Source organism: Prionailurus bengalensis, chromosome A3 (assembly GCF_016509475.1).
Source record: "Prionailurus bengalensis isolate Pbe53 chromosome A3, Fcat_Pben_1.1_paternal_pri, whole genome shotgun sequence".
Lineage (NCBI taxonomy): Eukaryota > Metazoa > Chordata > Mammalia > Carnivora > Felidae > Prionailurus > Prionailurus bengalensis.
The window spans coordinates 48,793,038-48,865,126 of NC_057354.1; the positions used below are offsets into that span (position 1 = coordinate 48,793,038).

General features: G+C 39.9%; 1 protein-coding gene across 1 annotated transcript; it reads left to right on the forward strand.

The window, feature by feature from the left end:
• Positions 1-41,132: 41,132 nt before the first annotated feature.
• On the forward strand, positions 41,133-42,896 carry LOC122496645 (elongation factor 1-alpha 1-like). Its single transcript, XM_043603014.1, has one exon. The coding sequence runs from the start codon at positions 41,209-41,211 to the stop codon at positions 42,592-42,594; it is 1,386 nt and encodes a 461-aa protein (XP_043458949.1). The 5' UTR covers positions 41,133-41,208; the 3' UTR covers positions 42,595-42,896.
• The last annotated feature ends 29,193 nt before the right edge of the window (positions 42,897-72,089 follow it).

The following is a 72,089-nucleotide window of genomic DNA, read 5'->3' on the forward strand; positions in this document are numbered from 1 at the left end:
GGACTAAGGAACATCACGAGGAGCTGGAAAATGCTTTAAACGAAATGCAAAACAAAATGGAAACCACCACAGCTCGGCTTGAAGAGGCAGAGGAGAGAATAGGTGAACTAGAAGATAAAGTTATGGAAAAAGAGGAAGCTGAGAAAAAGAGAGATAAAAAAATCCAGGAGTATGAGGGGAAAATTAGAGAACTAAGTGATACACTAAAAAGAAATAATATACTCATAATCGGTATCCCAGAGGAGGAAGAGAGAGGGAAAGGTGCTGAAGGGGTACTTAAAGAAATAATAGCTGAGAACTTCCCTGAACTGGGGAAGGAAAAAGGCATTGAAATCCAAGAGGCACAGAGAACTCCCTTCAGACATAACTTGAATCGATCTTCTGCATGACATATCATAGTGAAACTGGCAAAATACAAGGATAAAGAGAAAATTCTGAAAGCAGCTAGGGATAAACATGCCCTAACTTACAAAGGGAGACCTATAAGACTCGTGACTGATCTCTCTTTTGAAACTTGGCAGGCCAGAAAGGATTGGCACGCGATCTTCAGTGTGCTAAACAGAAAACATATGCAGCCGAGAATCCTTTATCCAGCAAGTCTGTCATTTAGAATAGAAGGAGAGATAAAGGTCTTCCCAAACAAACAAAAACTGAAAGAATTTGTCACCACTGAACCAGCCCTACAAGAGATCCTAAGGGGGATCCTGTGAGACAAAGTACCAGAGACACCACTACAAGCATAAATCATACAGACATCACAATGACTCTAAACCCGTATCTTACTATAATAACACTGAATGTAAATGGATTAATTGCACCAACCAAAAGACATAGGGTATCAGAATGGATAAAAAACAAAACCCATCTATTTGCTGTCTACAAGAGACTCATTTTAGACCTGAGGACACCTTTAGATTGAGAGTGAGGGGATGGAGAACTATTTATCATGCTACTGGAAGCCAAAAGAAAGCTGGAGTAGCCATACTGATATCAGACAAACTAGACTTTAAATTAAAGGGTGTAACAAGAGATGAAGAAGGGCATTATATAATAATTACAGGGTCTATCCACCAGGAAGAGCTAACAATTATAAATGTCTATGTGCTGAATACAGGAGCCCCCAAATATATAAAACAATTACTCACAAACATAAGCAACCTTATTGATAAGAATGTGGTAATTGCAGGGGACTTTAACACTCCACTTACAGAAATGGATAGATCATTTAGACACATGGTCAATAAAGAAACAAGGGCCCTGAATGATACATTGGATCAGATGGACTTGACAGATATATGTAGAACTCTGCATCCCAAAGCAACAGAATATACTTTCTTCTCGAGCGCACATGGAACGTTCTCCAAGATAGATCATATACTGGGTCACAAAACAGCCCTTCATAAGTATAAAAGAATTGAAATTACACCATGCATACTTTCAGACCACAATGCTATGAAGCTTGAAATCAACCACAGGAAAAAGTCTGGAAAACCTCCAAAAGCATGGAGGTTAAAGAACACCCTAATAAAGAATGAATGGGTCAACCAGGCAATTAGAGAAGAAATTAAAAAAATATATGGAAACAAACGGAAATGAAAATACAACAATCCAAACACTTTGGGATGCAGCAAAGGCAGTCCTGAGAGGAAAATACATTGCCATCCAGGCTTATCTCAAGAAACAAGAAAAATCCCAAATACAAAATCTAACAGCACACCTAAAGGAAATAGAAGCAGAACAGCAAAGGCAGCCTAAACCCAGCAGAAGAAGAGAAATAATAAGGATCAGAGCAGAAATAAACAATATAGAATCTAAAAAAACTGTAGAGCGATCAATGAAACCAAGAGTTGGTTTTTTGAAAAAATAAACAAAATTGACAAACCTGTAGCCAGGCTTCTCAAAAAGAAAAGGGAGATGACCAAAATAGATAAGATCATGAATGAAAATGGAATTATTACAAACAATCCCTTAGAGATACAAACAATTATCAGGGAATACTATGAAAAATTATATGCCAACAAATTGGACAACCTGGAAGAAATTGACAAATTCCTAAACACCTACACGCTTCCAAAATTCAATCAGGAGGAAATAGAAATCTTGAACAGACCCATAAGCAGCGAAGAAATTGAATTGGTTATCAAAAAATCTCCCAACAAATAAGAGTCCAGGACCAGATGGCTTCCCAGGGGAGTCCTACCAGATGTTTAAAGCAGAGATAATACCTATTCTTCTCAAGCTATTCCAAGAAATAGAAAGGGAAGGAAAACTTCCAGACTCATTTTATGAAGCCAGTATTAGTTTGATTCCTAAACCAGACAGAGAGACCCAGTAAAAAAAGAGAACTACAGGCCAATATCCCTGATGAATATGGATACAAAAATTCTCAATAAGATACTAGCAAATCGAATTCAACAGCATATAAAGAGAATTATTCACCATGATCAAGTGGATTCATTCCTGGAATGCAGGGCTGGTTCAACATTTGCAAATCAAACAATGTGAAACATCACATTAATAAAAAAAAAAGAGAAGAACCATATGATCCTGTCAATCGATGCAGAAAAGGCCTTTGACAAAATCCAGCTTGCTTTCTTAATAAAAACCCTTGAGAAAGTCGGGATAGAAGGAACAAACTTACACATCATAAAAGCCATTTATGAAAAGCCCACAGCTAACATCATCCTCAGTGGGGAAAAACAAAGAGCTTTTTCCCTGAGATCAGGAACACGACAGGGATGCCCACTCACACCACTGTTGTTTAACATAGTGTTGGAAGTTCTAGCATCAGCAATCAGACAACAAAAGGAAATCAAAGGCATCAAAATTGGCAAAGATGAAGTCAAGCTTTCGCTATTTGCAGATGACATGATATTATACATGGAAAACCCGATAGACTCCACCAAATGTCTGCTAGAACTGATACATGAATTCAGCAAAGTTGCAGGATACAAAATCAATGTAGAGAAATCGGTTGGATTCTTATACACTAACAATGAAGCAACAGAAAGACAAATAAAGAATCTGATCCTATTCACAATTGCACCAAGAAGCATAAAATACATAGGAATAAATGTAACCAAAGATGTAAAAGATATGTATGCTGAAAAATATAGAAAGTTTATGAAAGAAATTGAAGAAGATATAAAGAAATGGAAAGACATTCCCTTCTCGTGGATTGGAAGAATAAATATTGTCAAAATGTCAATACTACCCACAGCTATCTACACATTCAATGCAATCCCAATCAAAATTGCACCAGCATTCTTCTCAAAACTAGAACAAGCAATTCTAAAATTCATATGGAACCACAAAAGGCCCCGAATAGCCAAAGTAATTTTGAAGAAGAAGACCAAAGCAGGAGGCATCACAATCCCAGACTTTAGCCTCTACTACAAAGCTGTCATCATCAAGACAGCATGGTATTTGCACAAAAACAGACACACAGACCAATGGAATAGAATAGAAACCCCAGAACTAGACCCACAAACGTATGGCCAACTCATCTTTGACAAAGCAGGAAAGAACATCCAATGGAAAAAAGACAGCCTCTTTAACAAATGGTGCTGGGAGAACTGAACAGCAACATGCAGAAGGTTGAAACTAGACCGCTTTCGCACACCATTCACAAAATAAACTCAAAATGGATAAAGGACCTGAATGTGAGACTGGAAACCATCAAAACCCTAGAGGAGAAAGCAGGAAAAGACCTCTATGACCTCAGCCGTAGCAATCTCTTACTCGACACATCCCCAAAGGCAAGGGAATTAAAAGCAAAAATGAACTACATGGACCTTATGAAGATAAAAAGCTTCTGCACAGCAAAGGAAACAACCAACAAAACTAAAAGGCAACCAACGGAATGGGAAAAGATATTTGTAAATGACATATCGGACAAAGGGCTAGTATCCAAAATCTATAAAGAGCTCACCAAACTCCACACCTGAAAAACAAATAATCCAGTGAAGAAATGGGCAGAAGACATGAATAGACACTTCTCTAAAGAAGACATCCAGATGGCCAACAGACACATGAAAAGATGTTCAATGTCGCTCCTCATCAGGGAAATACAAATCAAAACCACACTCAGATACGACCTCACGCCAGTCAGAGTGGCCAAAATGAACAAATCAGGAGACTATACATGCTGGAGAGGCTGTGGAGAAACGGGAACCCTCTTGCACTGTTGGTGGGAATGCAAAGTGGTGAAGCCGCTCTGGAAAGCAGTGTGGAGGTTCCTCAGAAAATTAAAAATAGACCTACCCTATGACCCAGCAATAGCACTGCTAGGAATTTACCCAAGGGATACAGGAGTACTGATGCATAGGGGCACTTGTACACCAATGTTTATAGAAGCACTCTCAACAATAGCCAAAATATGGAAAGAGCCTAAATGTCCATCAACTGATGAATGGATAAAGAAATTGTGGTTTATATACACAATGGAGTACTACATGGCAATGAGAAAGAATGAAATATGGCCCTTTGTAGCTATGTGGATGGAACTGAAGAGTGTGATGCTAAGTGAAATAAGCCATACAGAGAAAGACAGATACCATATCTTTTCACTCTTATGTGGATCCTGAGAAACATAACAGAAACCCATAGAGGAGGGAAAGGAAAAAAAAAAAAGAGGTTAGAGTGGGAGAGAGCCAAAGCATAAGAGACTCTTAAAAACTGAGAAGAAACTGAGGGTTGATGGTGGGTGGGAGGGAGGGGAGGGTGGGTGATGGGTATTGAGGAGGGAAGCTTTTGGGATGCCACTGGGTGTTGTATGGAAACCAATTTGAGAATAAATTTCATATATTGAAAAAAAATAAAAAATATATACCTTTTAATATAAGTTTATCTTTCTAAATTTATCTTTTAAAATGAGGAAGTTGTTTTTTTAATCACTAATTTTATTCTTTGTCTGGTGATGTCACTGTTATTCATGTTTCTCTCTCCCCACCCCCTTGGGTTTTCTCTTTTTCTGTTGATGTGTGTAAAGATCTATTCTTTGCTGAGTAATAGTACATGACATGTGATGATTAAACATTCCACAATGTCACCTGATGAGGCAAGTGAGGATGGTTATAGCATTGTATTGATTAACACCGAACTCGCTTCCATAGGTGAGCTATGGCAAGAGCAGACACTGTTTTCCAAAATGAGGGAGAAGAAGATGAGAACAGAAAGTTATGGATAGAAATGAGCTATCCATGAAGGGATTATTTGGTGGTGAGCTCCTTATATGACACAACATTGTTGACTCCTGCCTTGCAAGGGAATAGTTGACTGTGTAACTCTGGTCCACAGAGCTAGACCACAAGGTCATGGAGTTGAAGTCCTGCCATCTCCTGAATTCTTGTAACTTTCTAGAACCCATGTGCCAGGTGGTTAATCGGCCAATATTTGAACTCTTCCCGGCAGCCTTTGACTTTTGATATATCAGAGCAAGGTCACGGTGAGCCAGTGACACTAAGCAGTGTTGGGGGTATTGGCCAATAATCAGAGTAGAAGGGAATCTCTTACCCTCCAAGACAAGAAGAAAAGAGGGCAGGATGTTTGGGTTATGGGTAAGATTTTAAGTATATTTTAAATAGGTTTCTAGGTTTAAGAAAATTAAAGTCTTTTTATTTAAATAGGTTTTAAGTAAGATTTTAAGTATGTTTGGAACTTGTCAGAGTTAATACCTGGCTGCTACAAATCCTGAAAGAATTTAGAGTCAGGGTTGAATATTAGGAATGGATTGAGACTGGTTGAGTAGGGACCTAGAGGAAAAACATGACTATTTAGAAATAAAATATGTATCTAATAAGAAAAGGCAAAGGAATGGGTATATAGTTTTAGGGGTCCCACTAAATTTGGGAGTAATTTCATGGCTCTAATCTACACAGTTATAGGGTTTTCTCCAAAATTAGTGGTCCTGAGTCAAGATAGGGACATTCTTGGGGCAAAAAGAAAATGGTGACATAAAACTGAATGTTCTGAGTTATCCATTTAAATGATCAGCCATGGGGTACAGTCTAGATAAGAGGGAGAAAGACCAAGGGCATTTGCAGGAGGAAAAACCCAAGACATTAGGTGACAAGAGACTTCAATGAAATCACAGAACATTGCACAAGAACTTGGGGATAACAAGCCAGAAAGAGAGATGATTATTCAAAGACTGGTACATTTGGTTTATTATTTCTGAGTTAGATCCAGGCTGAGTAAGAAAACTTTGTATTTCTGTTTATGTTTGTCAGAATATACATTTGGCCTCTTTTCTTCAAAGAATGGCATTCCTATTTGATTTAGGGTTTTTTTTTTTCTGTGTTTTCTTCTGAATGTTGTCTTCAAAAGCTGTCTGATATCTTTTTGGAAAAGTACTACTCATCCAAGTGTTAAAAATCAAATGTGTAGAAACTAACAACAATGATGATGGTAATGATGATGAGTCTGGGTAAAATTACTCCTCTCCCAGAATGGAATTTGATGTGGTTACTTCCTGTTGAACAAAGGGAAAATAGCTCATGTATAATGTAGCTCATGTTGCCTCAGACCTGGTACAGTAGAAACACCTCAACAGCAATGAAGTACAAACAAGCAATCTGGATTCTCTGGCTCATATCCACCAGAAAACAAAAAGCCTACCCCAGTGCCCACCTTCCCATATGCCCAAGGGAACTAGTTATGTGCCAACAAGTGGCCAGGACTGGCTGTCTCCTAGCCCCTCCCTTGGGTTGACCTGAAGCCTGACGGTGACTCCCAGATTGTGTGGAGGGTTGTCCTGATCTGACCCATAGTCTCCATGGGAGTATAGCTTCTATAGGCCTTATTGTTTCTCAGCAACAATATGCCAACGAACTGTATGGTGTAAAACTTTCCTGTATCTTGCTTGACTTGACTTTCTTTTTCTCCATTGTCTCATATTTCTGGAGAACTTGGTCAGGTTTTCTAGAACCTATTATTGGATAATATAAATTAACCTGCACCAGCCACTTGAAAACTCCACCTCTTGAAAACTCCACCCAGCTTCCCAAAACCAAGCCTAGACTCCTGGGTGTGATGTTTCTCCCCAGAGTAAAATCATTCCACACACAGACAGGATTCCTGGCTTGCCAGAGTCATTTTCCTGGAAACCTGAATCTGAATAGGACTTAGTTCTTGCACTTAGCCATCAGCCCCAAAGTTTCCCATCATCCTGATAGAAAGTTTAATTTCAGATAAAAAAAAAGATAATTATATAAATATTGTAGCTTACTGAAAATTAAAGCTTACCCCCTTTTTATTTGTCAGTTATGACCTGAAGAAAGGCTAGGAGAGAACCATATTCACAAAGTTGTAACTGATCTAGGATTAATATCAACAAAGACTATCTATCCTAGCCCTAAAACCACACTCAGTTCTGTGCAGAGGGAACAATACCACTGCTCAAAGACAGGCTTTCTTCTCCTGGTTTGCGATTGTGTTCCCTTGGATATTCTTCTTTAAGTCTCTTCAGCTTTACTTTTTACTCCACCCACAGCCTGGTTACCAGTTCCACAAAGCCTCCAACTGACTTGGGGAAAATGCAGCCTCAGGTTGGGCAGCACACCTGGCTTCCTGGCCTGGGGCCCTCTAACGCTGCTGTGGAGGATGCCCAGTTGGCTCTCAGCACAAAAGTGCTGAGGACTGTTCCAGTTAGGATGACTGCATAGCAATTACCCTAAAATGCAATGGATTAATATAACCACATTTCTTCTGCTCAAGAACCTTCCATTTGGCAGGGCTCAGTGGAGACATTTCTGCTCCTCTTGCCTTAGCTGGAATTTCTGAATGACAGAGAGCCTCATTTGTATGTCTGGCAGTTGATGTTGGATATTGGCTAGGACCTCAGCTGTGGTTGTCTTCCATAACACCTGCATATGGTCTCTTCATGCTTGGGTTTCCACAAGCATGGTGGCTGGGTCCCAAGGGGTGCAGAGACAGAGAGAGAGAGAGAGAGAGAGAGAGAGAGAGAGAGAGAATGAACAAGTGAGCCAGGGAGAAGCCATATCACTTTTTATGAGCTAGACTCAGAAGTCACACAGCATCATTTCCACAACATCCTGGAGGGAAAGGACAAAGACTTCACCTCTTCATGGGGAATGAGAAAATTCTGGAAAAGCAAGTGGGCCAGATATTTTCTGTGGTCACTTTTGAAACCACAATCTGCCTCAAAGGAGTTAATGCACCATGAAGTAACCCTCAGTCAATTGGAGCAAAAGTGATAGGAAAGCATTTCTCCCTTCTCCTGGAGGAATAGTCCTTATGAAGAGACTAAAAAAGAATTCACCTGTAGTAACTGCCCACTGCCCACTGCCCACTGCCTCCTGGCGTGGTTGTTCTGGCTATTCCCACTTCTGCCCCACAATCCTGCATTCAAAGACCACCCCCTCCCTGCCATAACCTCTTCACATGTAAGCCTTTGTCTCAGACATTTCTTCCTGGGGAGCACAAGCTAAGGCAGATAGTACTAGGAGTGTACCTAGAAAATAGTATCAGGGTTAGTGTTTGAGACTAAGTTGACACACACATGTCAATAGCATATTTCATAGTTATGAGCTGTGATAACTTTGGCACAGATGACATCAGTCAGCAAGGCCATCACCTGTGGTGGTTGTTTGACCTGTAGTGCAGTTTGAATGTGAACAGCAGGTCTTTTTGTTGGGGAGGGTAAGCAGATTGGGGAAATGATAATGGTAATATTTGTGAAGTTGGCTTTTTGAAACTACATGCAAACTTTGGGAAAGAAGCTCAGATGTCCCAGCTGTCAACTCCAGGCATATTTGAGGGCCTGAGGCCTCATCTCCTGTAGTTGCAGGAGAGACACAAAAACATTTCTGCTGTGTTTAAAAGTCTGGGCCCTTGCAGGAAAGGATAGGAACCTGAATCATGTGATGAGAACATATGTGTAAATAAGCCTGAAAATCTTAACCTTAACTTCCCTGAATCCTAGCTGCTGTCAGAAGAGAACAGCCTCTCCTTGCTGTGTGCTGGGGAGGGAGGGGTGTGTGCACATGGGGTCCTTGCCTGTGAAGTCAGTGTTTAGCTTCCATTTGAGGGCCCCTCAATGTTCTCAAATCTGACCTCAGTATGTCTCCTTGAATCACATACTGGGATGCCCACAGACGTGAGGTGGAGAAGCTGGAACTTCCCTGGCACAAGAGCAAGAGAGGAATGGCAAAGCCACAAGACACCCAGAGACCACACCCTCTACCACAGAAGCAGGGGAGCCCAAAAAGCAGGCTCTGACACTGTTGGTGGTGGTGGCTATCCTCAGAGGCTGTGATAAACAGGGTGAGATGACATGGGACCAGCAGATGAGATTGTGGACAAGCTGAGGCCAGAGGCAAGGAGGAGACAATTTACCATAGTGGTCAAGCAGTGCCACACACTCAGGAGCTCTTGCCTATAAAGAACGGTGGTTATTTCTCACAGATGATGGCTGGAATGAGGTAATTAGGTAGCTAATTACTCCCTTGGTTGGATGTCATGGAGTTCAGATAATAAGTGAACACTGGGCTCCAGCTCATCTCACTTGGGTCCCTGGTCCCTAAATGAAGAATTGGGCTGACCACTGGCAGAAATTTGCATAAGTCCCCTGTATTGAGGAGCAAAAACCATGTTATGAGGAAGGTGAAGCTGAAATCCCTACAATTATTCCCAGGCCCTGAGCCTGGTCCAAAATGGTAAATCAGAGTAAAACCACACCATAGCAGGAATTACAAATTATTTTCCCCATCACGGAAAAAACTGTTCACAAGACAAAGATGCTAGCTAAAGTTAACTGGGTTTTGACATCTCAATTCATTTTGTCCTCATATATTTGAGCCCACATTTGACATCATGGTCACTAGCATTTTCCCAGTTTCACAGGTGGGATAACTGAGTGAGTGTAGGAGAGCCCAAGAACTTTGATTGAGCTCACACACCTGGAAAGTTGTAGTCTCGCTCTCATCCCAGAACTAGAGCTCTCAGCCCTGTTTAAATAGAGGAGGGCCCACCTTCTAGGTGCTGGAGTTTGGGCTGATCTGACTTGTGCATTTGGGGTCACCTGAGCCTGTCAGATTTTTGTTTTAGAGGAGGGACCACATTGACACCACCCATCCCCATCAACCCTGCTGTGTCCTGTTGAGCTGCCATGAGGGACAGCCCAGGTAGGGGCAGAGCATGCCCTAGGGTGGGCTCACTCTGCTCCAAGGAGCCTGAACTCTGCTTCCTGGGGTGTGGGGCCAGGCTTCCTGAGGAGAAGATGGAATGCAACAAATGCAAAGGGGCAGGCCCTCTGGGAGGTCCTAGGGAAGGTACAGTGAGGGAAGAGGCCCTAGGCAGAGGCAGATGCTGACCTGTGGCACTGAATCCCTAATGGGAAGCAGGGAGCTGAGATAGATCTTCAGATATTCAGCCCATGGAGGTCATGCCTTCACTCAAGGAAGCCCTGGATGTAGAATGCCCTCAGAGTGGGCCTTCCCACTGGGAGCAGCTCCAGGAAGATTATGGCTGTGATACATCAGCAGTCAATGCCTACTTTCTGTCCTGAAAGGGGTGTGAGCGACATCTAGTACCCAGCACTTCTGCCAGTCTCGGGGAGTCCTCTGGGCTCAGACAGGCTTTGGTTGCAACCCTTATGTAATTTATAGCAATTTGATCCCTTTGATATCCTTGAACTCAACTTTGGGCTTCTTGAATGCACTAGAAGCACAGTGCATAATTGAGACTGTGTTCCATATCAATGCTTCATAAATATCAACTATGTATTATTAATTGTTTCATTATTATAGGTCATATAGAAAAGCATTAGGGGTAGGAGGAGGATCCTGGGGAAGCTTCCCCAAATTCCACAGTGAACAAGGGCAGGTGTACCTCAGAACCAACCTGTGCCCTGTGCTGAAATGTGTATGAGAGGAGAGACGTCCCAGTTCCCCCTTGCCTGATTTTTCTGGGGACAAGGAAGACACACAAGCACTCTCTCACATACATTCTTTTTTTTTCTCAATATATGAAATTTATTATCAAACTGGTTTCCATACAACACCCAGTCCTCATCCCAACAGGTGCCTCCTCAATACCCATCACCCACCCTCCCCTCCCTCCCACTCCCCATCAACCCTCAGTTTCTTCTCAGTTTTTAAGAGTCTCTTATGCTTTGGCTCTCTCCCACTCTAACCTCCTTTTTTTAATCCTTCTGCTCCCCCATGGGTTTCTGTTATGTTTCTCAGGATCCACATAAGAGTGAAAAGATATGGTATCTGTCTTTCTCTGTATGGCTTATTTCACTTAGCATCACACTTTCCAGTTCCATCCATGTTGCTACAAAGGGCCATATTTCATTCTTTCTCATTGCCATGTAGTACTCCATTGTGTATATAAACCACAATTTCTTTATCCATTCATCAGTTGATGGATATTTAGGCTCTTTCCATAATTTAGCTATTGTTGAGAGTGCTGCTATAAACATTGGGGTACAAGTGCCCCTATGCATCAGAACTCCTGTATCCCTTGGGTAAATTCCTAGCAGTGCTATTGCTGGGTCATAGGGTAGGTCTATTTTTAATTTTCTGAGGAACCTCCAAACCGTTTTCCAGAGTGGCTGCACCTATTTGCATTCCCACCAACAGTGCAAGAGGGTTCCCGTTTCTCCACATCCTCTCCAGCATCTATAGTCTCCTGATTTGTTCATTTTGGCCACTCTGACTGGCGTGAGGTGATATCTGAGTGTGGTTTTGATTTGTATTTCCCTGATGAGGAGCGACGTTGAGCGTCTTTTCATGTGTCTGTTGGCCATCTGGATGTCTTCTTTAGAGAAGTGTATATTCATGTTTTCTTCCCATTTCTTCACTGGATTATTTGTTTTTCGGGTGTGGAGTTTGGTGAGCTCTTTATAGATTTTGGATACTAGCCCTTTGTCCGATATGTCATTTGCATATCTTTTCCCATTCCATTGGCTGCCTTTTAGTTTTGTTGGTTGTTTCCTTTGCTGTGCAGGAGCTTTTTATCTTCATAAGGCCCCAGTAGTTCATTTTTGCTTTTAATTCCCATGCCTTTGGGGACGTGTCAAGTAAGAGATTGCTACGGCTGAGGTCAGAGAGGTCTTTTCCTGCTTTCTCCTCTAGGGTTTTGATGGTTTCCAGTCTCACATTCAGGTCCTTTATCCATTTTGAGTTTATTTTGTGAATGGTGTGCGAAAGCGGTCTAGTTTCAACCTTCTGCATGTTGCTGTTCAGTTCTCCCAGCACCATTTGTTAAAGAGACTGTCTTTTTTCCATTGGATGTTCTTTCCTGCTTTGTCAAAGATGAGTTGGCCATATGTTTGTGGGTCTAGTTCTGGGGTTTCTATTCTATTCCATTGGTCTATGTGTCTGTTTTTGTGCCAATACCACGCTGTCTTGATGATTACAGCTTTGTAGTAGAGGCTAAAGTCTGGGATTGTGATGCCTACTGCTTTGGTCTTCTTCTTCAAAATTACTTTGGCTATTTGGGACCTTTTGTAAGTTCCATATGAGTTTTAGGATTGCTTGTTCTAGTTTCGAGAAGAATACCAGAGCAATTTTTATTGGGATTGCATTGAACGTGTAGATAGCTGTGGGTAGTATTGATATTTTGACAATATTTATTCTTCCAATCCATGAGCACGGAATGTTTTTCCATTTCTTTATATCTTCTTCAATTTCTTTCATAAACTTTCTATATTTTTCAGCATACATATCTTTTACATCTTTGGTTAGATTTATTCCTAGGTATTTTATGCTTCTTGGTGCAATTGTGAATAGGATCAGATTCTTTATTTGTCTTTCTGTTGCTTCATTGTTAGTGTATAAGAATGCAACTGATTTCTGTACATTGATTTTGTATCGTGACACTCTGCTGAATTCATGTATCAGTTCTGGCAGACTTTTGCTGGAGTCTATCGGGTTTTCCATGTATAATATCATGTCATCTGCAAATAGCGAAAGCTTGACTTCATCTTTGCCAATTTTGATGCCTTTGATTTCCTTTTGTTGTCTGATTGCTGATGCTAGCACTTCCAACACTATGTGAAACAACAGCGGTGAGAGTGGACATCCCTGTCATGTTCCTGATCTCAGGGAAAAAGCTCTCAGTTTTTCCCCATTGAGGATGATATTAGCTGTGGGATTTTCATAAATGGCTTTTAAGATCTTTAAGTATGTTCCTTCAATCCCAACTTTCTCGAGGGTTTTTATTAAGAAAGGGTGCTGAATTTTGTCAAAGGCCTTTTCTGCATCGATTGACAGGATCATATGGTTCTTATTTTTTTCTTTCATTAATGTGATGTATCACGTTGATTGATTTGCGAATGTTGAACCAGCCCTGCATCCCAGGAATGAATCCCACTGGATCATGGTGAATAATTCTTTTTATATGCTGTTGACTTCTATTTGCTAGTATCTTATTGAGAATTTTTGTATCCATATTCATCAGGGATATTGGCCTGCAGTTCTCTTTTTTTACTGGGTCTCTCTGTCTGGTTTAGGAATCAAACTAATACTGGCTTCATAAAATGAGTCTGGAAGTTTTCCTTCCCTTTCTATTTCTTGGAATAGCTTGAGAAGGATAGGTATTATTTCTGCTTTAAACGTCTGGTAGAACTCCTCTGGAAAGCCATCTGGTCCTGGACTCTTATTTTTTGGGAGATTTTTGATAACTGGTTCAATTTATTCGCTGGTTATGCGTCTGATCAAGCTTTCTATTTCCTCCTGATTGAGTTTTGGAAGTGTGTGGGTGTTTAGGAATTTGTCCATTTCTTCCAGGTTGTCCAGTTTGTTGGCATGTAATTTTTCATAGTATTCCCTGATAATTGTTTGTATCTCTGAACGATTGTTTGTAATAATTCCATTTTCATTCATGATCTTATCTATTTTGGTCATCTCCCTTTTCTTTTTGAGAAGCCTGGCTAGAGGTTTATCAATTTTGTTTATTTTTTCAAAAAACCAACTCTTGGTTTCATTGATTGCTCTACAGTTTTTTTAGATTCTATATTGTTTATTTCTGCTCTGATCTTTATTATTTCTCTTCTTCTGCTGGGTTTAGGCTGTCTTTGCTGTTCTGCTTCTATTTCCTTTAGGTGTGCTGTTAGATTTTGTATTTGGGATTTTTCTTGTTTCTTGAGATATGCCTGGATTGCAATGTATTTTCCTCTCAGGACTGCCTTCGCTGCATCCCAAAGCATTTGGCTTGTTGTATTTTCATTTCCGTTTGTTTCCATATATTTTTTAAATTTCTTCTCTAATTGCCTGGTTGACTCATTCATTCTTTATTAGGGTGTTCTTTAACCTCCATGCTTTTGGAGGTTTTCCAGACTTTTTCCTGTGGCTGATTTCAAGCTTCATAGCATTGTGGTATGAAAGTATGCATGGTATGATTTCAATTCTTGTATGCTCATGAAAGGCTGTTTTGTGACCCAGTATGTGATCTATCTTGGAGAATGTTCCATGTGCACTTGAGAAGAAAGTATATTTTGTTGCTTTGGGATGCAGAGTTGAATCTGATCCAATGTATCATTCAGGGCCCTTGTTTCTTTATTGACCATGTGTCTAGATGATCTATCCATTTCTGTAAGTGGAGTGTTAAAGTCCCTGCAAGTACCACATTCTTATCAATAAGGTTGCTTATGTTTGTGAATAATTGTTTTATATATTTGGGGGCTCCCGTATTCGGCACATAAACATTTATAATTGTTAGCTCTTCCTGGTGGATAGACCCTGTGATGATTATATAATGCCCTTCTTCATTTCTTGTCACAGCCTTTAATTTAAAGTCTAATTTGTCTGATATAAGTATGTCTACTCCAGCTTTCTTTTGACTTCCAGTGGCATGGTAAATAGTTCTCCATCCACTCACTCTCAATGTGAGGGGATGTGTCCTCAGGTCTAAAATGAGTCTCTTGTAGACAACAAATAGATGGGTTTTGTTTTTTTATGCATTCTGATACCCTATGTCTTTTGGTTGGTGCATTTAGTCCATTTACATCCAGTGTTATTATAGTAAGGTATGGGTTTAGAGTCATTGTGATGTCTGTATGATTTATGCTTGTAGTGGTGTCTCTGGTACTTTGTTTCACAGGATACCCCTTAGTATCTCTTGTAGGGCTGGTTTAGTGGTGATGAATTCCTTCAGTTTTTGTTTGTTTGGGAAGACCTTTATCTCTCCTTCTTTCTAAGTGACAGACTTGCTGGATAAAGGATTCTCGGCTGCATATAATTTTGTTCATCACATTGGAGATCTCCCGCCATTCCTTTCTGGACTGCCAAGTTTCAGAAGAGAGATCAGTCACGAGTCTTATAGGTCCCCCTTTATATGTTAGAGCACATTTATCCCTCGCTGCTTTCAGAATTCTCTCTTTATCCTTGTATTTTGCCAGTTTCACTATGATATGTCATGCAGAAGATCGATTCAAGTTATGTCTGAAGGGAGTTTTCTGTGCCTCTTGGATTTCAATGTCTTTTTCTTTCCCCAGTTCAGGGAAGTTCTCAGCTATGATTTCTTCAAGTACCCCTTCAGCACCTTTCCCTCTCTCTTCCTCCTCTGGGATACCAATTATGCATAGATTATTTCTCTTTAGTGCATCACTTAGTTCTCTAATTTTCCCGTCATACTCCTGGATTTTTTTTTATCTCTCTTTTTCTCAGCTTCTTCTTTTTCCATAATTTTATCTTCTAGTTCACCTATTTTCTCCTCTGCCTCTTCAATCCGAGCCGTGGTTGTTTCCATGTTATTTTGCAGCTTGTTTATCACATGTTTTAGCTCCTCCTGGCTATTCCTTAGTCTCTTGATCTCTGTAGCAATAGATTCTCTGATGTCCTCTATACTGTATCAAGCCCAGTGATTAATTTTATGACTATTATTCTAAATTCGCTTTCTCTTATATTGTTTAAATCCGTTTTGATCAGTTCGTTAGCTGTTGTTATTTCCTGGAGATTCTTTTGAGGGGAATTCTTCCGTTTGGTCATTTTGGATCGTTTCTGGAGTGGTGCAGAACTGCAGGGCACTTCCCCTGTGCTCTCTCGAATAACTTGCGTTGGTGAGTGGGGTCGCAGTCAGACCTGATGTCTGCTCCCAGCCCACCGTTGGGACAACAGTCAGACTGCTGTGTGTCTTCTCTTTCCCACTCCTAGGGGCGGGAATCACTGTGGGGTGGCATGGCCCATCTGGGCTACTTGTACACTGCCAGGCTTGTGGTGCTGGGGATCTGGCATATTAACTGAGGTGTATAGGCAAGGTGCATGGGGGTGGGAAGGGTAGGCTCAGCTTGCTTCTCCTTCAGTGATCCACTTAGGGAGGGATGCTGCAGCAGCGGGAGGGAGTCAGACCCACCACCGGAGGTGTGGATCTGCAGAAGCACAGGGTTGGGTGTTTGCGTGGTGCAAGCAAGTTCTCTGGCAGGAACTGGTTCCCTTTGGGATTTTGGCTGGGGGATGGGCAAGGGAGATGGCACTGGTGAATGCCTTTGTTCCCCACCAAACTGAGGTCTGTCTTCCCAGGGCTCAGCAACTCTCCCTCCTGTTGTCCTCCAGTCTTCCCGCTCTCTGAGCAGAGCTGGTAAGTTATAACCTTCCAGATGTTAAGTCCCGCTTGCTGTCCGAACACACTCCGTCTGGCCCCTCTGCTTTTGCAAGCCAGACTTGGGGTCTCTGCCTGGCTGGAGGGTCGCCCCTCAATCCCGGCTCCCTCCTGCCAGTCCATGTAGTGTGCACTGCCTTGCCGCCCTTCCTACCCTCTTCCGTGGGCCTCTCTCTGAGCTTGGCTCTGGAGACTCTGTTCTGCTAGTCTTCTGGCGGTTTTCTGGGTTATTTAGGCAGGTGTATGTGGAATCTAAGTGATCAGTGGGACGCGGTGAGCCCTGCGTCCTCCTATGCCGCCATCTTCCCCCCTGTTAGTTGTCTGTCACGTACATTCTTTTCCTCTCCTTTTATTTTTACTCTTATGTACTTTGTCAAAACTGGTAAAGGAAGATAAATGTTAAAATACCTTTACTGTTTTGATATGTTCCATAATGCCTATTGAGAGTTGTGGGATTCTTCCCTTTTCCCCAGCACCCTTGCCAAAAACTGATAAGAGGATCTGGGAACCATATCTGGGGCTGTGGATGCATTGGATTCTTAGGGTCAGTGGTCCCTGAGGATCCTGATAATCTCGTGTGGAGCACTAAGGCTCACTGGGGCATATGTGCACCCTGTTCCCAGGACACGTGTATCTCATTCTTTGTCCTCCTCTCTCTTTGACCCTCCACCTTTTCTTCCTTCAATCTCACAGCAAATTGCCTTACCTGTGGATGGCAGGGAGGGGTATCACCATTGAGATAGCCTATACCTATGAGTATCCATATGGGATCTTTCTCTTGGGTAGGGTGTAGGACAACCCAGAAGTTCTCTCCGACAGCTTTCAGAAAATTATAGTGGGGAGAGCTTGGGGCAACTCTGAAATATGCCCCACATCGTTCTCTGGGATTCTAGTGGTATAGAGCTCCAGTTTCCCACAGTGATGTCCCAAGTGGGTGAGTACACACCCTCTATCAGCCATCTTCCCTACACCAGTACATGTGCTTCCTGGGAGCATCTCCCCAAAAAGGTGCTATTCCTCACATCCTTAATGTGGGATGTCCAAACCAAGGCAAGTGTGTTTGAGACAAATTGATGCATCCATATTGGCCTTACTTTGCAAGAGCCTAATCTGTAGGAAGCAGATAAGATAGCACAAACTTACTTCTAATGTAAAACAAATACACAGTTAAAAACAACAGTCTCAAGGAAGAAAACAGTTGCTGCAATCATAGTAATCTAGGATTCTCTGAAACCAGAAAACCCCAAGAGCTGACTGTATCATACTGACATGCAATAATGTCTCCCCTTGTGTACAGCATAGTTCTCAAAACAATTTCAGATCTTTAATTAATTGGTTCTCCACAAAAGTTAAGATAAAGCTTATTTCACAGATGAAGAAGCATTGGTCCAAGTGGTCACCTTCCCACACCAGTGACACATGTGGCTATTTTCAAAGCCATCCTCTCCAAGAAAACTTTTCTTCCCCCAGATAAACCCTTCCCCAAACCTCTTCAGCTTTATGTGTGTACCATTGTTTAGGCATTTTTTTTCATTATTTGAAAAACACATGTGATTCTAGAATCTCTTGGCAAGATATTCCCTACACAATAACTGCAGGGGCTTATCTTCCCCACCCAGACTATGTAGAGTGTATTTGCAGGTCAGAAGGCCTTATTTCCTGCTGGCTCCTGTGTCACCCATGCCTGGTCTGCTTCCTTACCCTGGGTGGCCCTAGGCCCACTGGCTATTTTGCATCCCACCTCTACCATCCTTTCTCACCTCACCCCATCCTACAAGCCCTTCCCTCCTTTTATTCTCCAAGTAGCACCAACACAATGCAGAAATGTGTGGCAAGCATTTGGGGTAATGATGTTGGGTTGGACTACAGGTGAAGCAGGAAAAGTGGGTATCTCATCACCATTATTTAAAATTCCTTAGCCCTGTGAGCCACATGAGATCTCCCAGATGTGCCCTCAAGAAATGCAAAGTGCCCTTTTCCACAGTGGAGCCCCACTCTGCTCTCTACAGTCCTTATCCATCTCCCATAGACTTTCTTTCTCAAGCTTCTTGGAGGCAGTTTCCAGAATCATTAGCATGTTATTTCTCAAAGCACATCACCTCTTTGCATCTCTCTGTCTTCTCCCTTCCCACTGCCCAGAGCCCACAGGCTTTCCTGTTGTGGCTTTATTCTTTGAGGGTCTTTTCTAAGTCAGTTCAAGTCTCATCACTTCCCAGCAACACATTAGTCTTTCCTGTGGCCTTTGGCCATATCATAAGGGTGCACATCTGAGCCACATTGGTATCTCTCCTGCTCATATGGTACCTACGCTTTACTGTTGTCACTTACCTAGGTTAAGATTATCAGCCCTCAACTTACCTTTACAGGTGTGAGGTATCCTTATGGCTCAGGTCCTGATGACCTTCCTTGCAAGATGATGAGCTCTGGAGGGCAGTGCACAGAGTGTTAGCTCTGGGATCTCTGCATGCCCAGCTGACCCTGGGACCCATGGGAAGTGCTAAGTGATAGTGTCTAGACACAGGGAGCTGCGTCTCCAGAAATCACACTGTATGTCATTTCACGTTGTTTCTCTGTAGGCAACTGGTAACCAATCTCCACATTTCAGAGATTTTACTTTAGACCTTAATTACTGCAATGACCTTTAGTAATGAAAAATTCTGAAATTCCACTCTTTTCTGCTCCCTTCACCCAGGGAAGGGGTACACACTGAACAGTGCCCCAGGACCCCACTCAAAACATAATCCCCAGACATGAGAGCTAATTTCTCATGCATTGGGCAACTAAGATAAGGCCAAATTAGAAAAATAATAACCAAAATTCCTCTGAGAAAACATCAAAGCCCGTAAAAGCAAAACACAAAATGCAGACTTCAATGCTCACTCTCAATGATTCCAGCACTCTGTAGTCAAAATTCATCGTGTGGGGCAGTAACAACGCAAATGCAAACATTTCTGTATTATGCTAACATAAAAGTAAAAGTCATACAAACTGGTAAAAACGAGAAAGTGAGAGATACGAGATTTTTCTCATGCAGTCATTCTAAACATCATGTATCTCTGGAGAAAGCACAGCAGTGGGACTGCATTTATGCCATGGAACCCTGAGGGATAGATGCTCAGGGAGCCTATCCCTGCATCAGGCTTCATCTGAGACCCCTTCTCCCTTTTAATATGCAGAGATCACACATGTGGCATTCATAAGCCTCAGTTGTCCAAAATATAAAGAAAAACACTCTCTCCCTTTCTGTATCTATCTCTCTATCATTTATCTATCCATACATCCACCCCAAATGAGAATTGTATGTTTAATTGATTCGTGACAATTTTTTTGTGAAACCAGGACTAAGAACACCAAGTTGGGGCATCATTTGCCCAAACGATGATGGGGACTTTCTTTTTTTTTTTCTATACTTTATTTATTTTTTATAATTTACATCCAAGTTAGTTAGCACATGGTACAACAATGATTTCAGGAGTAGATTCCTTAAGCCCATTACCCATTTAGCCCATCCCCCCTCCCCAAACCACTCCAGCAACCCTCTGTTCTCTATATTTAGGAGTCTTTTATGTTTTGTCCCCCTCCCTGTTTTTATATTACTTTTGCACCCCTTCCCTTATGTTAATCTGTTTTATATCTTAAAGTCTTCATATAAGTGAAGTCATATATTTTTCTTTCTCTGACTGACTAATTTTGCTTAGAATAATGCCCTCTGGTTCCACCCACGTAGTTGCAAATGGCGAGATTTCATTCTTTTTGATTGCCAAGTAATACTCCATTGTGTGTATATAACACCTTCTTTATATGATGAGGACTTTCTACTCAAATCCAGCAGAAAGAGCTTTCGTGTTGTTAGTCTAACTGGACTTCCTGAGGTCTCCAAGGTACTGAGAGACAGCAGGTAGATCCCTGGAGCTGTTGAAAGTACTCTGTGGTATGTAGTGAGCTGTCTGGGTAGAATGAATGGGTTTTATCCACCCCATTTGGAAACCTTGTAGTTTATGCAACTTTATTTCAATTTTTATTTATTCATTCATGTATTTATCCAGCCATCTGACCTACAGATATATTAAAAATTTACTCATGGAGCACTGTGCTAAGTGCTAGGATGTGCCAGTATGGGAGACATGGCTTGTGTTGGTTTTCCCTTGCTGCTGTAACTAATTGCCAAGAATGTAGGGGCTCAAAACCATAATAAACAATTGTCCTCCACTTCTAGAGGTCAAAAGTCTGACACAGGCTTCACAAGCTAAAATAAGTGTTAGCAGGGCTGTGTTCTCTTCTGGTGGCTCTGAGGGAGAATCTCTCTATTGGCCTTTGCCAGTATCTGGCTGCTCCCTACACTCACCTTGGAGCGTAGTCCATTCCTCCGACTTCAAAGGAAGGAATATTATATACCTCTGATTATTTTCCCATAGTCATGTCTCCCCTTGAAACATTGAATCCAGGACAATCCAGGATAATCTCTCAATTTCAATATCCTTAATTTACCTACAGATGCAAGGTTTGTTTGCCCTGTAGTATATTCACAGTTTTCAGGGATTAAAACATGGTTATCTTCAGGTGCATTATTCTTCCCACCACATACTTTTCCTGGGAATTCATAGGTAAATAGGGGTTACACCCAAGCATGTGATGACTGCAGTATCTCACAGTAGGTGTACTGATACAGGGGTTTTCAAGGCACTTTATCACACCAATGGAAGCCAAGAAAGTTCTCCAAGTAAGTGGCACTTGAGTTGAAAGACTTCAAGAGCTTAAATAAAGGATGAGGAGGGGCAGATGCAGAAGTGTGTTTCAAGTAGGAAATAGATATCTATAAAGTGTGAAATTTCTTGGGCAATCCCAGGAATTCCCAAGTAGTTAAGCATGGCTGGGGGCACAGAGGCATGTGGAGATAGGAATGAGACTAGAGAGGCAAGCAAAGGGCACTTTGGTCAGGGCCTGGGTTGCAGTGTCCATGTACTTGCATGGTGCCCTGAGACCTACTGAACTCCACTGGGGCTTTAAAGTAGGGAGCAGCTCTGTGTGGGTTACTCTGAATGGGTCATGCTGGAGGTAAGGTGGAAAATTAATTGGGAAAGGACCAGTCTGGAGGCACAGATACAAGCTGGTGAGGGATTGTGGGGACACAGGTGGAAAGCAACAACTGTATGAGTAAGTCATATCAGTAAGAATAGAGAAGGAGGGAGGTGTATCTGGGAAATTGGTGAGAAAGAATCTCTAGGACTTGGGGGTTGATTCAATGTCTGGGTAAATAAAAAGAGACTGTGATCCTCCCTGGATTCTACCTGGAGGAAAAAAGATAATTTGTATCCTTCAAGGAAGAAAGTAAGTTGGGTAAAGATAATAAGTTCACTGTTTAGCATGTGGTATCTGAAGTGGCTTTAGGGCATCAATAAATTGGATAGATGGTTCTGGAGGTCAGAACTTTGGGCAGGGCTATAGCTCCAGGAGTGGTAACCATCTGTAGAGTAGCTGAAACTGCGGTGAGAGTGACGCTGCTCTAAGAAGGTAGATAGAGGAGGAGAAGAGGACCAGGGAGGGCAAAGGAGAAGGAGCCCTTGAAAAGATGAATCCTTATCAAAGACGAAGTAGCCAAACCAAAGCACATCAATGTGGCATCCCATGGGATAAGTGCCTTCTGTGAAAGACCAGCCAGATGCCACAGTGAGGTCTAATGAAAGGATGACCACAACACATATACTGTATTTCTATGCTTTCTGTGTCCAATCCTTCCCAGAAATAGCCCATAGAGGCTGGTGATTGGAAGTGTGTGTGTGTGTGTGTGTGTGTGTGTGTGTGCATATGTGTTTCAAGGGAGAGTTTGAAACAAATTTGGATTCTCAGGTTGAAGACCCAGTTAAGATGGGAAATTTGCAGTTACAGAAAAGAGAGTGATGCTTAAGTGGAAATGGGGTAAGGTGTGATGGGAATCCCACTGCAACTTGCAAAAGCCTATGGTCACTGGGTTTTTGAAACCTGCCTCTTTTGTACTGCTTGTCTGTGTGTTCCTGAAGATGCTGTGCATTCCTTTTCACCCCAGGACCTTGCCTCCCTGGTGGCTGAAATAGTAGGATGTAGTGTGACGTTTTCAGTGTCACTGGTGCTTATCATTCTTTGGTCTCCCTGCGAGTATGCAGTCTCTCTAGTGTTGACAATTTTAAGGGGCCTTAAGGATGCTCCCATTGACTGATCAGTGCCCATAGTAGGTTATTAGGTCACCTCCAAATGCCCATCCATTATGTGCTGAAGTCCCCTTGCAGAAAATTTCTTCCTCTGTCTTCTAGTAGAGTGTCTCTTTATGATGGAATGTGGCCTTTATGGGGATTCTGTTCAGAAGGGGCTCAGCTAGGAAGAAAATTAGACAAATGTCACAAAATGACACATTTTAGAGGGTAGCTGTTTGGGGCTATTTTTGAGCGTTCCCATCACCTGCTCCCATGATGCAAATGGATAACAAGGATTCACAATATTTCCCCATGGCACTTGCAGCCATTCTATTTCTATGTTATCCATCAGCTGTAGGAGGGTCAAAGTTCTGAGGTGGTTATTGGTGTAAGATTTTCAAAGTGCCACATGTCTGAGTTCTCTTTGAAGCTGAAGTTGGGGAAGAGAGAGGAATCTTATCATGGCCCCAAAGCAGTTCTTTAAACCACCAGCTATAGGTGTCCATGGCCTCCTGTGCCATTTTTAAAGGCTGCATTGAAAAAAAAAATGGCAAGATTAGTTAAGAAATGGCAATTCTGTGACATCTTTAATAATTATTCATTCCTTCAAAACTTTATACCTCAGTTTGAATTTTTCCTTATGTGATGAACCTTTTACCTCTCTCAGCCCAGGGGTGTAGAGATCATTGCAAATGCGATCTTCTGGTATGTGGAGGCACTGTTTTTCCAAGGAGAGTCCTGCCTCAGTGGTACCTAGTCTTTCATCAAATTTTGGGAATGTGAAAGAAGGCAGGTAGGATATTTGTTTTTTTTTAATATATGAAATTTATTGTCAAATTTGAAAGATCTTGCAGAAAATAGTATCATGATTGATTAGTAATAAACTTGCAAAGACCTGGGTTCTCCATTCTTAGTAAAGAACACTGGGGTTTGAGTCAAAATACCAGGGTCTATATTAGAATGTGTCATTTGAAATCTGTATAAATTTAGTGGGAGGTTTAGTGGGAGACTACTAAACCTTCTAATGTTTATATTCCTCTTTGAAGGTGAACTCTTGAATATTCTCACCAGCTCTAAGTTCCTCTGATTCTAACTCTACTCAGTTTGTGTCATCCTGTTTCTCCTTGATGGAAAGAGATTTGGAAGCATTCTGATTCCTAATGGAATCATCAGAGCAAGTGCAACCAGGGCAAGGTATCAAATGGTTTTTAGCTGCTAAGAATATTAAAACTAATGGTATCTACTGGACATAAGCCAATGTCAAAAGTTACAATGGGCCATTTCCTACTGGCCATTCAAAACCATGTTGGTTAATCATGACTCCAGTATTCAGAGACAAGTATTCAGGATTCTAAATGCATTGAATATTAGCATGGAACTGGGAAAATAACAAAGAAAACAAAGAAGAAGAAAGGGTAAGAGAGGGGCACCTGGGAGACTCAGTGAGTTAAGTTTCCGACTTCAGCTCAGGTCAGGATCTCGCTGTTCATGAGTTCAAGCCCCACGTTGGGCTCTGTGCTGTCAGCTCAGAGCCTGGAGTCTGCTTCAGATTCTGTGTCTCCCTCTCTCTCAGTCTCTCTCCTGCTCACACTCTATCTCTCTCTGTAAAATATAAATAAACATTAAAAGAAATAAAGTAAAGAAAGGGTGGATAGAGGAAGGGAAGATGAAAGGAAGGAAAGAAAGAAGGAAGGAGAAAAACCTGGAGGAAAAAAATTAATGATACAAGAATCTCTCCAGAGAACTGAAAGGGACTCAGAGTTCATTTGGTTACTGCAAGGCTTGAGTGAAGTCATGGGAAATTTTTAACATAGCACTGACAAGAAACCTCAATAACCACCTTGCTGTATCCTTTCAAATGACACCTGGCAAGTCACACACAAAGAAAATCATTCAACTGTCCATTTTGAAGTGACTGTATTCGTTAACTATCTCCATAATTATGCTGTGTGACAAACATCTCAAAACTTAGTGCCTAAAGCAATGAATATGTATTATTGCTCATGTGTCAGTGGATCAGCTGTGGTTTGGCTGATCGAGGCTGGGCTACACTGGGCAATTCTGCCTCAGATTTTAGTGGCTGGGGTAGTTCTGCCTCAGACATTTCTCATCCTCCTTGAGCTAGTAGGCTAGCTAGGATGTGTTCTTCTCATTGGCAGAAGCATGAAGGTAATGGAAAACAGGCAAGTCCTCTTAAGGAAGGCCATAGAACAGGCATTTCTACCCACATGACATTGGCTGATGTGAATCACAAGGTGAACAGACACATTTCTCTAGCAGGCAGACTACAATGTCACAACACAAAGGACATGGATAAATACAGAAGTAAAGAATTAGGGCCAAAATACAATCTATTTAACAAGTATCATTGTGTCACTGGTTTTTCTAGGACCCTTCTGCTCTGGCCCACAATCTGCTTTGGTATCCTCAAGTATAACTTTTCATGGATTTCAGTCATCTACATCAACCCCACAGTTATGACTCCTGAGTCTGTTTCCTAATATTCTGGTCTGTCTCCTCTAATTAGCCCTGTGGACAAATACTCTGCGAGTTCAGTCTGACAACTGCCCACCCAGAGTGCTGGTACCTACGTAAGGATAACCCAGCTGCTAGAGAAAGAACTTCTTCTGGCCCCTTGGGCTTAGGTAATGATAAATGGGAGTCATTCTGGGATAGTCACCAGAATGCAACAGATAAAGCAAGCTTAATGGCACATGCTTTCACTTACTTAAAGTAATTACCCATCTACTTTTTCTAAGATGAGCCAGTATCATGTACCTTTTAAAACTTTGATGTTTCTATGGAACATTTTTTAACCTAAAAGTATCTGTATAATATGGAGATAATAAAAAGAGATTCTGTATCAGAAAGCAAAGTGAGGAGGTCAGGATACCAGCTGGCACAAACTTCAACAATTAGTGAATCTTATGCTCACTTTCTTTCATGCCCTACCAACATTTGCCTCAACCATTTTGTCTTAAGATCACAGCTAATGCTAAAAGAAGTATTAGTCCCATGGGTCATCAGCTCTTCCAATTTATAATGAAAAGTCAAAGGTAAAACAAGATTAAGTCCACAACTAGAGAGTGAATTTCAGAATACTAACACATTTAAATAAAAGTAAACAGTGTATTTTTATGGTTACTTTTCATTTTCTTTTGCATTAATAGCAAGTCTCATTAGCAACATGGAGTTATCTCTCAGACCCTTCTTCCCAGCCTTGTCTATGGTTATTTTGCCTTTGATAAACTTCAGTAATTACTACCAGATATTCTCATATTTTGATTATAGTGTTGTGCTTTGAAAAGCAGATTAAATTTTTCCCTGTGCACATGAGAGGGTGTGGAAGAGAAGATAATGTGTAGGTGTCAGTAAAGACCCCCAATTATTTCTGCAATGGTCATTTTATCTGATGTTCTCTTTCAAAAGTACATTCCAAGATCCCTCTTGGTTTGTCTGACTGGCACAGTACTCAAAGGTCCAGCCTTACTGCCGCAAGGTGCATCCAATACTGTGATGCCCCCAGAGGATGAGGCTGCAGCTGGTGTCCAGCTGACACTATGTCTATCTTTGCCAACCTTTTTCTTCTCCTTTGTCATGCTTCTCTCACACCTGTGCAGGTATCTCCTGAGAGTCTTCCCTCAGTAAATCATTGGCCAAGAGCCTCATCTCCAAGTAGGCAGGTGCCTGGGACACATTGACTTCATGAATTGTGGGGTGGGAAGCCACAACAAAGAGCCCTCCAAATCAATAAATAGCCCTTTTTTATTTTGGCCAAAGTGGTGCCACTTCCTCCAGCTAAATCATGTTGGCCAAGTTGTTTTCTCTGGTGGCCAGTTTTTACATCTGTGAAATGAGGCCATTATATTATACACTTACAAGTTTCTTCCTTGCCATGCAAGTGTGTGATCTGCCATCTACCTAGGCATGAGGCTGACTGTGTAAAAAAAATAGCTCTCTAAATAAACTCATAATTGCAAAAATAATTGGGTGAAGTCTAGTATTTAGTAAGGAAAGGACTTAATGCAGAATCACCCAGTCACCAGATTCCCTATAGATCCATATGCTTGGCATCTTGGGACAAGGACTATTACCAAAACAAGCGTTTCATGTTGACCACCAACTCCTGCCCTGCAAAGGGCCTATGAGCGTTTGGTTACACTCCCCATGTCTCTGAGATAAGAGCTGGAGACGTGTTTTATAAGGCAGGTTTCAAAGCAGAACTAAAACATGATGTTCCAGTTAGAATGCTATGCTTTAATATTTGAAAGTATGCCCACCAATATTTAATTAATTAATATTTAAATCTATTAAATTAACCCTAAGTAAAACGTTTTCATTTTCATATGAATTCTCCACAGCCAACGTGCTTACCGTATTCAAATCTATCATACATGTCAGCACAAACCTGGCCAGTGTTACTGCGAAGTGATGTCAGCAGGTCCATTAACCCAGAAAGGCGATTTTATGAAGCTCTTCACTGGGCTTGAAGCCCAGGAGCATGGATGTAGATGAGTGAAATGGTGGCGAGATGGACAGAATAAAGCCTAGCATACAAAAAACACTAAACTGTGTCTGTTGTGGTCAATTATGGTCAGGAATGGTATGCAGGTGGCCTGGAGGACACAGGCATCTACAGGGGAAGTGGATGAATGACAACACTGCTTTTCTCCCTACATACTGCCCAGAACGTCCCTGGAAGGCTCTATTGGCCCTAACACAAGCGAGAAGCATTTGAGATAGTCAGTATTCAGACCTGGGCCAGGGAGCTGCCTCCAGGCCAGGCCCAAGGGATGGAGTGTTAGTTGTGGGGGACAGGGGCAACATGACTCCACTTGCATCAGTTTTCAATATTAAGATGTGATAGGGTGGAAAAAATTTCCTGCTCAAAATGGACATTTGACCATTCTCCATTTTTATTTCAATTTTGTCGCAGAGCAATTTAATTGTTGGTCATGAAGCAAATTGCAGGTTAGAATGTCTGATCATAAAATAAAAGAATGAAAAGGTCCAATCTTCATAAAAAAATTTTTGTGTGTTCCTGTTTGTTTCCCAGTGTGTGTGTACAAAGGTTTTACTGAGACAATTTCAGCAAGCATTGGGGTTTCTTTCTCCTGCAAGACTGTTGGTCTCTCAGCCTTCTTGTAGGTAGTGCAGTGGCACCAGAGGATGTGGTGGCAAAATCATCAGCAGCATTTTCATCACTGCGTGCATTTAAAGAAGTGGCTGCATGGAATCTACAGCCTGGATGGGGCAAGTGAAGCCACCACACTCAAGTCCACCCAATTCAGCGAGGAGGGCTCCAAACTACAGGTCACAGGGGCCAGGAGTCCTCCCCTTAAACACCCCCAGTCTTGATGGGGCCACAGGCAGACCTTGAGAGATCAGGCTACTGCTCTGGTGCCCCTGCTGTGGAAATGTCTGTAGGGCCTTTTCTTGATGACAGGTTAGGATGTCCATCCTCTCTTCATAATGCTGGAGACTGCAGGAAAAGGAAAGTGAATGCTCTCCTGAGAAGCATCTTCCCTTTTAAACGTGCTTCCTGTTGAGAATGGGCTGTGATTATTATTTTTTCAAACTTTTCAGTATTTAACAAATAAGAACAAGACAAAATAAAGAAAGCAAAGGTATTTTTAATGTGAAGTGTGTATACCTGATGGTATTTAGAAAGGATTTGCACAAAATGGCTCTCAGCGACTGGCTCCAAGCTGTGTGCTCCTAGAAGAGCCCCGCCCAGATGCCCAGCAAGCACCCTCTTGTTTGGATTTGAGCACTTGAAATTTGTTCTCTAATTGGAAGATTGCAGACCTTGCAATTTACATGAGGATTTTTATTTCTGGTACTTACATTCTTGAATCTTAGGAACATAAATGTATGGAGATCTATCCATTATTTGTAAAGCCAGAGAGGTGCAACTCTTGCACAAAGCTTGCTTCACATGCCGATGCTCCATGACATCCATTGAATATTTGGGTCTAGAAAAAACAGAGGAGAAGCTGTCATGACAGCAGGATATAAAACACTAATATTTAGGCTTTATTGCCTCATCTCTTGTCTGCTAGGATCAGAGGCATGAGGGGTGTAGTGGGTGGGAGTCAGAGTGTAAATTGGCTTTCTTAGGAAAGCAAGGAAGGACCATGAGTTATAAACTTTGTCATTCTTCTTGGATCACAGGCTAGGTCCAAAGCAAACCTACAAGACAGTTGATAAATCTCCTACAGGAACTGTCATGGATGAGAAACCGGACTCAGGCACTGAGAAGGGGTGAGAAATCAGAGGTGGAAGAAGTAGGGAAGTTTCAGAAATAAGGCAGCTTATTTTGCTAGAAAAGAAAAGCTTGTGAGGGACTCATTTTTCAATTTGACATATCCTTAGGATATATTCCCTGGCATGGTATTATTTTATTTCAAAGCTTTCCAGAATGAAAAACAAATAAAAGAAATGAACCAAAAAACGGGTGGTGGGGGGGTATAAGTTCAGGTTCCAGAGATAAGATCTGCAGTATGATCAATCTCTTTCTGGAAACCCTTTCTCCTCAACTGAGACTGATCCTCATAGAGGTTCAGCCATGTAGATCTTTTATTACTGGATCTCAAGGCAGTGTACTCATGTTGACCCATTGAGGTACACAAAAAATAGAAGCTCTGTTTATATTTGTATCTAGACTTTTTAGATATTTTATTATAATACATGCTTTATAATTTATTCCAGTACAAAGTATACAAAGTGCAGGAGTTGGTGGTTAGTACTTTTAAAGAAATTCATGCATACACATTGAGGTGTGTTGAAGTGTCTGATCAAAGATTCAAGGTCCTTGGTTTGGAAGATTACCTAAAAACCTATGTGAAGTTTTGGGTGCTTCCTCTATTGCTTAGAGCCACTTGGAATTGGCATAGTATGCAGTTGCCCCTACTGAGGCCCAGCACTGAAACTCAAATGTTAACAGTAGAAGGGGTTAGAATGGTTGTTCCAGGAGCAGGAGTTTGTCTGCCTGTTTTGACCACTTCAGATAACAGGGCCCAGCATATGGCAGGAGTGCAAAAATATATTCATTAACCTTTTGATGGAATGTGTGTGATTTCCCACCATCAGTCCATCATACCAACATCTTAATAAATGCAAAAATATAAATATTATTTCAGTAGAAAGTCTCTTGCCTGTAGTTGTTGTCTGCAAAAATCAAAACCCATTTTTACTGAACTAAGCAGAAATATCAGATGGATTTTTCTTTGGAAACTTCGTAATTGCCTTCCACACCCACTGCTCATTACTGCCCCCATCATGCCCCTCCTGGAACCTACTGTCCTTCTTGTAGCCTCCAGTGCCTCAGTATCTGGGTCTTCCTGGACTGGGCCTCTTACTCTGACCTTTGCTCTGAGGCTGTGGTCATACACAGTGGGCCCACTGATCCCACCTGAAGCACTCTTACTTTTTCCATCACAGGAGCACTGGGCAGCTGTCCCTGGTGGGCAGTTTCTCTTTGCATCTCAGATTGAAAGGGAAATACATTGGGTTACAATCCAAGTGCACAATAGCCGAGACAGGAGCTTTGTTTGGAGAAAACAAGGATAGAAGTGTTTGAGGTTGGATCCCTTCATCCACTGTCATGAATGCTTCTGTAGTATCTCCAGCTTCCCTCTACCCCAAATCAAACTGTTCTCCTTTATTTGCTTGCTTGGTATTTTGCTTTGTCACTGTTTTGTCTCCTTCCCTGAAGCCTTCTCCTGCCTTTGTTTTTATTATTAGAGGCTTCTGGATAGCTCCATCCATTAAGCATCCAAGTCTTGATTTCAGCTCAGGTCATAATCTCACAGTTATGAGATTGAGCCCCGCATTGGGCTCCTTGATGGGTATGGAGTCTGCTTAAGATCCTCTCTCTCCCTCTCTTTCTGCCTTTTCCCCACTTGCACTCTCCCTCTCTTTCTCAAAAAAAATAATAATTATTTTATTAGTTTGTTTTTTTTTAACACTCCATGATTCAGTCTCCAGTCCTTTCTCCTCTGCTGTACAACATCATGTGGTCCAGAATCCTGATATCACTTCTTATCTTAGGCAAGAAACTTAAACTCTGCCTCAGTTTCTTGGTCTGTAAAATGGGAATGATTGTGCCTACTTCGTAAGGGTGTTAATATAACCTGCATGTCTAGCAATCAGTGCATATGCCCATGAGCTGCCAGGGAATGTCAGAAAGAGCCAGCACCTCCCTCTGCTCCTCCTGAAGCATCATCCCTGTTTTTGGATGATTCCATGCCGCCCAAAGCAACACCTACCTGTCGATCATGGGCAGCAAGCTTCTCCCTTCTAGTCTTAGGTGATGGGGTGACTCCCAGCAAGATAAATCCAGGGATCTTAAAATAACCTTGGGAATTTCCCTATTAATCTGTCCCTACATCCAGTTGATCCCCAAGACTTTTTAACTTACATGACTCTATACTTTTGAACTCTGTTCCCACGGTATGAAAACTTGATTCTTTCCAGCCATGCCTTCTCACTCAATCAGTGTGGTGACACTGGGGTCACCTTTCACACTTGATGGTCAGTGTCTCCAAATGGTAAATATGACCATAGCTTCTTCTGTGGGATGAATGTCTATGTCTCCCCAAATTCACATGCTGGAGCCTGAACCTCTGATACTCCTCCTCCTCCTCCTCATCATCATCATTGCACTGTAAAATACAGAGTGGTCATATTTGGAGATGGGCTTTTAAGGAAGTAATTAAGGCTAAATAGGTAGTAGTGTGGACCTCTTATCCAAAAGAACTAGTGTCCTTGAAGAAGAGACAACAGAGCCCTCTACCATATTGGGACATAGGAAGAAGGCAGTCATCTGCAAACCAGGAAGGGCACTCTCAGAAGAAATTTAACCCTACCTAACATTGATCTTAGACTTTGCAGCCTCCAGAAATATGTCGCTATTGTTCAGTTACCCAGTGTCTGGTATTTTGTTATGAAAGCCTGAGATTCCCTGCTTAAAAGGCCTTATGGGTCTTTAGTGCCTTTAAGGCTCAGTCTCCTGAGCACAGCATACCAGGCTTTCCCACCCTAGCATACCTAATCTCCAGCAGCAATCCTGTTCTCTGCCTCATTCTATTCCACAAATACGCCTTATGTCCTTGCCTACCTCCAAAACTTGTATTATTGGGTTACACAAGTGTCTTCTTGAATGCCCATCCATCCTCAAGACACACACTGATGGTTCACTTCAGACTTCTCCAGGGGGTCACACCTACCTCCATGGTTCCACTCTATGTGGGCCTCCTTTCCCTCTGTTTCACTGCACATGGAGCATTTGGTGTTATGATCAGCTGTGTGTGTGTCTCAAGACAGGGGCTTGATCTTATTCGTATTTTCTGTGACTGGGCCATGCACAGTGTGTGGCACAAGATAACCAGGTGCTCAGGCCATATTTGGTACATGAATCAATAAACTATCTATGAATAACCTTGAAAGGATAAGAGCATCTCCTTTAAAGAAAAAATTACATTAAAGGGTTTAAAATAAGTAGACAAAGAACAACCATTAGGTCAGTGGAAGTCCCAAGTGAGGCACTTACCGGAACGGAAAACTCCAAAGATATGAAGGCCAATGTATCAATTTTTACTTGTATGGATTATGCTTTTGACATCAAATATAAGAACTCTTTGTTCATCCCTAGATCCAGGAGATTTTCTCTCTCTCTCTCTCTTTTTTTTTTTTTTTACAAAAGCATTATAGTTTTATGTTTTACATTTAAGTCTATGATCCATTTTGAGTTAATTTTGTATAAAACGTGAAACTTTGGTCATTTTTTTTCTCTCTCTCTCTGTTCTGTTCTTTTTATCTGTCCCTTCACCAATACTACACAGTTTATCTTACTGTAACCATAGAATGTCTTGAAATCGACAGAGTTCCCAACTTTACCTTTTGCTTCAATAATTGTTTCAGCTTTGTCTATGTAAATTTAGAATTTTGTCTGTATTTTAGTTCCCTTGATTTTCCTCATGTATTTTAAAATAATCTGGCTGATTATAACCAAAGAGGTAAAAAATCTACACACTGAAAACTATAGAAAGCTTACGAAAGAAATTGAAGAGGACACACAAAAAAATGGGGAAATATTCCATGCTCATGGATTGGAAGAACATACATTGTTAAAATGTCGATACTACCCAAGTAATCTGCTTATTCAATCCAATACCTAACAAAATAACACCAGCATTCTTCACAGAGCTAGACAAAACAATCCTAAAGTCTGTATGGAACCAGAAAAGACCCTGAATAGCCAAAACAATCTTGGGGGAAAAAGAAAACCAAAGGTGGGGGGATCATGCTCCCAGACTTCAAGATGTATTTATTACAAAGCTGTAATCATCAAGACAGTATGGTACTGGCATAAAAACAGACACTCAGATCAATAGAACAGAATAAAGGACCAGAAATGAACCCATAAACGCATGGACAACTAATCTTTGACAAAGCAGGAAACAATATCCAATGGAATAAAGACAATCTCTTCAGCAAATGGTGCTGGGATAACTGGACAGCGACATGCAGAAAAATGAACCTGGACCACTTTCTTACACTGTACACAAAAATAAACTCAAAATGGATGAAAGACCTAAATCTAATACAGGAAGCCATCAAAATCCTAGAGGACAAAGTAGGCAAAAACCTCTTTGACCTTGGCTGCAGCAACTTCTTACTCAACATATCTCTGGAGGCAAGGGAAACAAAAGCAAAAATGAACTATTGGCACCTCATCAAAATAAAATCTTCTGCACAGTGAAGGAAACAATCAGCAAAACTAAAAGGCAACCGATGGAATGGGAAACAATATTTGCAAATGCCGTATCAGATAAATGGTTAGTATCCAAAATCTATAAAGAACTTTTCAAACTCAACACTCCAAAACCAAATAATCCAGTGAAGAAATGGGCAAAAGACATGACTAGATACTTCTCCAAAGAAAACATCCAGATGGCCAACTGACATGTGAAAAAATGCTCAGCATCACTCATCATCAGGGAAATGCAAATCAAAACCACAATGAGATATCACCTTACACCTGTCAGAATGACTAACATTAACAACTCAGGCAACAACAGATGTTGGCAAGAATGCAGAGAAAGAGGATCTCTTTTGCATTGTTGGTGGGAATGCAAACAGGTGCAGCCACTCTGGAAAATAGTATGGGAGTTCCTCAAAAAATTAAAAATAGAGGGGGCGCCTGGGTGGCGCAGTCGGTTGAGCATCCGACTTCATCCAGGTCACGATCTCGCGGTCCGTGTGTTCGAGCCCCGCATCGGGATCTGGGCTGATGGCTCAGAGCCTGGAGCCTGTTTCCGATTCTGTGTCTCCCTCTCTCTCTGCCCCTCCCCCATTCATGCTCTGTCTCTCTCTGTCCCAAAAATAAATAAACGTTGAAAAAAAAATTAAAAAAAATTAAAAATAGAAATACCCTATGACCCAGCAATTACACTACTAGGTATTTATCCAAGGGATACAGGTGTACTGTTTCAAAGGGTCACATGCACCCCAATGTTTATAGCAGCTCTATCAACAATAGTCAAAGTATGGAAAGAGCCCAAATGTCCATCAACGGATGAATGGATAAAAAAGATGTGGTATGTATATACAATGGAGTATTACTCAGCAATAAAAAAAGAATAAAATCTTGCCATTTGCAGCTATATGGATAGAACTGGAGGATATTATGCTAAGCAAAATTAGTCAGAGAAAGACAAATATCATATGACTTCACTCATATGAGGACTTTAAGAGACAAAACAGATGAACATAAGGGAAGGGAAGCAAAAATAATATAAAAACAGGGAGGGGAACAAAACAGAAGAGACAAATATGGAGAACAGAGGTGTGCTGGAGGGGTTGTGGGAGGGGTGATGGTCTAAATGAGTAAGGGGTGTTAAGGAATCTACTCCTGAAATCATTGTTGCACCATATGCTAACCAACTTGGATGTAAATTAAACAATAAATAGATTTAAAGAAAAATAAAATAATCTTGCTGATCTGGAAAAAAAAAAGACATTTTCTGGGATTTTTATAGGAATTTTGCTAAACATGTCTGTCAATTTATGGAGAATTGACACCCTCATTATGTTGAATCTGCCAAATCATGAACATCATATATCTCTCCTCTTATTTAGATTTTCTTTGATTTTTTTTTATCAGTGTTCTATAGTTTTCAGTGTATAGGTCCTATACATACTCTGTTAAATTTGCTTCTAAGTATTTTATGTTTTGAGCAGTTGTAAATAATATTGATTTTTAATTTCTTTGTCCATGTGTTCATTGCTAGTATATAAAAATAAAATAGATTTTTATATATTTATATTGTATCACGTGACCTTGCTGAACTCATTTACTAGTTGTAGTTTTTGTCTTTGTCTGAAGGTTTTTTTTGAGGGGGCATTCTCTACAGAGACAATCATGTCATCTACAAATAGGGACCATTTTTTTTGTCTTTCTTTTTGGTCTGTATGTCTTTTGTTCCCTTTCTTGCCTTATTGCACATGGTAGAACTTCCAGTTCTGTGATTAATTAAAATAGTGGGAGCAGTTTTCTTTGCCTTCTTTCATTCTTTTTTGTTTGCTTTTGTCCTTGCCTTATTTCTAATCTAAGAGGAAAAGCATTGTCTTCTACCACTAAGTATAATTTTAGCTGTAGGTTTTTGTAAGTGCTCTTTATTAATTTGAGAAATATTTTTACTATTCCTTTTTTTTCCATTTTAAAAATCATGAATAGGTTTGAAATTGTGTTGAAAAAATTTTCCTGCCTCAATTAATAAATCATGTGACTTTTCTTTTTTTGACTCTTAATATGGTGGATTGAATTTTGAGTGTTAAGCCAACCCTGAATCTGTGGAATAAACTCAATTGACCATTGTGTATAATTATTTGTATATATTGCTGATTTTAATTGCTAATATTTTGTTAATTATTTTTGTTATCTCATTTTCTTTTTTTTTTTAACTTTTAAATGTTTATATACTTTTGAGAGAGAGGCAGAGAGACAGACAGAATGCAGGAGGGGGAGGGGCAGAGACAGAGGGAGACACAGAATCTGAAGCAGTCTCCAGGCTCTGAGCTATCAGCACAGAGCCCAACGCAGGGCTCGACCTCAGGAACCATGAGATCATGACCTGAGCCAAAGTCAGATGCTTAACTAACTGAACCACCCAGGTGCCCCTTTTCTTGGTTTTTGAGTTGGGAGCTTAGATTGTTATTTTGAGAATTTCCTCTTTTCTAATGTATTCTTTCAGTGCTATAAATTGCACTCCCCCTGCCCTGATTTTAGTATTCCACTATTATCCTTGTGATGTCTAATATTTTTTTAATGATTTTTTGGTTTATATTCATAAGGGATATTGGTATGTAGTTTTCTTATTTTTTCCTTTGTGGAATCTTTGTCTAGTTTTTATAGTGAGTAATACTGACTTTATAAAATGGGTTGGAAAGTGTTCCCTCTTCTATTTTCTGAAGAGATAGTGTAGAAATGGTGCTGATTCCTTAATGAACATTTTTTAGAATTCTTCAGTGAAAACATGTAGACCTGGAAATTTCTTTTTAGAGAGTTTTAAAATTACAAATTCAATTTCCTTAATAGTTATAGGGCTATACAAATTATTTCCTCTCTCTATAGAGTTGTTGCAGTTTCTGTTTTTCAAGAAATTGACCCATTTCTTCTAGTTACCAAATTTATATGAGTTGATCATTAGTATTCCACTATTATCCTTATGATGTCTACAGTGTCTGTAGTAGTGATAACCCCCATTTCGTTCCTTGTATTGATGATTTGTATATATTTTGGTTTTGTTAGTCTTGTTAAAGGTTTGCCAATTTTATTAAACTTTACAAAGAACCACTCTTTTGTTTCATTTGATTCGTTGATTCTCTACTGTGTATTGTTTTCTGTTTTCATATTAATCTATTAATTTTGGTTCGTTCCTTCCTAATACTTTCTTGGGTTTGCTTTGTTAGAGTTTTCCTCTTTTCTAATGTATTCATTAAGTGCTATAAATTTTCCCTTTCATCCATGCATTTGTTGTGTTCCACAGGTTTTGATTTTTGTTTTCATTCAGTTTAATATGTTTTTTCCATGGAGATTTTATCTTTGACTCATGTATTATTTTAAGTATAATGTTTAACTTTCAAGTGTTTAGAGATTTTCCTGTCATCTTTTTGTCATCAATTTCTAGTTTGATTCCATTGTGGTCATAAAACATACTTTGTTAGATTTTAATTCTTTTATATTTGTTAAGGTTTGTTTTATGGTACAGGATATAGTCTAACTTGGTATGTATCCCATAGGCTCTTGGAAAGAATCTGTGTTCTGTTGCCGTTGGGTGGAAGGTTATATAAATTTGATTTCGTCTTGTTGATTGATGGTGTGGTTGAATTCTCTATATACTTGTTGATTTTCTGTCTAGTTATTCTATCAATTGTTGAGAGAGAGGCAAATGTTTAAATCTCCACTTACAATTATGAGTTTGTTTCTTTATCCTTTCATTTCCATTATTTTTTGCTTTATCTGAAAATTTTGGTATTTGTACATGCTACTTTGTTCTGGTTTCTATAGTGTTTGTTTTTTTTTTAATGATAAATATACTGTCATTCCAATTGTTTCTCTCTCACTGCTTTAAAGATTATTTCCTTGTCTTTAGTTTTCAGAAATTTGACTCGGATGTGTTTTGGTGTAGATTTGTTTGAATGTATCTTGTTTTAGAGTTATTTAACTTTTTGAATCTGTGAGTTTATGTGTTTTGCCAAATTTGGGAAATTTGAGTCATTTTTTCAGTAGTTTTCCAGCCCTGCCCTTTCTCTCATTTTCTTCTGGGAAAAAGTTATATAAGAATTAGGTCTTTTGGTGTTTTAGTACTACAGTTTTTTTATGTTTATTTTTGAAAGAGAAATAGAGAGAGAGAATGCAAGCTGGGGATGGGCAGAGAGAGGGAGACAGATGATCTGACTTGGGTTCTGTACTGACAGCAGAGAGCCCGATGTGGGACTCACAAACTGTGAGATCATGACTTGAGCCGAAGTTGGGCACTTAACTGATGGAGCCACCCAGGCATCCCAACCCTGGGATGATTATTTTTGGAGATTATGTGTTTTTTTTTCCAGTAATTTTTCTCTCTGTTGTTTAGATTGTGTAATTTCTTTTGTTATATCATTCAGTTTAGTAACTCTTGTTTCTGTACTCACCGTTATGCTGTTGAGCTCCTTCACAGAGCTTTTTATTTCAGTTATAAATTTTTCAGTTCTAAATTTTTCATTTGATTCTTCTTTGTGTTTCCAGTTTTTTTATTGAGACTTTTTTTCTTTGTTTCTTTTGTTTTTAAGCATGTTTGTAATTGTTATCTGAAGCATTTTTACGATGGCTGCTATAAAATCTTTGTAAGTAATTCTAATATCTCTGTCATCTTGATTTTGGAATCTATTGGTTGTATTTTCACCCAGCTTAATATCTTCCTACTACTAGTTATGAGGATTGATTTTAATTGAAGTTTTGACTGGCCATTTTATTATGTTTCAAAATTCCAGATCTTATTTATACCTTCTGGTTTAGTTGACTTCCTCTGACACCAATTGTGCAGGAAAAGTGGTGTGCATCTGCATTCTTATCAGGTGAAGATAAAAGCTGGATCCACGTTGACATTTCAGGGGGATGGGCTTGGTCACAGTTTAGCAAGAATGAAAGTCCCAGGTTGCTACTCAGCATTTTTTGACATCATCCTACGTGCGTGTGTGTGTGTGTGTGTGTGTGTGTGTGTGCTGGGGTATAGGAGAGATGCAGTCGTTTTCTGGATCTTCAGCTAGAGAGACCTTTTTATTTTAAATTGTGGTTTACACTTTAGCCATTTTTAAGTATGCAGTTCAGTAATGTTAAGTAAATTTAAATATTCACATTGTTGTGCAACCAATCTTCAAAACTAAAACTTCATACCCATTAAGCCACAATTCCTCATTCTCCCCTGCCACCAGCCCTTGGCAAGCATCATTCTACTTTCTGTCTGTATGAATTTGCCTACTCTAGAAACCTCATATAAATGGAATCATATAGTATGTATCTTTTTGCAGCTGACTTATTTCACTGACTTCGCATAATGTCCTCAAGGTTCATCTATGTTTTAGTATGTGTTAGAAGTTTCTTCCTTTTCTAAGGATGAATTATATTCCATTGTATGTATAGGCCACACTTCTGTATCCATTTATCCACTGAGCAGAGAGCAGGAATTTGTTGGGTTTTTTCTTGTCTGTATTGATTGGTATTTCTGGGTTCCTCATTTCTTCAGCTCCACATCATCTGAAATATGTGGCAAAATGAAAATCAAGAAAACTCAGTGCAATGTTATTTCTTGTCTGTCTTTTCTCCACCTCTGTGAGTCTTTTTACATTTCCTTATATATCGTGTCCAAGATTTTTGTTGTACTTACTGGAAGACATAGGGTCAAATATATCTACTTCATTTTCCTGGAAGTAAAAGTCTGAAATTGACATTTGTGTTATTTTATAATGAGTATAGTACTCTTTTTTGAAAAAGTTGTTGTTTAAAAATATTCTAAAAATCAAATTTTTTACTAAATCAGGCAAGATTTTCTTCCTTTTTCATTTTAAGTTTATATTATTTTACTTTTGGGAACTTGCATTCTTTTTATGGTTTGATGATTTGTTTTATTTTGTTTTATTTATTTTATTTTTTTAACTTTTTAAAATATAATTTATTGTCATATTGGCTAACATGCAGTATATACAGTGTGCTATTGATTTTGGGTATTGTATGTAAGGGACTTTTATTCTTAATATTTCTGTAGTTCTTAATTTGAAAACATGAAATTCACTTTTACAGTAACTGTAACTCAAAGGCTCTCTCCTCCTACTTGCAAAACTCAGTTGTTGGTTTTTTTGTTTGTTTGTTTGTTTTACTCACTATCTGGTGAGTGTCTCACAGTCCTTCTTGTGTGTTGAAATTGAAACCACTGACACAAGTCTATGTTATTGGTCTATGGTTTTCAGAATGGCCATGGGATAAATTCTTTTAAGATTCTCCTAGATTACTTACAGCCATAAATTTTATTGACTTCTGAATACTTCATAAAATTTAAACCTGCTGGAAAAATGATTTATTATTTATCTTTAGGGGAAAAAATTCTGGGTTTCCTCATAGCACAGACAAGAGATCTCATATTTCTCCAACTTCTAAAGTCTCTGTATTAGAAATGAGAAATGAGGCACTTAGGTGAATTGGGGAACTGCTCTAACTTAGAATAGATCTTTTGGGGGCCCAAAGAAATGTACTGTTTGTGAAAAATCTTCTATTTGAATGACTGTAAATATAAACAAATGTTGAATCTACAAACTACTTTCCATAAAATGCATATGAATTTAAAAAGAAAAAATTCCTAGACAAAAATACATCATTTCTAAGGATACTGTAAAACAGTTCAAGACACTGCTAAACCACACAGATCTTCCCACTTTCTTGGATAGTGGCTCAAGTGAACTGACTCTAAGAAAACTATAAAAATAAAAATGAATCATGGGGTGCTTGGGTGGCTCAGTTGGTTAAGTATCTGTCTTCGGCTCAGGCCATGATCTCATAGTTCATGGGTTCGGGCTCTGTGCTGACAGCTCAGAGCCTGGATCCTGCTTCAGATTCTGTGTCTCCCTCTCTCTCTGACCCTCTCCTGCTCACATTCTGTCTGTCTGTATCTCTCAAAAATAAATAAACATTAAAAAATTAAAAATAAAAATGAATCATAAAAATTTATTTTTCTAGATTTATTTCTCCTTCAAACATTAAAAAAAATACATTCAACTTTCATTCCTGTAATACTAATGTGAAATGTCTCATGTGAAATGTATAAGGACATCTTTATACAAGGCAAAAGCTTCTAGAAGCCCAAGAACCTGATTTAGAGTAGATGATTACTTTCAGACACAGAATTTAAGAAGTTCCCCCTTAAAATTACTGCTCTTAAAACAGGCTTGTTTTACATAATAAATCTATTCTATGATGTCATAGAAAAGCTAATAGGTGAAAATCTCAATGCTTTAATGTATGCAGTTAATAATAGAACCTTTTGTGATCTGTAGTATCATAGCTAAGTGCCCTTTATAAATTCCAGCCAAATAGTAAGAGTCTGAGGTAAGGCTGAACAAGCTAAATGAATCAATGCAAGATGCTGTTTTGCAATTATGGCTCATAATACACATTTTATTATATCTCACAATTTTGTGGGCCAGAAACCCAGACAGTATTGTCTTGTTATGTGCCTAATCCCTTTTGATGTTTCCCAAACCCAGCATAGTATCTAGCCCATCAGTGGCTATCAGTGAAGGTTGGTTGAATTAATAAATCAATGAAACTCAAAGTGACTTGAAGTAGCATCTATAAAAAGTATACTTGGGCTTTTTCGCAACGGGTTTGCCGCCAGAACACAGGTGTCGTGAAAACCACCGCTAAACCTAAACCAAAATGGGAAAGGAGAAGACTCATATCAACATCGTCGTCATTGGACACGTAGATTCGGGCAAGTCTACCACTACTGGTTATCTGATCTACAAATGTGGTGGGATCGACAAAAGAACTATCGAAAAATTTGAGAAGGAGGCTGCTGAGATGGGAAAGGGCTCCTTCAAGTATCCCTGGGTCTTGGATAAACTGAAAGCAGAACGTGAACGTGGTATCACCATTGATATCTGCCTGTGGAAATTTGAGACCAGCAAGTACTATGTGACCATCATTGATGCCCCAGGACACAGAGACTTTATCAAAAATATGATTACGGGCACATCTCAGGCTGACTGTGCTGTCCTGATCATTGCTGCTGGTGTTGGCGAATTTGAAGCAGGTATCTCCAAGAATGGGCAGACCCGTGAGCATGCCCTTCTGGCTTACACACTGGGTGTAAAACAACTTATTGTTGGTGTTAACAAAATGGATTCCACTGAGCCACCCTACAGCCAGAAGAGATACGAGGAAATCGTTAAGGAAGTCAGCACCTACATTAAGAAAATTGGCTACAACCCCGACACCATAGCATTTGTGCCAATTTCTGGTTGGAATGGTGACAACATGCTGGAGCCAAGTGCTAATATGCCTTGGTTCAAGGGATGGAAAGTCACCCGTAAAGATGGCAATGCCAGTGGAACCACACTGCTTGAAGCTCTGGATTGCATTCTGCCACCTACTCGTCCAACTGACAAGCCCTTGCGTCTGCCCCTCCAGGATGTCTACAAAATTGGTGGTATTGGTACTGTCCCTGTGGGTCGAGTGGAGACCGGTGTTCTTAAGCCAGGCATGGTGGTCACTTTTGCTCCAGTCAATGTTACAACTGAAGTAAAGTCTGTTGAAATGCACCATGAAGCTTTGAGTGAGGCTTTACCTGGGGACAACGTGGGCTTCAATGTCAAGAACGTATCTGTCAAAGATGTTCGTCGTGGCAATGTGGCTGGTGATAGCAAAAATGACCCACCAATGGAAGCAGCTGGCTTCACAGCTCAGGTGATTATCCTGAACCATCCAGGCCAAATCAGTGCTGGATATGCACCTGTGCTGGACTGTCACACAGCTCACATCGCCTGCAAGTTTGCTGAGCTGAAGGAGATTGATCGTCGTTCTGGAAAAAAGCTGGAAGATGGTCCCAAGTTCTTAAAATCTGGTGATGCTGCCATCGTTGATATGGTTCCTGGCAAGCCCATGTGTGTTGAGAGCTTCTCTGACTATCCTCCTCTGGGCCGTTTTGCTGTTCATGACATGAGACAGACGGTTGCTGTGGGTGTCATCAAAGCAGTGGACAAGAAGGCAGCTGGAGCTGGCAAGGTCACCAAGTCTGCCCAGAAAGCTCAGAAGGCTAAATGAATATTATCCCCAATACCTGCCACCCCAGTCTTAATCAGTGGTGGAAGAACGGTCTCAGAACTGTTTGTGTCAATTGGCCATTTAAGTTTAATAGTAAAAGACTGGTTAATGATAACAATGCATCGTAAAACCTTCAGAAGGAAAGGAGAATGTTTTGTGGACCATTTGTTTTTTTTGTGTGTGGCAGTTTTAAGTTATTAGTTTTTAAAATCAGTACTTTTTAATGGAAACAACTTTGACCAAAAATCTGTCACAGAATTTTGAGACCCATTAAAACAAAAGTTTAATGAGAAAAAAAAAAAGTATACTTGGAAATTTCCCAATTGCAGCACTGATGGGCAGCACTCATTTCATAATTGAAATGAGTGATGTGACAGCTGAAAAAATGCTGTATCCCTAACTCTGCCTCAAGTTGGAGATATGACCCTGGGTAAGCCATGTGTGTGCACTAGACTGCAGTTTTTCTACCCACGGAGCAAGGATATTGAGGAAACTTGTTTATTAGGTACATCGTAGTGCGTTAGTGCTGAGAGTTAAGGAAACAAAAAGAACTTGAGGAAATATGCACTTTAAGGAGCATTTAATGGTCTTTATTTCCAAGGAAACTCTGAACTTGTCTTCAGATGATCTTAATGACCTGAGCAGGGTAGGAAGTTCTGTCACATAGTATCCATAATATCATTCACTTGCCTGGAAAGCCTGATGCCAGAGTGACTACACAGCTGTACCACTTGAACATTTTATGGAGCCTTAAGAAAATCCAATTTTATTAGTAACAAAAAGTGTGATTTTAGTAGCTATCTATCTATTTCTAAAATGTCAATGCTATTCTTAAGTAAACAGGAGCAGAATTTGTCTTCCCTGAAATTGAATTCTTGTTCAATAGATAAACCTTTATTGATGCTATAGCCTCTGAGGAGCACAAAGTTTATGAGGCCTGGATGGTGGTGAGGAGCCTGGAGAAAAAAGTGATGAACAGGGACAAGTTCAGATGTTTCCTGTAGTTAATGCTGAGAGGAAGTAAGACAAATGGTCAAGGGGTGTAGTTTCTCACTGACACCTTCTTTGTTAAGGGCTGTAGCTGTAAGTCATCATGGTTTGCGCTGGGAAAATGGCCTCTAGAATCTGGTGCCCAGAGCACATGTGCCGTCTTCATCTGACAAACACAGGGCCTCTAAGTTTGCAGCAGAGTCAGGGGCAGGAGAGGAGCTTGCAGTCTGTAGGAGCTGGGCCTTCAAAGAGGTACTGGTTGTTTGGGTTTATGGAGCACACCTTCTGTCTGAGACTCTCCCCATCAACTCCTCACTGGGAAGCATGGCAACCTCTGGGATGGTCAGGCCACTTCTGGGCCAGTCAGAAGAGCAGCCTCTCACTAGTTTACTCCACTTAGGTTAGGCCTGTCCACAAGTGACTGCAAGAATATAAACATGGGCACATTGAAGGGGAGACCTTCCTCTGCATTGAGTAATTAACCCTGGGCTGGAGTACACCATCTCCCACCTTAAGACCCAGAACATCCTTCTCTCTCCAGCAGACATCATTTTTCTGCAATGTCAATATTGACTGCCAGCACTCAGCAGCACCTGACACATGACAAGCACTCAGCATTTAAGTTGGATGTGTCAACTTATGGGGGTGGGGGTCTGTGTCAATTATAAACCTCAATCAAGAATATCCATACATTAAATGATAACAGTAACCAATATACCCTGAACCCTTGAGACCCTTGAACCACTCAGGGTTTGAACTGCTCAGCTCCACTTACAAGCACTTTTTTCCCAAGGATTTGAAGGCAAAAGTCACAAAGCGTTTATTTAAAACTGCCCATCCCAGTCTCTAAGGAACTGAATCAAAGGCAACTGGCGCAGAGGTTGTGCCTCCTGCCTTATGAGTAATGAGGGAGGCCACTGAGGCCATCAATAGCCCATGCGGCCTCAGGACCAGGCAGGGCTCCAGGTTGCCAGGTGTTCAGATGGAGAAGTTCGGTCAAATGGTAGGCACAAGCTAAGTTCAAACTGAGGTACTCACTCAGAGGGTAGGGAGGACATTGTGGAGGGAGCCTGATGTGCCTAGTGTACCCAGAACTTAAGAGTCCTCCATGCATTGGACTCTGGGGTTGTGCTCAGGTGCTACAGTGCTCATATCACTCTCAGGTTTGTGTACACTCTTCCCCACAGCCTCCCAGGGACTGGTACACTTACCTGTGTCTGTGGCTACAATGGCCACAGGTGATGATACATCTGCAGGCCTATGAGGCAGCTCCACTGTGGCTCCAGGCTCCTACTGCTGCCAACAGGCTACTTGGTAGCTGCAGCTACTGAGCCCAGCCCACCAGGCTGTGGATCATCATCCCAGGGCCAGGTCCAGCTCTGACGCTGTCCTGGCCAGGTCTGCCTATGTGTCTATTTTTTTCAATAAAAATATAGACAACACTGTAAACATATTTTCTCCTTATGCTTTTCTTAGTAGCGTTTTTTATTCTTCAGCTTGCTTTATTGTAATATAATACATGTAATGTGCCAACTATCCGTTAATCAACTATGTTATCTGTAAAGCTGTAGTCCGTAGCAACAGTAGGCTATTAGTTAAGTTTTAAAGGGGGTCAAAAGTTATACTCAGAGTTTTGACTGTGTAGAAGTTGGTGTCCCTAACTCTTGCATTGTCCAAGGGTCAACTGTACAACTACAGAGTACAGTGCACTGTGGTGGGGAGCCATCTGCACTTCCATAGTAAACCTGAAAGATAAATGAATATTCTGGACAATCCCAGCTTCCTAAGACCAAGACATGATTTCCTTCGTATAATCTTGTACTCAATTACCCCTTACAGAGTATACAACACTATGAAACCTGATTATCTGTGTGTGTTCATGTGCACAAACGATTTCAGTCTAGGAGATTGGAAAGGAGAATCTTATTTTTAGCTCTTTCTCTGAATTTTCCTGACCTATACTAACAAGTCCCTCATCTTTGGAACCTTCTTCAATAATATGAGACTCTCATGAGACTTTAGGTGTGTACACTGTAGACAGACTGTTGAGGTGAACAAGTCACTATTGTTTAGAAAATTATTGATCTGCCCCTTGCCTCGGGACATGGCATACTAATTGCATCATTTCATTCCTTCCATACTTTTGGTCTTTGATAAAACTCTATAGCTTTCTCAATGAAGTTTATTTTATTTTATTTATTTTACTTATTTTATTTTAGGGTTTGTTTATTTTGAGAGGGAGAGTGTGTATGCATGAGTGTAAGCCAGGGAGAGGAAAGAGAAGAGAGAGAGAATCCCAAGCAGTCTCCACACAGTCAGCATGAACACTGATGCAGGGCTAAAACTCATGAACCAGGAGATTAGGACCTGAGCCAAAATCAAGAGTCAGACGATTTAACTGAGCCACTCAGGTGCTCCAAAGTCTTATTTTTAATATACATCCCTAATTTTGTCTTCTCTCCTTTGTTTATTTTCTCCTTAACCCATTCCAACCACAATGTCTTCAAGGTCTTGTCAGGATCACAAAAGACCTTCACACTGCCCACCACACCTCCAGTTCCTAGGACTTTTGGTGCTTATCCTATCAATGGGCACCAACTATATTGGACATGCTGAGTGTGGAAATTTGAGTACACACAGCATCCCTAAATGAGTTACATGACTAGGCTCTTCCATTTCAGTAAAGGATGCACCATCCACTTCTTTGCTCTACTCCAATTGCTAGGAATCATTTCTAATTCACTTCTCTCAAATCCCACATCCAATCCAATAGTAAGTCTTATTGGCTCAAACTTCAAAACATTTCCCAAATTTGAAACTCCTTGCTGTATCCACAGACATAACCTATGCTGACTCATCATCTTTTCTTTCCTGGAAACCACCAGCAATATCTTTTTTTTTACACTACAGTCAATTTTGCCCACATCATCTGAAGTGCACTTCCAAAAATGCAAATCTGAGTTCCCAGGGAGGCCCAGTGAGGCCATCAGCAGGCCCTGGGGACCCCAGGAGCAGGCAGGACTGTGAGTCACCCCTCTGCCTACCTGTCCCTACTATTCCCCTACTCAATCCTTCAAGGATTTTCATTGCACTTGCACTAAAATCCTAACTTCTTACTATGGCCCACAAAGCCTTAAACTGTCTAGCTGCTTGGAGCAGATTGTATTTCCCAAAGACTGTCAAAACTAAATTCTTATTTCGTTGTATTGCTTAAGACTTTTTTTTATCAGTTCGTTAGCTATCACTACTTCCTGGAGTTTCTTTTGAGAATTCTTCCATTTTGTCATTTTGGGTAGTCTCTGTGGTGGCTCCAAACTGCAGGGCACTTCCCCTGTGCAGTCCAGAGAAACTTGTGTTGGTGGGCAGGGCTGCAGTCAGACCCAATGTCTGCCCCAGCTCATCCCTGGGGCCACAGTCAGACTGGTGTGTACCTTATCTTCCCCTCTCCCAGGGGCACCACTCACTGTGGAGTGGTGTGGCCCCTGTGGGGGCTACTTGCACACTGCCAGTCTTGTTGTGATGCTTCTGTGGGATCTGGCCAAGGGGGTATTAGCTGGGGTGGATCTGCACAGTGCTCAGGTGTGGGAGGGGCAGGCTTAGCTGGCTTTGCCCTCGGTGGTCCCCTGTGGGAGGGGCCCTTCAGCACTGGGAGGGAGGCAGGCCCATCCGAGGGATGGATCCACAGTACAGTTTTGGGCATTTGTGTGGTGCAAGCAAGTTCGGTGGCAGGAACTGGTTCCCTTTGGAATTTCAGTTGGGGGATGGGAGAGGGAGATGGCGCTTGCCAGAGCCTTGTTTCCTGCCTTTGTTCACCCACTGAGCTGAGCCCTGTCTTCCTGGGCTCAACAACTCTACCTCCTGGTGTCCTCTTGCCCTCCTGGCTCTCAGAGAGCAGAGCTGTTCACTTTTCACATTCCAGATGTTAAGTGCCACTGGCTGTCAGAACTCACTGAGTCTGGCCCCTCTGCTTTTGCAAGCCAGATGTGGTGGGTGGCAAGGGGGGCGGGGGCGGGCTCTGCCTTGCAGGGCAGGCTGCCCCTTCACCTCCCAGCTCCCTCCCACCAGTCTGTGTAGCACGAACTGCCTCTCCGCCCTTCCTACCCTCTTCCATGGGCCTCTTGTCTATGCTTGGCTCCGGAGAGTCAATTCTTCTGGCAGTTTTCTGGGTTATTTAGGCAGATGTGGGTGGAATCTAAGCAACAAAGCAGGAAAGAATAACCAATGGAAAAAAAGACAGTCTCTTTAACAAATGGTGCTGGGAGAACTGAACAGCAACATGCAGAAGGATGAAACTAGACCACTTTATTACACCATTCACAAAAATAAACTCAAAATGGATAAAAGCCCTGAATGTGAGACAGGAAACCATCAAAACCCTAGAGGAGAAAGCAGGAAAAAAACCTCTCTGACCTCAGCCGCAGCAATTTCTTACTTGATACATCCCCAAAGGCAAAGGAATTAAAAGCAAAAATGAACTATTGGGACCTCATGAAGTTAAAAAGCTTCTGCAAGGCAAAGAAAACAATCAACAAAAGTAAAAGGCAACCAACGGAATGGGAAAAGATATTTGCAAATGACATATCAGACAAAGGGCTAGTATCCAAAATCTATAAAGAGCTCACCAAACTCCACACCCGAAAAAACAAATAATTCAGTGAAGAAATGGGCAGAAGACATGAATAGACACTTCTCTAAAGAAGACATCCAGATGGCCAACAGACACATGAAAAGCTCAACGTCACTCCTTATCAGGGAAATAAAAATCCAAACCACACTGAGATATCACCGCATGCCACTCAGAGTGGCTAAAATGAACAAATCAGGAGACTATAGATACTGGAGAGGATGTGGAGAAACAGGAACCCTCTTGCACTGTTGGTGGGAATGCAACCTGGTGCAGCCACTCTGGATAACAGTGTGGAGGTTCCTCAAAAAATTAAAAAAAGATCTACCCTATGACCCAGCAATAGCACTGCTAGGAATTTACCCAAGGGATAAGGAGTGCTGATGCATAGGGGCACTTGTACCCCAATGTTTATAGCAGCACTTTCAACAATAGGCAAATTATGGAAAAAGCCTAACTGTCCATCAACTGATGAATGGATAAAGAAATTGTGGTTTATATACACAGTGGAATACTACTTGGCAATGAGAAAGAATGAAATATGGCCTTTTGTAGCAACGTGGATGGAACTGGAGAGTGTTATGCTAAGTGAAATAAGTCATACAGAGAAGGACACATACCATATGTTTTCATTCTTATGTGGATCCTGAGAAATTAACAGAAGACCATGATGATAAAAGCCATATACTAGCGACCCAATGTTAATATCATCCTCAATGGGGAAAAACTGAGAGCTTTCCCCCTAAGGTCAGGAACAAGACAGAGATGTCCATTCTTGCCACTGTTATTCAACATAGTATTGGAAGTCTTAGCTTCTGCAATCAGACAACACAAAGAAATAAAAGGCATCCAAATCAGCCAGGAGGAGGTCAAATTTTCACTCTTTGCAGATGACATGATACTCTATATGGAAAGCCCAAAAGATTCCACCAAAAAAACTGTTAGAACTGATTTATGAATTCAGCAAAGTTGCATGATATAAAATCAATGCAGAGAAATCGGTTGCACTCCTATACACCAACAATGAAGCAACAGAAAGAGAAATCAAGGAATCAATCCCATTTACAATTACATCAAAAACCATCTAGGAATAAATCTAACCAAAGAGGTGAAAAATCTATACACTGAAAACTATAAAAAGCTGATGAAATAAATTGAAGAAGACACAAAAAAATGGAAAAATATTCCATGCTCCTGGATAAGAAGAACAAATGTTGTTAAAATGTCAATACTACCCAAAGCAGTCTACATATTCAATGCGATCCCTATCAAAGTAACACCAGCATTCTTCACAGAGCTAGAAAAAATAATCCTAAAATTTGTATGGAACCAGAAAAGATGAAAGCAGTCTTGAAAAAAAAAAAAAAAAAAAAAAACCAAAACAAAGCAGGAGGCATCACAATCCCAGACTTCAAGCTATACTATGAAACTGTAATCATCAAGACAGTATGGTACTGGCACATGAACACTCTCAGATCAGTCAAACAGAATAGAGAACCCAGAAATGGACCCACAAACATATGGGCAACTAATCTTTGACAAAACAGGAAAGAATATCCAATGGAATAAAGACAGTCTGTTCAACAAGTGGTGTTGGGAAAACTGGACAGTGACATGCAGAACAATGAATCTGGACCACTTTCTTACACCATACACAAAATTAACTCAAAGTGGATGAAAGATCTCAATGTAAGACCTCAATGTAAGACCTCAAAATCCTCGAGGAGAAAACAGGCAAAAACCTCTTTGATCTTGCCCGCAGCAATTTCTTTTTTTTTGGGGGGGGAGACAGAGAGAGACAGAGCATGAACGGGGGAGGGGCAGAGAGAGAGGGAGACACAGAATCAGAAACAGGCTCCAGGCTCCGAGCCATCAGCCCAGAGCCCGACGCGGGGCTCGAACTCACAGACCGCGAGATCGTGACCTGGCTGAAGTCGGACGCTTAACCGACTGCACCACCAAGGCGCCCCCCGCAGCAATTTCTTAACACGTCTCCGGAGGCAAGGGAAACAAAAGCAAAAATGAACTATTGGCACCTCATCAAAATAAAAAGCTTCTGCACAGTGAAGGAAACAATCAGCAAAACTAAAAGGCAACCGATGGAATGGGAAACAATATTTGCAAATGCCGTATCAGATAAAGGGTTAGTATCTAAAATCTATAAAGAACTTTTCAAACTCAACACCCCAAAACCAAATAATCCAGTGACGAAATGGGCAAAAGACATGACTAGATACTTCTCCAAAGAAAACATCCAGATGGCCAACTGACATGTGAAAAAATGCTCAGCATCACTCATCATCAGGGAAATACAAATCAAAACCACAATGAGATATCACCTCACACCTGTCAGAATGACTAACATTAACAACTCAGGCAACAACAGATGTTGGCAAGAATGCGGAGAAAGAGGATCTCTTTTGCATTGTTGGTGGGAATGCAAACAGGTGCAGCCACTCTGGAAAACAGAATGGAGGTTTCTAAAAAACTAAAAATAGAACTACCCTACAACCCAGCAATTGCACTCCTAGGCATTTGTCTATGGGATACAGGTGTGCACCCCCATGTTTATAGCATCTCTGTCAACAATAGCCAAAGTATGGGAAGAGCCCAAGTGTCCATCAATGCATGAATGGATAAAGAAAATGTGGTATGTATATACAATGGATTATTACTCAGCAATCAAAAAGAATGAAACCTTGCCATTTGTAACGACGTGGATGAAACTGGAGGGTATTATGCTAAGTGAAATTAGTCAGTCAGAGAAAGACAAAAATCATATGACTTTAAGAGACAAAACATATGAACATAAGGGAAGGGAAACAAAAATAATATAAAAACAGAGAGGGGGACAAAACAAAAGAGACTCATAAATATGGAGAACAAACTGAGGGTTGCTTGAGGGGTTGTGGGAAGGGGGATGGGCTAAATAGCTAAGGGACATTAAGGAATCTACAGAAATTATTGCTTCACTATATAGTAACTAATTTGGATGTAAATTTAAAAAAATATAAAAAGTAAAGTTAAATAAAAAAAAAAACTGGCTATGCTACAAATTACCTATGTATCTTGGGCAAATTGTATGGTATTTGAGGAATTTTCCATGGCTTGTGACTCAGCTTTTCCATTGGTGAAATTGGGGATAAGAATTACATTTACTTCATAAATTTGTTTTGGAAAGATTAAGTTATTTAATTTGGGTAAAATACTTAAGAACATAGCTGAGAAAATGTTAAGAGTCAATAAATATTAGCTAATAGCAGTAGTACGTGGCCACTTTTATGGGAAGATTTGATTTCTGGGACCCTGAAGGACACTTTGTCACTAAATGTCTGCTGTATCTGCTGGATTTGGCATCTGAAATGAAATTCATTTCATCTTCTTCCTGTTAAGCAACACCTAAATCCTCGTGCCCCCATTTTCCCCACATAATGTTCAATATATAAACCGGTGGCCTGGAGTGGTCGTACCACTGACAGCAACTGAAATGTCACAGGGTTTGAGTTCCCAGGACCTCCCTGTGACTTGCAAAGCCCTGGGAGAAATGTAAGCTCAGTTTAAATGGGCAAAGAAGGGAAATGTGAGAGAGGGAAAGGAGTGTGGTGTCAATTGGTGGGAAATCAGAAGGAGCCGATGCCTGGGAGAAGAGAGGGCAAAAAAGGAATGTGCAATACTAACCTCTCATTAGGTTCTCATGGACACAACTTAAACGTAAGGACAGTTGGATGCGTCAGTAAAACAATTAACTGAATAGCAATTAAGTTAGGGTGAGAACATCACATGTACCAAATACAAATATAACAAATATGGCATATCAGAATCCCATCAGGGAACAGATGTGCCATCATTCCCAAATTAGAATAATTTGAGGAGAGATCATTAAAGGGAATATTTACAAAATGGTAGGCTAAGTGTTTCTTTGGCCATAAGATTCAGGAAGTTTCTTGCTGTCTGTGGTCATAGCCCTCTTTGAATGCCCTTTGGCTCAGATTGGTTGCTTGAGGTTAGAGGGAGGTCTGCCGACACTGTCACCTGATAGGGACATTCTCATCTGCTTGTTTCCTTTGCTGCTACATTTGGTGTGCAGGGTAGATCTTGAAGTTTCTAATGACAGATATTTGATAAACTGTCCTTGGAATTTATTTGTATCAAAAAATGATTGAACCAATAATGCATGGATACTTTCATTACACTACCACATTCAATTTATATTGAAGCTTATTACATTGCTAGGACTGAGGAAGAAACAAAATAAATACAGCTTCTTTTTCATGTTCAAGAGTTTATAATCTCACTGAGGAGATGTGACACCAAAGGAAGCTTTATGGTCTGATAGGAACAGGGTTGACATGGGAAACAGAGAACTGAGCATCCCAGCCAAAGGTCCATCTTTGTCCTTGGTCTTTATTCTCTTTGAAATTTATTTTTACTTACCTGGTGATGGCCAGTGGCCAGGGGATAGAGGGCAGTGCAGAAGGGGATGACTTGGTGGGGCTGTCAATAAGTTTGAGAACAAGCAGAATGTTGTAGTAGTATGTAGTAGTATGAAGTCCAAGTCTGTTCAGACCTGAGGGTACTTCCTAGATGAATGAAGACCAGTAAATTAATCTTGGGAATACTGTTTCCCTAACTGCAAAATGAGGGAAACAGTAGATGCTCTTCAAGGTTACCTTAAAGATTAGATGTAACACAGGTTAGCAAGTTGCCACATTGCAGGTTCCTTAAAGGCAGTAACTTTCCTTTCTCTTAACCATGTATCAGTTCCCCGGCTGTGATATCTCACATAGATGGGAATTTGATAAATATTGCTTGGTTTTACTTAGCTAGTTAAGTGTCTAGCACATAGTAGACAACTAAAAATAGTAGATATTTCATTATTATTTCTCTCATTTCCAGCTCTAAAATTATGTTTTATTGATAAAAATCCAATGAAAACTAATAATAAAGGGAATAACATCCTTAAGCTTTATTTTATTTTAAAAAAATTTCAATGTTTATTTTATTTTTGAGAAAGAGAGGCAGAGAATGAGCTGTGGAGGGGCAGAGAGAGACACACACACAGAATCCAAAGCAGGGTCTGAGCTGTCAGCAACAAAGCCAGATGTGGGGCTCGAACCCAAGAATGCTGAGATCATGAGCTGATCCAAAGTTGGATGCTTAACTGACTGAGCCGGCCACCCAGGCGCCCAAAGGGAATAATTTATTTGCTGAAGCACTGCCAGTCATCTGTTGTTCCAGGAGATTGGGCTCCAAAGATGAAAGTGGTTGTCTTTTCACCAGAGGGAAGGCTGAAGAAACTGGGCAAGGAAGGGGAGAGGCAAGGTTTTAGGTGAGCCTTAGAAATGGGCCCTCCACGACATGAGCCTGCTGGGCTTGGGGGAGTCCTAGGATTCTGGGTCTGTAGAGAATGTTGTGAGAGTCTTCCAACAGCCAATCCTGAGTGAAGGGTGTCCCTGTAAATAATTTATTAAGAGTACAAAACTGGTAATATGATAAACAGGATAGGGAAGGGGTGCAATATCAAATGGAGACCCAGCCTCAGCCTGATCCAACGAGAGCTCTGGAGCATAAATTATACCTCATGTTTATCTATCCCACCAGAAGCCAGAAGGTTGGGCTTTTAAACTTCTGTTTCAGTCAGACATTGTCTAAGCAACCCTCAGGGTTGGGGAGTGGCAGAGTCTGTAAGCTTCCAAGAAATTTCACCAGCAGAAAGACTGTCCTCTGGACAATGGCATAGATATGAGCAAAGCACAAAGAGGTTGGAGGGCTGGGTACAGAACCATTAAGGGATCTGCACAGATAGGGGTAGAGCATCAATAATGTCTGATACTGAGGCAGCAGCAGAAGGGGTCCATTTTAGATTAGAGTTCTGAGAGTCTGGATTCTGACACCAAGTCTCAGTTTCCAATGGCCTGTCTGGAAAAAAGTCATTAAGCAGTTGATGCTGACACATCTCCTCCTGGTCTAATTCAGTCCCATGTAATTTTGTAGCATGGGCACAAGGGGCTGCCTGAGCAGCTTCAAGGGGATGAGGTAATTATGGTAGCAAAAGCAATTTCTCCAGAGCCTAAGAGAAGTGGAGATTCTTCCCCAGGGATAAATGCTGGGAATATGGGGTCTAATGTAGGGAGGAAGGGTACAGGGGGATCAGTGGCTTGCCCCAGATATCTATGTTTTCCCTGAGAAGGTCTCCTTAGGCACCTCTTTGACCTTCTCTGAGCCTCCTAACAGAGTTAAGGTTAGCAGTGATATGGGAAAAAGAACTTGCAGACTTCTATCATGAGGAACCCAGACACTGCCCAATTTCTGTGAGCCAAGATCTGGGCAGGGCCCCTCACATAATTTATATCTCTCTTAGGGCAGTCTTGTGAGATAAGCAGCAACCCCTCTGACAGGGGAAGAAGCTGAAACAAAAAAAGCTCAGGCATAACTCCCTGAAGTGATTGCTGGGCAGGATTCCAAGTGCAGTCTATACTAATTCCAAACCCAGAAGCCTTTCACTTTGGCCAAAGAACACCTTAATGTTCTAAAAAGCTTGCCATGGACAAAATTAATCCCTGAACCGGCAATTAAACAAACAAACAAACAAACAAACAAACACTTCAATATCTCAACTTGCATTTCAAGTTTTAGGCAATTTCTGATAGCAAAAGTAGAAAGAATATTCAAGGGGCGCCTGGGTGGTTCAGTCAGTTGAGCGGCCAACTTAGGCTCGGGTCATGATCTTGCAGTCCGTGAGTTCAAGCCCCGCATCGGGCTCTGTGCTGACAGCTTGGGGCCTGGAGCCTGTTTCGGATTCTGTGTCTCCCTCTCTCTGACCCTCCCCTGTTCATGCTCTGTCTCTCTCTGTCTCAAAAATAAATAAACGTTAAAAAAATTTAAAAAATAAAAGAAAGAACATTCAAATTCTGACATGGGTAGATGTTTTTGGTGAGGGCTGAATATAGGGTTATTTGTATATTAAAGTGAGTGATCCATACCTGGTGGCCAGAAAAATGCATTTCTCTGGAGCAGATTGTTTGCTCATATCCTATAAGAACTGGTAATTGCATAAGCAATAATGTCACCCTAAGTGACGAAAAGTAGAATCTATGTGTTGCTTATCTGCAGCAGGTGGACAGTGTTTAGGGTGTGTCTTTTGTACATTGACTTCAACTTGGTCTCTGTCTCACATTTTATCTTTGTCTTATTTTGCCATATAATGATCATTTGTTTTTCAGCTTTAGCCCTATCTGGAATAATTATTTATTTTAATTATAGACCATTAATATAATTTAGCCAGGACATTCTAACCCTAACAATGTCAAGGTCAGTAAATGAGCCCTTGCTCCACTCCTTTGTTGCTTGAGACATATATCTATTAGTACCTGTATCATATTAGAATACAATCATCCTATTATAGCCTGTGCTTCCTACTGACTCATAAGTTCTTTACTAGCAGGAGCTAGATTTTATGCAAGTCTATTTTTTTTACCTCTCATATTTTATGCCTAAGTGACTGCTGTTCAGTACACAAGTGGTCACTGGTGCTTGGCTCATGCCAGTTCATCAGTCTACACCAGGCACTAATGATAGTTCATATCTCATCACAAATTATCCCTATGGCTGAAAACCTGCCATGAGTTATTAGTGTATAATAGAATAGATATGTATTTAATCAATGAAAAATCACTGCAAATACTGGTGGTATTGTTTGTTTATGTATAAGACAACATATACATCCTTCCATTCTTAAAAGGGGAGGAGGAATATACATAAATAGACATAGAAATATAACAGGAAAATGTGAGTTTTTGTTTTCACTAGGTTCAGAAATTCTAGATGAATCTCATTTTCTTTCCACCACCAGCAGTATCCAACATTTCTAACAATGCCAGAGATACAATAAATGAAAGATATACAATAAAATATTTTAAGAGTGTAGTTAAAAATGGAAGGACATAAACCTTCAAAAATAAGAAGGGAGAGGATAAAACTTTTTGTAAAGGCATATTTCCATTTGGGAAGATGTATCTCTATACTGAACGTTGTTGCCTTCGCTGTCCAAGAGTAATTAGATTGTCCCTCCAGAGGTACATGCACTGTGTTAAATTTTTACAATAGTCATTAAAGATTTATTTTTAGAGTCTCACTCTTGACAGAACAATCTTCCAAGTATTAGATTTTACTTTTTAGTTTAAATTCTTCCCTCTACTTTCCCAATTTTAGTCACTTATTTGCAACAAAACAGTAAGTGAAATGTAACCATTTGAATAAATAAAGCATGAACTCCAGAGAATGCAGCCTTCATGCTGTGTGTGTAATGAAATCTATTTCTCTTTGATGATCTCAATTAAAAGAAGTTAAAAATTGGGACTGTGACTTTAATTATTTCTTGATGTATTTGTGCTTTTTGCCAGGCAGAAAAAGTAAGCAAGAGCTTCTAGCAGTGTATCCCAGGGTTGTCCTTGGCATCAGGCCCCTGGAATGAATAAGATTATTTCAGGGAAGAGGACTAAGTGCTAATCTTAGAAATGAAAGTGAAAGCTGTTTGTCCCTGATGGCTATCTTTTTATACCAAACAGACCAAAACAGAGACAAAACAATAATCACTTTATTTTTCTCACAATCAATGGGTCAGGAATTCTGGCTGGGCTCGACTGCGTGATCTTTCTGCTCCATATGATGTTGACTAAGGTCACTTAATGGTGTTCAGTTGCCAGCTGATCTTGTCTGAAGAGTCAAGGTGGGTTCACTTTTTCTCTGGTACTTTGGGCAGATGGCTGGGAGATTGGACGCAGCTAATTCTTCAACATCTCCATATCATTCCAAGTTCTCTCTTGTGGACTTTCTAGGAGTATGGTGATGACACGGGCAAGTGTTCAAAGAGGTAGGAAATAGAAGCTGCCAGTATCTTAAGGCCTCATCTCAGAAACTTATTATTACTTCTGACATTATCTTTTCTTCAAATCATCCACGGAACATGCTCAGGTTTGGAGAGAGGGGCATAGATTCCACCTTTTGATGAAAGGGTGCCCAGGAATATGTGACTCTCTTTAATCCAGCATATTCTCTTAGAGGAGTATTTTCCTTAGAAATAGGATACCCTACTCTTATTGTCTCTAAACTGGTGCATCAAAACTCCTGAACCCTTCCAGAGGTTGGTCAAGGTCAAGTTAACCCACCTTTACATGGAACTAGATAATGTGACATATTGAGTCAAGGTTTGATATTTGTTCCTGCTGTTCCATACACAAGTTTTAAAGTCCTTAATTATTGAGGTCTATGATGAGAATATATTCCCTGGCTCTATGTTTAATTATAAGCAAAACTGAACGACTATTACCTTGTTTGAGATAATTCATCATCTGTTCTAGAGAAGAGTTTACCCAGCTTATCTTGAAAGGAAATAAGGAAAGGTAGAGTTACTTCAAAACTTATTATATGTTAGACTGATATTGAAATTCTAGTTGAGTCTTTTTTTTCTTAATGTGCCAGACATTGTTTTAGATTCTAGAGATCTACTGTTGAATAAGATTTATATTATTTTTTAATAAAAAAATTAAATGTTTATCTACTTTTGAGAGAGGGAGAGAGAGGGAGAGAGAGAGAGAGAGAGAGAGAGAGAGAGAGAGAGAATGAGCAAGGAAGGGCAGAGGGAGACAGAGGGAAACACAGAATCTGTAGCAGGCTCCAGGCTCCAAACTGTCAGTACAGAGCACAACACAGGGCTCAAACTCACAGACTGCCAGATCATGGCCTGAGCTGAAGTGGACACTTAACCAACTGAGCCACCAGGTGCCCCAAATAAGATTTTTTAAATTGCTTCCTTCCTGGAGTTTACATTCTCGTGATAGAGACACATGGTAAATAAATAAATACATAGACATGTAGTTTCAGGTACAGTAAATTATGGTGAAGAAAAATAACAAGTAATGAGCTAGAAAATGATTGTGGATACAGGAAGGGGACATTTACGTTTAGACAGTAAAGGAGGGGTCTCCTGGCAAGTGGCATGCAAAGAGATTGGTTAATAAAGTGAGGGAGGTAACTATATGCTAATAGTAGAAAAGAAAAGTTTCTTTGATTTGGAAAAAGCAAGAAACACAACTTTCTGAGGCAGAAATCAGCTTTAATTATTTGAGCAGCACAGAGCGGTTTAAGCAAACTCAGAAAAGCAGGCAATTCTGTTATTAAAAGTGGCCCCAAACTCAGTGACTTAAATCAATAGTAATAATTAATTGTACCTCATGGATTCTGTTGGTCGAGAATTCAAGAGTCACTTGGCTGCAAGGCTGTGGCTGCCAGACTCCCTTGAGGCTGAAGTCTGGGGTCAGTTGTGGCTACAAGCACCTGCCAGCTGTCAGGTTGTAAGATCCAGGAGGAAGCCTTGTTCTCTACCTGGAACAGTGTCAAAACACTAATGCAGCATCAGTGTTGCTCTACCCTGTTGATCAAAGCACAGTTTCAAGAGGTGAGAGGACAGCCAGGATTGGGATGCACATGTAGTTTTCTCCCCAGAGGAGAAATCAGGAAAAAACCTCTCTGACCTCAGCCAAAGCAATTTTTTACTTGACACATCTCCAACGGCAAGGGAATTAAAAGCAAAAATGAACTTATGGGACCTTATGAAGATAAAAAGCTTCTGCACTGCAAAGGAAACAATCAACAAAACTAAAAGCCAACCAACGGAATGGAAACGATATTTACAAATGACATATCAGACAAAGGGCTAGTATCCAAAATCTATAAAGAGCTCACCAAACTCCACATCTGAAAAACAAATAATCCAGTGAAAAAATGGGCAGAAGACATGAATAGACACTTCTCTAAAGAAGAAATCCAGATGGCCAACAGGCACATGAAAAGATGCTCAACATCACTCCTCATCAGGGAAATACAAATCAAAACCACACTGAGATACCACCTCACGCCAATCAGAGTAGCTAAAATGAACAAATCAGGAGACTATAGATACTGGAGAGGATGTGGAGAAACGGGAACCCTCTTGCACTGTTGGTGGGAATGCAACCTGGTGCAGCCAGTCTGGAAAACAGTGTGGAGGTTCCTCAAAAAATTAAAATTAGATCTACCCTATGACCCAGCAATAGCACTGCTAAGAATTTACCCAAGGGATAAGGAGTGCTGATGCATAGGGGCACTTGTGCCCTAATGTTTATAGCAGAACTTTCAACAATAGCCAAATTATCTTTTTTCCATTGGATATTCTTTCCTGTTTTGTCAAAGATTAGTTGGCCGTAGTTTTGTGGGTCCAATTCTGGAGTCTCTATTCTACTCCATTGGTCGATGTATGTGCTTTTGTACCAATACCATGCTGTCTTGATGATTACAGCTTGGGAGTAGAGGCTAAAGTCGGGGATAGTGATGCCTCCCGCTTTGGTCTTCTTCTTCAATATTGCGTTGGTTACTCAGGGTCTTTGTGATTCCATATAAATTTTAGGATTGCTTGCTCTATCTTCGAGAAGAATGCTGGTGCAATTTTGATTGGGATTGCATTGAATGTGTAGATAGCTTTGGGTAGTATTGACATTTTAACAATATATATTCTTCCAATCCATGGGCATGGAATGTTTTCCATTTCTTTGTATCTTCTTCAATTTCATTCATAAGCTTTCTATAGTTTTCAGCATACAGATCTTTTACATCTTTGATTAGGTTTATTCCTAGGTATTTTATGCTTCTTGGTGCAAATGTGAATAGGATCAGTTTCTTTATTTGTCTTTCTGTTGCTTCATTATTAGTGTATAAGAATGCAACCGATTTCTCTACATTGATTTTGTATCATGAGTTTTTGCTGAATTCATGTATCAGTTCTAGCATACTTTTGGTGGAGTCTATTGGGTTTTGCATGTATAATACCATGTCATCTGCAAAAAGTGAAAGCTTGACTTCATCTTTGCCAATTTTGATGCCTCTGATTTCCTTTTGTTGTCTGATTGCTGATGCTAGAACTTCCAACACTATGTTAAACAACAGCGGTGAGAGGGACATCCCTGTCGTGTTCCTGATCTCAGGGAAAAAGCTCTCAGTTTTTCCCCATTGAGGATGATGTTAGCTGTGGGCTTTTCATAAATGGCTTTTATGATGTTTAAGTATGTTCCTTCTATCCCGACTTTCTCCAGGGTTTTTATTAATAAAGGATGCTGAATTTTGTGAAAAGCTTTTTCTGCATCAATTGTATCATATGGTTCTTATTTTTTCGTTCATTAATGTGATGTATCACGTTGATTGATTTGCACATGTTGGACCAGCCCTGCATCCCAGGAATGAATCCCACTTGATCATGGTGAATAATTCTTTTTATACGCTGTTGAATTCGATTTGCTAGTATCTTATTGAGAATTTTTCCATCCATATTCATCAGGGATATTGGCCTGTAGTTCTCTTTTCTTGGTAGGTCTCTGTCTGGTTTGGGAAGCAAAGTAATGCTGGCTTCATACAATGAGTCTGGAAGTTTTACTTCCCTTTCTATTTTTTGGAACAGCTTGAGAAGGATAGGTATTATCTCTACTTTAAATGTCTGGTAGAATTTCCCAGGGAAGCCATCTGGTCCTGGACTCTTATTTGTTGGGAGATTTTTGATAACCGATTCAATTTCTTTGCTGGTTATGGGTCTGTTCAAGCTTTCTATTTCTTCCTGTTTGAGTTTTGGAAGTGTGTGGGTGTTTAGGAATTTATCCATTTTTTCCAGGTTGTCCAGTTTGTTGCCATATGAGTTTTCATTGTATTACCTGATAGTTGCTTGTATTTCTCAGGATTTGGTTGTAATAATTCCACTTTCATTCATCTCCCATCTTCCTTTGGGTCATCTCCCTTTTCTTTTTGAGAAGCCTGGCTAGAGGTTTATCAATTTTGTTTATTTTTTCAAAAAAACAACTCTTGGTTTCATTGATCTGCTCTACTGTTTTGTTTTTGTTTTTGTTTTTTAGATTCTGTATTGTTTATTTCTGCTCTGATCTTTATTATTTCTCTTCTGCTGAGTTTGGGGTGTCTTTCCTATTCTGCTTCTAGTTCCTTAAGGTGTGCTCTTAGGTTTTGTATTGGAGATTTTTCTTGTTTATTGAGATAGACCTGGATTGCAATGTATTTTCCTCTCAGGACTGCCTTCGCTGCATCCCAAAGCGTTTGGATTGTTGTATTTTCATTTTAATTTGTTTCCATATGTTTTTACATTTCTTCTCTAATTGTCTTGTTGATCCATTCATTCTTTAACCTCCATGCTTTTGGAGGTTTTCCAGACTTTTTCCTGTGGTTGATTTCAAGTTTCATAGCATTGTCATCTGAAAGTGTGCATGGTATTATCTCAATTCTTTTATACTTATGAAGGGCTGTTTTGTGACCCAGTATGTGATCTATCTTGGAGAACATTCCATGTACAATTGAGAAGAAAGTATATTCTGTTGCTTTGGTATGCAGAGATCTAAATATATCTATCAAGTCCATCTGATCCAATGTATCATTCAGGGCCCTTGTTTCTTTATTGACCGTGTGTCTAGATGATCTAGCCATTGCTTCAAGTGGGGTATTAATGTCCCCTGCAATTACCACATTCTTATCAATAAGGTTGCTTATGTTTGTGATTAATTGCTTTATATATTTGGGGGTTCCTGTATTCAGTGCATAGACATTTATAATTGTTAGCTCTTCCTGATGGATAGACCCTGTAATTATTATATAATGCCCTTCTTCATCCCTTGTTACAGCCTTTAATTTAAAGTCTAGTTTGTCTGATATAAGTATGGCTACTCCAGCTTTCTTTTGACTTCCAGTAGCATTATAGATAGTTCTCCATCCCCTCACTCTCAATCTGAAAGTGTCCTCAGGTCTAAAATGAGTCTCTTGTAGACAGCAAAGAGATGGGTCTTGTTTTTTTATTCATTCTGATACCCTATGTCTTTTGGTTGGAGCATTTAGTCCATTTGCATTCAGTGTTATTATTGAAAGATATGGGTTTAGAGTCATTGTGATGTCTGTATGTTTCATGCTTCTGGTGTTGTCTCTGGTACTTTGTGGTCCTTACAACATTTCACTCACAGAATCCCCTTAGGATCTCTTCTAGGGCTGGTTTACTGGTGATGAATTCCTTCAGTTTTTGTTTCTTTGGGAAAACCTTTATCTCTCCTTCTATTCTGAGTGACAGACTTGCTGGATAAAGGATTCTCAGCTGCATATTTTTCCTGTTCATCACATTGAAGATTTCCTGCCATTTCTTTCTGGCCTGCCAAGTTTCAGTATATAGGTCTGCTACTACTCTCATGTGTCTACCTCTGTAAGTTAGAGCCTGTTTATTCCTAGCTGCTCTCCTAATTTTCTCTTTATCCTTGTATTTTGCCAATTTCACTATGATATGTCATGCAGAAGATCAATTCAAATTACATCTGAAAGGAGTTCTCTTTGCCTCTTGGATTTCAGTGCTTTTTTCTTTCCCCAGATCAGGGAACTTCTCAGCTATGATTTGTTCAAGTACACGTTCAGGCCCTTTCTTTCTCTCTTTTTTTCTGGAATTCCTATGATATGAATATTGTTCTGTTTGATTGTGTCACTTAGTTCTCTAATTCTCCCCTCATACTCCTGGATTTTTTTATCTCTCTTTTTCTCAGCTTCCTCTTTTCCATAATTTCATCTTCTAATTCACCTATTCTCTCCTCTTCCTTTTAATCTGTGCAATGTCACCTCCATTTTATTTTACACTTCATTTATAGCATATTTTAGCTTCTCATGACTATTTCTTAGTCCCTTGATCTCTGTAGCAATAGATTCTCTGCTGTCCTCTATGCTTTGTTTAATCTCAGCTATTAATTTTATGATTATTATTCTAAATTCTTGTTCTATTATATTGCTTAAGTCATTTTTTTAATCAATTCGTTAGCTGTTGCTACTTCCTGGAGTTTCTTTTGAGGAGTATTCTTCCATTTTGTCATTTTGTGTCATCCCTGTGGTAGCTCCAAACTGAAGGGCACCTCCCTTGTGCTGTCCAGAGAAACTTGTGTTGGTGGGCAGGGCCGCAGTCAGACCCAATGTCTGCCTCCAACTCACTGCTGGTTTCACAGTCAGACTGGTGTGTACCTCATCTTCTCCTCTCCCAGGATCTAAGTGATCAGCAGGACAAGGTGAGCCCAACATCCTCCTATGTCACCATATTCTTCACCCTAAAAATCATTCTTGTTGAAATAAAAATATTTTGAACAAAAAGTCATAAAGTATTACTCATAAAATAATAATGTTGGGTCCTAAGCAAATTCCAAGATTACATATTTGGGTTTATTTACAGATCCTTTATCTTAGAACCTCATTAGAAAATTACTGTGATAAATGAAAGGATTTAACCAGGTACTGTGTTGATTCTACCACACTTTCTTGAGACATCTTGTGTCACAAACATAAGACATTTATTCTTACCCCCCTCCATTCTGGTATACTCAAGTTAGCACATCTCTTTCCTAGTTTTCATTACCACTTGAGTAAATAAAATATTCCTGCAGGGTCCCTGAAGTTGTGCCTTGAGCTGTAAGGCTCAGCAGAGGAAGTTTCAGAAAGAGAAATCACTTGGATCAGAGCCCATTGCCCAAATATCTCAAAGGCAAGGACAGATGGCCACAAAGAAGGAGGTACTTTGTTGTCTTGAAAACTAATCATCTCCACTGCAATAATGCTGTTGGCAAATGTTCCTTTTCACAATTCCATATTTAAGAATATTACTTTGGAAGTTATAAATTGTCAGTTATTATTTGATTATCTCAGCTTGGAGCTTGCTACATAATGACTTCCTCGGTAGGATGCTGAGCTGCTAATTCACAACCTCCTTCTGAAAAAGCTTTTCAGGAAATTTGTAACAAATCCATTAAATTAAAATGAATTTGTGCTATATTGAGAAGTAACTGAACCATATGGGGCTTATCCAAATGATGTTCTTTTTATTTTTTCTTCAACCCAAAGAACATTCCATTTACTTCTCTTCAGTGAGAGGAGTGTACCCTGTTATTTTATGGTCCAGATTCTAATATCTGGTGCAGAAGGAAATCAATCTCTTCATGAGATGGCTATAGAAGTATCCTATCTAATTAAATATCTGTCTAGTAACAATCTGCCTACCTTGGTAGACAGTACAAGCTGAAAATACTTCAAAAGTGTAAGGGGCATTTATGATTTGGGACTGTCACTCTATAGCAGTAGCAGCTTGCAGCCCTGGTTACACATCAGAACTTCCCAGGGAACTTTTAAAAGTCCAGATGCCTGGACACACTCAGACAAATTAAATCGGAAGCCCTAGCAGAGGGCCCGGGCATCAGCATTTTCCTTGAAGCTCCTCTGGTGCTTCACCAGTGCAGCTCTAGGGCAGTGGCACTTGAGTGTGTATCAGCATACTTGCAGGGCTTAATAAAACACAGATTGCTGTTTCCCTCCCACCCCCATTTCTGAATGAGTAGGGCTGGGATGGGGCTGAACATTTCCTGTTTGTCTGGGGGCACACTCTCTAGAAGCTGGACCACAGGCCTGTTTAGGAGACTTGAGTCTAAGCGTTAGTAGTTAAAACCATCTGAGTCTCCTCAATACCTGCAAAATGGGGCAGAGTAATGAATCGTTCTAACATTTTCTGAGAGAATCAAGTGGAAAATTTGTGAACATCTATGATAATATTTAAGGTTTATAATATTTTGGTTTAGTTCACAATAAATGGAAATTTTTAAAGGATAATACTCAAAAAGGTAAAATCATGAGTTTAATGCAAATGTAAGCATGTGTTAATAATTTTATTTAATTCATTAATGATGTAAGATATGAAAACACATACAAAGTAGCATCAAAAGAACAGATATGTAAAGGCAATCAGGATGCTGATATAGATTCACTAACAGATACATACCTGGGTAATATTTCAGGCACTAAAGTGTAATGTTTAAAAAAAAAGAATATTTGGATAAGCCTTCTACAGACCAGAAATGAATTCTAATTCCCCAGGTGTGGGCGGAGGGGGGGGGGGAAGATTTGCATTGCCTTCAAAAGGAACCATTTGCATCATGATGGACACAAAATCTCTGCATCACAATCAGCCCTCTACAAATCCACTTCTATTTCTACAGAATTGCAAAATACCCTAGCCAAGGACAGGTAAAGGTGCTCACACTATAGCAACAGACAATCCCTGTAGGTGGAGATTTCTGCTTGACATTGTCAGAATTCCATTGGAGGACATTCTGTATCAAATGACAGCCATTGTGACAAAATTATGAAATGTATAGTGTTACAGAATCCTCATATTGGTTAATTCCTACCTGACTTCTGAGGGGGTAAATTGTCTTGGCTTTTGTTCTCCATTTTCTTTCTCTGCTTTTGGTATAAGCCATGTGACTCTGTGTTTTACTTTTATAATCAGGACTGAATGAGCTTAGGCCAGAGAAACAGGTGCACATAAGACTCCATGGAACAATGGGACACCCCATTCCACCCACTTAGGCTCCTCCCTGAGACAGTGCCTACTTGGATCCCATTGATAGGAGCATTTGCGTAAAATCAAAAAACAAATCAGTTATCCATTTGAGGAAACAAAGAAAGAGGAAGCAATGCTTTCTTAAGTGACAACCCATTTGTGTGAAATCTCTAGTGAACAGGAAGGAAAACACAAGTCAAGGGAGTAGAAAAAAGGGGGTAAAATCATATAATACTGTCGTTTTAATGATAAAGGTGAAGTTCAGCTTCCCACACTTAACAGGGAAAATTCCTGCCAGAATCCCCATGTACATCTAGGCATCTGAAAACAAAAGGGACAGAAATTTCCTTTTCAAAATTCCAGAATTTATGCTTGAAATTCATGAGTCTTTTGTAGTTTTTTAAAAGATGAATAGTTGGGAAAGAAACATTGCTGAAATGATTACAGTAAGGATGAAAGCTTATTTGCATTTATTGAATTATCCCCCATACACACACACACACACACACACACACACACACACTGTTTCTTATTTTTTCAATCACTTGTTGAGAGCATTTTTAAAATTCCCTATGAATAATGCTGTCATGAACATTGTGGTCTTGTCTCCTGATGCAGCTGGAAGAGTTTTTCTAGAATATAAAGTTGCAGTGGATTTGCTGAGTTTTGGCATGCACACACATTCCACTTACAAAACAACATCAAGTTGTTTTGCAAAGTTTGTGTTCTGATTGTTTCCAGCAGTACTGTGTAAGAATGGCAGCTGAGGTCCTAGGTTCCACCTTCAAAGGATCCATGCCCATCTGGCATCTCAAAGAGGTAATCAAGGGTATTTCCTTGAACATCTTTTTATTTGTCTGAGTATCTTTGTATCTATTTTCTGAAAGGCCAGTCCATGTGTTCCACACATTTTTTGAATTTGAGTGTTTGATATTTTATTTTTTTATTGCCTTCCAGAGATTCTTTCTGGTTTCTGGATTTTAATTCTTTGTTTATTATGGGTTTTAAGTGCCCTTTTCCAGTTTGTAGTTTGTATTTTTACTTCACTTATGGAGCCTCTTGATAAATAGAAGTTGTTAATTTTAATTTAGCTTAATTATCAGTCTTTGATGGTGAGCATTTGTATGGTTTTAAAAAATCCTTCTGTATGCCCAAATATTAAAGATATTCTTGAGTTTTGTCCTAAAGCTGTGCACAATTCATTCTAAGCATTTTTTTCATTTATCTCTGTGTGTGTGTGTGTGTGTGTGTGTGTGTGTAATGTGAGGTGGGATGCAATTTATTTTCCCTCTCTATATGGATAATTTTTTGTAGTACAATTCTTAAAAATAGTCCATCCTTTACTGACTACTAGGCACTGACATCTCTTCTTTGTATCAATTTCAACACATGGATACTTTTCTGGGCTTTCTGTTCTGTTCCCTTGATAACTGTTATGTCAATGTGCTAATCCACAGTCTTCATTCCTATCATCTTGTAATAAGTTCTGATAACTGATAGGTCAAGCCTTTCCCATTTTTAACTGTTGAAATCTGGTCTATAGAAATGCAATGAATTTGCTTTATATTCATCAATTTTAGGCATTTTGATAACTATTACTAGCTCTTGTAAATAACTTTCCATTACTTTCAAATTTTACATAGTGTTCAGTTTTCTTTCCTCCTTTCAAATTCATAACTTCTATCATTACTATGCCTATGCAAATCTCAAGGACAGTGTTAAATAAAGTGGTATCCATGGGAATCATTCTGCTCCTCATTTTAAAAGGAATGCATATAAAGCTTCTCCATTGAAACTGATATTTTTTGTAGGTGTTTGAGGGATACTCTTCACCAGTTCAGAAAGTTTCCTTCTATTCTTCAGCTGCTAAGAGTTTTTATTAGGAAAATATGTCAATTTTATCAAATTATTTTTCAATATATAATGAGGTGATTATTAGGATTTTCTTCGTTAATATATTAATCAGGTGAGGTTGCCTGGGTGGTTCAGTAGGTTAAGCATCTGACTTCGGCTCGGGTCACGATTTCACGGTTCATGAGTTCGAGCCCCACGTCGGGCTCTATGCTGACAGCTCGGAACCTGGAACCTGCTTTGGGTTGTGTGTCTTCCTCTCTCTCTGCTCCTCCCCTGCTTGTGCTCTGTTTCTCTCTCTCTCTCTCTCTCTCTCTCTCTCTCAAAAGTAAGTAAATATTTAAAAATTTTAAAAATATATATTAATGAGGTGAGTTTCAATTATAATTGTTTATAATGCTAAACAACTTCCTGCATTTTTAGAATAAGCTACAACTTAACAACAATATTTTAACTTTTTAACAAATTGCAAAAATAGGATTTTTGCATCTATATTCATGATTATGCTTAACTCGTAATTTCTTGTTCTCATACTTTCCCTTTTAGATTATTATATTAACGTTTCCATTGTTGAACAGTGATTTCTACTTTTTTTTCTTCTTGAAGAGTTTTATCATATTAGAAAAATATGTTCTTTCAAAATTTAATTTAACTTTTATGTAGAATGGCCTGGTGTTTTGTTTTGTGGGAAGATTCTGAAATACAGATTCAGTTCCCTTAATGATTATAACATTTTTCAGGTTTTTATTCATTCTTGAATCTTTCACAAAGGTTATTTTTCTATATTTTTTTCTATTTGATCTAAGTTCTGTTGACAGAGTTGGACTGTATTTTTATTAACTTATAATTATCTTTCTAATCACTGTTGCATCTACTGTTATTCTCCTTCCTATTTTTTTCAATAAAATGTTTGATTGTAATATTTTTATGTTTAATTGTAATTAATTTTAAGGTTTCATTTTGATTTCTTTCTTTCCCCATGGATAATTTATAAGTATCTTGTTTAATTGCTAAGATTATAACATTTAATTTACATTTTTGTAATTGATTTCTAAGTGCATTGTGGTCACAGAGAATACCTTTGTGATACCAATTATTTAGAAATTATTGATCATGTTTTATGCTTTAATCTGTGGTTGTTGTTTGGGGTTTTTTTTTTGCAATTTTGTGGCTACTTTATGTTCTTCTTTGTTATATTAAATATAATTTATTGTCAAATTGGTTTCCATACAACATCCAGTGCTCATCCCAACAGGTGCCCTCCTCAATTCCCATCATCCATCCTCTCCTCCCTCCCAACCCCCCTCAACCCTCAGTTTATTCTCAGTTTCTAAGAGTCTTATGTTTTGGCTCCCTCCCTCTCTAACTTCTTTTTTTTTTCATTCACCTCCCCCATGGTCTTCTCTTAAGTTTCTCAGGATCCACACAGGAGTGAAAACATATGTATCTCTTTCTCTGCCTGAATTATTTCACTTAGCGTAATACCCTCCAGTTCTACCCACGTTGCTGCAAATGGCCAGATTTCATTCTTTCTCATTGCCAAGTAGCATTTCATTGTATATATAAACCACATCTTCTTTTTCTATTCATCAGTTGATAGACATTTAGGTTCTGCCCATAATTTGGCAAATGTTGAAAGTGCTGCTATAAACATTGGGGTACAAGTGCCCCTATGCATCAGCACTCCTGTATTCCTTGGGTAAACTCCTAGTAGTGCTGCTCCTATCTCGTAGGGTAGTTCTGTTTTTATTTTTTTGAGAAACTTCCACACTGTGTTCCATAGTGGTGGCACCAGTTTGCATTCCCACTAACAGTGCAAGAGGGTTCCCATTTCTCCACATCCTCGACAGCATGTATAATTTCCTGATTTGTTCATTTTAGCCACTCTGACCAGTGTGAGGTGGTATCTCAGTGTGGCTTTGATTTGTATTTCCCTGATGATGAGTGATGATGAGCATCTTTTCATGTGTCTGTTTCCCATCTGGATGTCTTCTTTGTAAAAGTGTCTATTCATGTTTTTTTGAGACTTTCTTCACTGGATTATTTGTTTTTTGGGTGTTGAGTTTGGTAAGTTCTTTATATCTATAAAGATATCTTTTGGATATTAACCCTTTATCCAATATATCATTCACAAATATCCTTTCCCATTCCATTAGTTGCCTTTTAGTTTTGCTGATTGTTTCCTTTGCAGTGCAGAAGCTTTTTATCTTGATGAGGTCCCAATAGTTCATTTTTGCTTTTAATTCCCTTGCCTTTGGAGATGTGTTGAGCAAGAAATTACTGCAGCTGAGCAAAGAGATTGTTACCTGCTTTCTCCTTTAGGATTTTGATGGTTTCCTGTGTCACATTTAAGTATTTAATCCATTTTTTTAGTTTAGTTTTGTGTATGGTGTAAGTAAGCAGTCTAGTTTCATTCTTCTGCATGTTGCTGTCCAGTTCTCCCAGCACCATTTCCTAAAGAGACTTTTTTCCATTGGATGCTCTTTTGTGCTTTGCCAAAAATTAGTTGGTCATACATTTGTGGATCCAATTCTGGGTTCTCTATTCTATTCCATTGGTCTATGCGTCTGTTTTTGTGCCAAAACCATGCTGTCTTGATGATTACAGCTTTGTAGTAGAGGCTAAAGTCTGGGATTGTGAGGACTGCCGTTTTGGCTTTCTTCTTCAATATTACTTTAGATATTTGGGGTCTTTTGAGGTTCCATACAAATTTTAGGATTGTTTCTCCTAGCTTTGAGAAGAATGTCCAATTCTGATTGAGATTGCCTTGAATGTGTAGATTGCTTTGGGGAGTATTGACATTTTAACAATATTTATTCTTCCAATCAGTGTATGTGTTTTAAAGTTGTATGGATTTTGATAAATGCATAGTGTTATGTATCCACCATAAATGTATCAAACAAAACCATTTCACTGCCCTAAAAATTCATCTGTGCTTTACCTATCCAACCAGTGAAGGAGCCCATAGTAAGGATCTCTAGCTTGTAGGTAAGTAACACAGAGTTCAGAGGAACTGGAGGCCCCCTGCCCTCTCAACAGGGTGAAGAGCAAGGCACAGCTGTTCTGCATTCCCCACCAGGGCAGAACCAAGCCAGAAGCACAGCATCTCCTTTCCACCAGGAGACAGAGACAGAGGGAGGCAGCTGCTCAGCACTAGCAATTAACTTGAGACTTGAATTCTCATGGGCAATGAGGAAGTCCCCTTGCAGAAATCAAACAGAAGTTACCTTGATTATAAGTTTTTTAGTTTATAAACTATCAGGATTCTCATATGATTCATTCATTCATTCCGGAGAACACTGGGAAATGCTACTTCTTAGGGGACCCTCACTTTGTAATAAAGTTGAAAATGATACATAATTACATGCATCAGCAGATTTTTGGTGATTATATTAGTCTAGAAAGACAAATAATTATGCTGCTGAATGTGTTTGCAATCCTGTAAAAAGAATATGCATGGACAGTGTCTTCCTGCAATATCCCCCATTAATTAGGTTACAAATAAAAAACCTCCTTTAAATGTTCCAGAGGAGCACATATTTAAAAGAATGTCATGGAAAAGTTTCTTGTGCAACTACCAATGTACTTTTAATGTGACTATCATAAAACATATTGAGAATTAATTTTAAAATTTTATCCTTGTTCTGAATATGTTTCTAATTAGCTACAAACTAGGACAGGTGAATTAGCCTTTTGGAGCTTCAGTGTCCTTCCCTGTAAAATGGAGGTATTGGGCAAGGTCACATCTCAGATGCCTTCCAAAATTAACATCCTATTGATGACAAAAATCAAACTCACTGGCTACAACACATAAGCACCCTGGTATGGTTCCACAAAATGCAAACCATGTGCCATTGATAGGGCTACTGTGATTTCTTAGATCAAGTGTATTATTGATTGAGTACTTGGGTGTCTGTTACATTACTCACATATATAATGTTCTTATCAATGCCCTTATAGACAAATTTATGTCATCATTTGGGCTTTATTTTGGTGAATTACAAGGGCAAATACAATATTTTCCAAAGTTAAACAGTTGTTCTAGAGATTACTCTTAAGCAATATAACAATTTGTAATGCTATCTTTATCATATGTATTACATTACATTTCTGAGTTTTATTTGTTCCACTGATTCATATATCCTTTTGTTCAAGTATTTGAATCTGGCAGCTCTATAATATGTTTTTAATATCAAGTAGTACACACATACTATTATATTTTCATATGATTTCCTTTGTTATCTTTGTTAAAGATTTTTTTTTAAAAATTGTAATGTTTATTTTCGAGATATAGAGACAGAGATTGAGTGGGAAAAGAGCCGGGGGGGGGGGGGTTGGTAACACAGAATCTGAAGCAGGCTCCAGGCTCTGAGCTGTCAGCACAGAGCCCGATGTGGGGCTCAAACTCATGAACTGAGAGATTGTGACCTGAACAGAAGTTGGATGCTTAACTGACTGAGTCACCCAGGTGCCCCAAGACTTTTAATATTAAAAAAAATGTGTCCATTACTTTAAAAAAATATTTTACATACCTTTTGCAGTTTGTTCCCAACCACCTGGTTCTTTTTTTTTTTTTTTTCAACGTTTATTTATTTTGGG

Bases quoted from the DNA above. Each gene is read 5' to 3' on its own strand.
- LOC122496645 (XM_043603014.1), top strand. From the start codon at position 41,209: ATGGGAAAGGAGAAGACTCATATCAACATCGTCGTCATTGGACACGTA.